Source organism: Patagioenas fasciata, chromosome W, assembly GCF_037038585.1.
Source record: "Patagioenas fasciata isolate bPatFas1 chromosome W, bPatFas1.hap1, whole genome shotgun sequence".
Taxonomy (NCBI): Eukaryota; Metazoa; Chordata; class Aves; order Columbiformes; family Columbidae; genus Patagioenas; species Patagioenas fasciata.
In genome coordinates this window covers 55,774,078-55,846,166 of record NC_092559.1, presented here as the reverse complement: position 1 = coordinate 55,846,166, position 72,089 = coordinate 55,774,078, and the positions used below count along the sequence as shown (strand labels likewise).

General features: G+C 42.0%; 1 protein-coding gene and 1 pseudogene across 1 annotated transcript; one reads left to right on the top strand and one right to left on the bottom strand.

Moving 5' to 3' along the window:
* Positions 1–19,057: 19,057 nt before the first annotated feature.
* On the bottom strand, positions 19,058–35,785 carry LOC136115695 (protein fem-1 homolog C-like). Its single transcript, XM_065861901.1, has 3 exons — positions 35,721–35,785; positions 34,095–34,821; positions 19,058–21,846 (listed from the first exon to the last, which is right to left on the bottom strand). Exons 2-3 carry the CDS (start codon positions 34,636–34,638, stop codon positions 20,537–20,539), a joined length of 1,854 nt encoding a protein of 617 aa, XP_065717973.1. The 5' UTR covers positions 34,639–34,821; positions 35,721–35,785; the 3' UTR covers positions 19,058–20,536.
* LOC139826327 (syncytin-2-like) lies at positions 35,122–68,494 on the top strand (annotated as a pseudogene).
* The last annotated feature ends 3,595 nt before the right edge of the window (positions 68,495–72,089 follow it).

The following is a 72,089-nucleotide window of genomic DNA, read 5'->3' as shown; positions in this document are numbered from 1 at the left end:
AGGCTGTGCTGCCATCCAGCGAGACCTGGACAGGCTGGAGAGTTGGGCAGGGAAAAATGTAATGAAATATAACAAGGGAAAGTGTAGAGTCTTGCATCTGGGCAGGAACAACCCCAGGTTCCAGTATAAGTTGAGGAATAACCTGTTAGTGAGCAGTGTAGGGGAAAGGGACCTGGGGGTCCTGGTGGACAGCAGGATGACCATGAGCCAGCACTGTGCCCTTGTCGCCAAGAAGGTCAATGGCATCCTGGGGTGTATTATAAAGGGGGTGGTTAGTAGGTCGAGAGAGGTTCTCCTCCCCCTCTACTCTGCCCTAGTGAGACCGCATCTGGAATATTGTGTCTAGTTCTGGGCCCCTCAGTTCAGGAAGGACAGGGAACTGCTGGAGAGAGTCCAGCGCAGAGCCACGAAGATGATTAAGGGAGTGGAGCATCTCCCTTATGAGGAAAGGCTGAGGGAGCTGGGTCTCTTTAGCTTGGAGAAGAGGAGACTGAGGGGTGACCTCATTAATGTTTATAAATATGTAAATTGTGAGTGTCACGAGCATGGAGCCAGGCTCTTCTCAGTGAAACCTATGATACGACAAGGGGCAACAGGTAAAAACTGGAACACAGGAAACTTCTTCATGGTGAGGGTGACAGAACACTGGAACAGGCTGCCCAGGGGGGTTGTGGAGTCTCCTTCCCTGGAGACATTCAAAACCCGTCTGGACACCTTCCTGTGTAACCTCATCTAGTTGTTCCTGCTCCTGCAGGGGGATTGAACTAGATGATCTTTTGAGGTCCCTTCCAGTCCCTAACATTCTGTGATACTGTGATATTGGGTGTAATTTTATTTATTACTCTCAAATCCTGCACTAACTTAACAGCTTTTACCATCTTGTTTCTTTACTCGCATTCTATCAGCAGTCCAAACTGCAGGAAGTTACTGACTTTTTTTTTTGTCAGTCCCTGCAGCAATCCAATTGACACAAGGAAAGTCTTAATGAGAAATCTCTGGGGGTACTCAAGAGGATCTTTGACTCAACAGGTCCTGCAGTCAGACAGAGTTGGTCTCCTGCCTGGCTTGCCAGCTGAAACAAAGAAATAAACTTATCAGCAGAGTCAGTTATACTGTCAATTATACATTTATCTCATGTCAATTGGTAAATGATGGGTACATCTTTTATAACTTAATCACAGTATACTTTAATTTGGCAGCTGCTGTTCAAAAGGAGACACCTGCTAATTAGAAACATTTATAACTGAAAAATCCGTTTCAGCTCTTTGTGAGATGGGATCAGGAACCTAGAAAGCCACACTTCATCTATTAGTATGCTGGGCTATTTACAGTACTTCCTGCATACAGGTATGCTAGATGTCACGGTGTTTAAATGCTTTAGTATAAAGGCAGATAGCTTCCCTGTACTGAGTTGGTAAAGTTCAAACACTTTGCAAAACTTTACAGTTTCTTGGATCTGAGGGCAGCTCAGCTGGCAGGGTACCCTCGAGGCCTTGGGCAAAGCCTCCCACCAGGCCCATCACTCTGACTCCTGCAGGAACTGCCTAACATCACCTCTCAGTGATGTTCAGTCAGAAGCCCTGGACAGAGCTGGCAGGGCTCAGTCACTGCTTGAGCATTGATTCTGCTCTGCATGAAGTCAGCATAAATCTATTCTTAGCTAGATGTGCTTGTGGATCCTGGAAATCTGCTGTATATCCATGAATAAGTGTAAGGAGACATGAGAAATGCATCCAGGAGGAGACCAGGAAACAAAACAGTAGGTAGCTTTATAAACCTCCTGATATGGTGGGTTGACCTTGGCTAGCCACCAGGTGCCCACCATGCTTTTGCTTTTTGTTGTTTTTTCTTCCAACTTTCCCCCCTCTTTCACTTTCAAGATTTCTGTACTACTCAGAAATGTTAAAAGTTAATATCTCCATTCCTATCGGTTGTCACTGGGAGATATTAATCTTGGAGATAACAATGCTGGAAGCAACTGAATTTGCAGCCATTCCCTTGGCAGCCCAAACTGTGTGATACATGTTCAGAACATAGATATATCTAGATGCTAGTAATAAGAGAGAAAAACACCTATTGTTTACTGTGCTTGTTTGACTGAAAATGAGTTAATTTTCCTCATGCAGTTAGAAACCTTTCTTTTTCATAGCTAACATGGTCATTATTTGGACTTAGTTTGAGAACAAGAGATAACACCCCAGCATAGCCACTGATTATAATATTTCATCGAGGTTTCTATATTTACATGTCCTGGTTTTGTTAAAAAACAAGTTTCTCTTTTAGTGAATTTGACTGTCAGCTAAAGCCTTCATATTAGCTGCATTTTCCTGGAGAACCAAATACATGTTTTGGTAAACATAGCAATGGAATGCAAAGTTATTGATAAGCATTACAGACTGGTCAGAAAGTAAAGACTTTGGGATGTCTCCAGATGAGAAGGAAGTAACGTGCTGAAGAAGCGCCACCATATAATAAACTATCAGAGAATGAAAAGCAGTATGCACTGCTCACTGATGGATCCTGCCATCCTGTAGGAAAACATCGAAGGTGGAAAGCTGCTGTGTGGAGTCCCACACGACAAGTCACAGAAGCCACTGAAGGACAAGGTGAATCTAGTCAATTTGCAGAAGTGAAAGCCATCCAGCTGGCTTTGGACATTGCTGAATGAGAAAAATGGCCAGTACTTTATCTCTTCACTGACTCATGGATGGTGGCAAATGCCCTGTGGGGGTGGCTACAGCAATGGAAGAGAAGCAACTGGCAATGCAGAGGTAAACCCATTTGGGCTGCCACACTGTGGCAAGACATTGCTGCTCGGCTAAAGAGCCTGCCTGTAAAAAGGGATGGCACGGTTTCTGAAGGTTCCACCACATATTGCTCTCAGGGTCATCTTTAACAATCCGTTGTTCCGTTCAGTTTTCCCAGAGACTGGTGCATGGCAGAAGATGCAATATACCCACTCAATGCCACACATTTTGGCCTAAGTGTCTATAAGGTTGTTTCAGAAATAAATCCCGCTGTCTGACTTGATTCTTTCTGGGGTGCCACGTTGCCATAGGACTTGCTTTTCAAGGCCCAGGATAGCCTTCCGGGTAAAGGCATGGGGCACTGTCTATGTTTCCAGCCATCTGGTGGTTGCTTCTACCACTGTAAGCACATAGCGCTTGCCACAACAGGTTTGTGGGAGTGTAATACAGTCAGTCCGCCGAACCTCCCCATATTTATATTTCATCCATCACCCCACCCCCCCACAAGCTTTAACCATTTGGCTCGTTTGATTATTGCACACATTCATGGACAACCTGTGCAACAGTGTCCATGGTCAAGTCCACCTCTCAAACACAAGCCCATATGTTGCATCCCTTCCTTGATGACCTGAGGCATCATGGGCTCACTGAGCTAAAAATAATTCACCTTTATGTTGCCAGCCCAAATCCACCCGATCTAGTTTAATCTTGGCAGCCTGACCCACCTGCTGGTTGTTTTTATGTTCTTCAGTGGCTCGACTTCTAGGCACGTGGGCATCTATGTGGCGCACTTTTACAGGCAGGTTCTCTTGCTGGATGGCTTTCACCTCTGCGAACTGACTCGTTTCACCTTGTCCTTAAGTTGCTTCTGCAACTTGTTATGTGGGACTCCATGCAGCAGCTTTCCACCTCCCACAATAAAGCAGGACCCATCAGTAAACAAGGCATATCACTTCTCATTCCCTGGTAGCTTATTAAACAGTGGGGCCTCTTCAGCATGTGTCACCTCCACTTCTAGCGATATTCTGAAATCCTTGCCTTCCAGCCAGTCTGTGATCACTTCTAAGATCCCTGGGTGATTGGGGTTCCCCATTAGAGCCTGTTGTGTGATCAGTGTGTCCCACTTATTCCATGTAGCATTGGCTGCATGATATATGAAAGAGGCCTTCCCTTTGAACATCCAGCCCAGCACCGGCAGTCGGGGTTCTAGGAGAAGCTATGCTTCAGCACCAACCACTTCTGAAGCAGCTTGAACCCTTCCATATGCTGCCATATACCTTTTTTTCAGTTGGAGTACAGCAGGCCTCAGATCCTCTGTATCCCTGACTCCAAAACCCCAGGGGTTGACCTCAAGTCTCCCCTGGTGTTTTCTGCCAGACACTCCAGGTAGGGCCCTTCTCCCTGGCTGCAGTGTAGAGAACATTTTTAACACCTTTTTCTGCCCGAATTGGCCCAAAAGCTACTGCGTGGACTATCTCCTGTTTAATTTGTTCAAAGGCTTGCTGTTGCTCAGGGTCCTACTCAAAATCATTCTTCTTCTGGGTCACTTGATAGAGAGGGCTCACAATCTGACTAGCTTGCAACATACATTCTCCCCACACAAAAATGTCATCAATGTATTGCAGGTGTTGGTGAGCTTTGCCCTGTTCCAATGCAGTCTAGAACAGTCCATAGCAAATGGTAGGGCTGTGTTTCCACCCCTGGGGCAAGCGATTCCAAGTGGCCCTCCAGGTGAAAGCAAAATGAAGCCTGCATTCTGCTGCCAAAGGAATAGAGAACACATTAGGAATGCCAACTGTGGCATACCACTTGGCTGCCTTTGGCTCTAACATGCTTGGCACAGAAGCACTTAATGGTGGCATGACTTCATTCAGGCCACGATAGTCCACTAGTGTGCGCAGTGGGGAATAACATACAGCCGACTCAGTGTAAGTGATAAAGCATGATTCAATTTATTAGCCTGAATAGCGCTCATTTATACAGTTCACACTAATTATGCCTACTAGTCAATCTATGATTGGTTTAAGTCACTAGCTAATCATTTACATAGTCCTCCTACTTGAGATTAGCTAGTTGTGCAACCCCCTCATTCTTATGGCTCTCACCTCCTCAAAGTTGTTTACGATACTCCAGGGTCTCGGTGTCCCTGCTGTTCTGCTGCTGTCAGCATGACTAGCAGTTTCAGCCAAGGCCTGAGGCCTAGTCTTACTAACATACTATTTAGAATTGGCTCTGCCCGTACAAACGTTCCCATGATCCATGGCCTTTCTCATTTAGCCATTCACCAACAATTCCCCCTTTTTCTTTTTGTACGAGCAGAGCTTGATTCATCATACGATCTAAGCCTTTTTGAATACATGATAATAAGCAAGAAAATAACATTATTACTATTACAACTACAATTATGATAAGTATAATACTCTGAAGTAAGCTCTTTATCCATCCTGACAGGCCAAACCAACTTGCAAGGCTCTCAAGACCAAGAATTCCTTTATCTTCTTTAATTTTATTAATATGGTCGAATAGCCTTTTTATTTGCCCATGAATGGACTTAGAATGATCTTCGAGATCCATGCAACAGAGCCCGTCAAATTCTTCGCATCCATGCCCATGGGCTAAAAGCAAAAAGTCTATTGCCATACGATTTTGTGAGACAGCATGCTGAGTCTGTGCTAAATCATCTGCTATTTCTCCTAAAATTCTACTAGTCATATTTGCTTGCTTAACGACCCAACAGGACAATTTCTCTAGGTTAGAGTGCGCTTTACTGGCAGCTAAGCCTGGGAGAAACAGTGAAGCAGCAAAGGTTTCCCAATAATTCCATAGTTTTACATTATCATCCTTTTCCAGCGTGTTGGATGAGTTCTATTAGGATGATGATGCGGCATTGCTAGACTTAAGCGGCCAATTGTGCATGGACCACCAGTAGGTCGGAAAGGAATTCCATTCCATGCTCTATTACCACAAATAAGAAACAATCCAGCTGGCAATCTTCTCGGGAATGTGGTAGTGGGAGCTGGATCACTTTTATTCCTAGTAAACACGCGGCACCATTTCTCCCATCTCGGCATATTTCCGGTTGGATAAACAGAGGTTTCAACAGTGGTGACACATGTATAGTGAGTCCCTTCATTGTAGGGGTTTTTGGAAGCGTTAACAAAGACACAAAAAGAAGCATTTAGGGAATCTACAAGCTCAATCTCCTGGGGTTCTGGGCCAATAGGGAGACAGTCATCCCAGACATCATATTTTCCAAACCAATCACTCATGTTTTTTGCTCTCCCAAGATATCTATCTTCATTTCCCTTCGGATCCGCCCATTGTTTTTTATTATTTCTGAATGTCTGGTTTAACATTTCCCAATCAGACTCATTTAATGGTACTCCTATTAGACAAGTAATAAAGGGTGCACTGGGAGTAGATAACCTAACAGAAAAGGTAGTGGTGTTAAGTGACCTACTTAAGGTTACCCATACATTTTCTCTAGGATCAAAAGCGGTTTTTGGGACTAAGCAGTTAGTTAATGTTACCATGCTCATTAAAGTGATTACACAGACACAGTTCCTGATCCATTTGTTCTGTTGTCTGGGCACTGGTATGATGACGTTCTGGAGAATCAGATTGAGGAACATCAATGGCAGGAGCAGCCTTGGTCCAGCGTGACGGAACCCACTGCGGTCCTTTTCAGTGTTTGATTTGCCCTTTAAACAACGGCTTGTCCTGTCAGTGAATGGGGGATACCTGTGACATGTATCACCCCCCACATTTGGCAGAACTTTCTCATTTTTTCACTAACGTAAGCTGGTCCATTGTCTGTTTTTATCTTTTGTGGGACCCCCATTACTGCAAAGCAACTTGTTAAATGGCGTATCACATGTATCGCTTTTTCCCCGGCTTGGGGAGTTACCCATATAAATCTACTAAATGTATCTATCGTTACATGTACGTATTTGAGTCTCCCAAATTCTGGCACGTGAGTAACGTCCATCTGCCATAATTCACATGGTCCTAGGCCTCTAGGATTAACTCCCATGCCCAGTCCTGGACCGTGATGACTGCATTCTGGGCAAGCTCATACTATTCCTTTGGCTTCTTCCATAGTGATGTTGAATTGCTTATGTAGTCCTTTGGCATTCTGATGGAAAATGCTATGCGTTTCTCGTGCTTTGACAAAGTCATTCAGTGGTACTGTGACTGCTACTAATTGATCAGCTCTGTGATTTCCTTCGCCCAAGCCTTCCGTCCACATATGGCTCCTGATGTGGATGACCGCATACGGATGACATCTCTGTTGTAATGCGGACTGTAACTGACGAAGGAGCTCATAAAGGCGAGGATTCTTGACTTCCTTGAGTCTGGCACCCTCTATTCTTTGTAGGATACCAGTGACGTAAAGTGAGTCACTTACGATGTTAAGTTCACGGTCATGCCACTGAAGGACAGCCCATACTACCGCAGCTAGTTCTAGAGTCTGGAGTGAGTCTCCTGGCATTGCAGGGAGGATGTGATGGTGCCACACTCCACTGTCCAACCAGGTAGCAGCTGCTCGTTGAGACTTCTTCCCTGCATCAGTGAACACTGTGATTGCATCGGGTAAGGGCGTCTCACTTCTCTTAGAAGGCATGATCCAACTGTTTTGACTAACCCACTGGAGTATTGGTGACTTGATAGAGTCCACTACCATATCATTTGCTGTCGATAGCAAGCTGATCTGAAGTTCTTCTGATTGTCGAATACACCATTCTAACATTTCCCTTTTTATAGGTAATCTAATGATTCCTGGTTCAGTTCCTGTAATTTGTAGAATGCATGTTCTTCCTTTCCTGACTAATTCAGATAAATTTTCTAGTTTTTGTTGTATCATTTTCTGTGGTTGCAGCTTTGTATACAACCATTCTAAAACTCAGACCTTCACCCCCTTTTTCTTTTTGCACTGTGTCAGTGCACCTATGAGTTGAGAGGGCCCGTTGAGAATGGTCAGATCCACAGGAATATCTGGGTCACGTCGATCAACCCAACGTTGGGTGATTTGCGTAGCTATTTGCTGGAGAGTTTCTTCTTGTTGAGGAGACGTGTATAGGCATAGCTGGATCTACTCCCTGCAGTAGTGGCCGTAAAATATCTAAGTCTTCATTGGGGATCCCTACAACTGGCCTTAGCCACTGCAAATCTCCCATTACTTTCTGCGCGTCATTGAACATACAAATGTCAGTTTTTATTTCCAATTTTTGTGGCTGAATTTGAGATTCAGAGATTTGCCAACCCAAGTATTTCCATGGGGCTGTTTTTTGAATTTTTTCTGGAGCAATGATTAGTCCTTCACGTTTTAAGGCCTGTGATAAAAATTCTTCTTGTTGTTCAGTAAAAGATTCCTTTTGAGCTATCAATATATCATCCATATAATGGTATATTACTGATCCTGGCCATGCTAATCGAACTGGTCGTAACGCATTGTCCATGAAGAGCTGACAGAGTGTTGGGCTGTTTTTCATACCTTGGGGAAGCACCGTCCACTCAAATCGCTGAGCAGGTGCTTCTCTATTTATTGATGGTAAAGTGAATGCGAATCTTTGAGTGTCGTCTGGATGCAAGCGAACTGTAAAGAAACAGTCTTTTAAGTCTATTAGCAGATGCCATTGATCGGGCAGCATCGCAGGATTAGGCAATCCAGGTTGCAAAGCTCCCATCGCTTGCATCTGTGCATTCACTGCCCGTAAATCGTGCAGAAGTCGAAATTTTCCTGATTTTTTCTTGATTACAAAAATAGGTGTGTTCCATGGACTTGTAGATAGTTTCAGATGACCTTGCTGTAGCTGTTCTTCTACTAGCTGATGTGCAGCTTCTAGACTTTCCTTTTTCAACGGCCACTGCTCGATTCATATTGGAGAATCAGTCAACCAACACAATGGGATCAGGAAAGTCCAGGCTGCAGTGACCATTACTAAAAAGGCTTTTTGGTGGTGAGAATAACTCCTAATTGGTCCAGGACATCACGACCAATTAGTCCATTAACTCCTTGAGGCAAGGTCATAACAGTAATGTGAGTTGATGCTGTCCTACCATCTATGACAACGGAAACACAGTCCCTGCTGTGCAGGACGGAGGAGGAGCCTCCTACTCCTTCTACTCCTCTGGCCATGGGCGACAATGGCCAATGACGAGGCCACTGCTCTTCTGCTACAATGGTAAGGTCAGCTCCTGTATCCAGGAGTGCCTCTAAGATGATCTGCTCTCCTCCATTGCGCAGTGTAACCAATGTCACTGGTCGGCGATTCATGGCCATTGTTAACATGGCTAGGCCTCCTGTTGATCCAAATCCAGCTGTTCCTCTTTCCTTTGGAGACAACGCTTCCATGTTTTCAGTCAGTTGTGGAATAGGAACTAGCTGTGCAATTTTGCTTCCGGATGGAATATGAATAGGGGGAAACAATGTCTGTACTACTATAGATATTGTCCCTTTAAAGTCCGCATCGATAACCCCAGGTAGAACAAGGAGTCCTTTTAATCCACTTGATGATCATCCAAATAGCAATGCACCTTGCGGCTTGCCATTAATCATTATAGGTCCAAACGTGGTTGTGTTGATCTTTTGTGGTCGTTGATCTATCAATGTGAAGTCTACTGCTGTTGCCAAGTCCAATCCGAGGCTCCCTCTAGTGGCTGGGCGCAGGTATTGTGTAGGAACGGGTTGGAGCTGGGACTTGGTGCTAGATGCTGCTGTTGTTGCACTGGCCCTGGCATTCCACTTAGTTGAACGGGGGCCGCAACTATTGTCGTAGCACGGCAGCCTCTCGCGCTCGATTGTCTATTTCCTGCTCAACGACAAGCTGGGGTACTGTGGTTATTCATGTTGCAGTTCTCACACCAAACTTGTTGAACCTGGCACTGTCTTCTGATGTGTCCTTCTTGTTCACAGCGGAAACATCTGTTTCCTCTCTGCATCGTGAGTCGGGGCCGTGTCTCAGGCTGTTTTAGAGGTGCTAAGGCTGCGAAGGCTTGTTGTTGTGCCTGTATAAGATCTTTTCCTAGCTCTCGCGCTGCTTCGACTAACATAGCTTGTGGACCCACTGGCACCCTGCTCATGCGATCTAACATCTGTTCTATGGTAGCATCTCCCGGCAAGGTTAGTATGATAGACTTGGTGGAGGGATTAGTATTTTCCATAACACATTGCCTCAATAACGCTCCCTTCATCCACTCTTGCACATCAGATTGGTCTATCACTGGTCACCCTATCTACAAATTGCACAAAAGTCTCATCTCTGCCCTGTTTTATTGACATGTATGATGGTGAGGGAGGGCTCTTCTTAACTGCTGCTATTGCTAATCGCGCGGTTCGCATAGACTGTAAGCAAACATCCGATCCCTGCTGAATCTGCATGTCAATGGAAGCATATCTACCCGTTCCCATTAACTGTTCGACTGTTACTCCCCAAAGACCATCACCTTGCAGCCAAAGTTGGTGAGCGGACATTTCGCAATATCGCTGCCACTGTGCTTGCCATAACAACTGTTGCGACTGAGTCATAATCATCCTAATAATACCTTTAATGTCCTCTGGGCATAGGATGGTTCCTCCCCAGATGTAATTTAACAGTTGTTTTGGTGGTTCGCCATGTATTCCTGATTCATTCACTGTTGTTCTCAATTGAGATAGTAATTTCCAGTCTAGGGATTGATGCATACCTTCAAGATTTCCATCATTCCCCACATCGTATTTCACCGGAAAACCAAAGCTTTTAGAAATATTACTAGCCACATCAAATTGTTTTTCTTCCACTGCTTGTCTTATGACTCTCCTCCAATTCACAGGAGTCACCCTAGAGTGGCTCATGGGAGTTGGAGTTGTAATTTCTTTATCGTTCTCTTTTGGTTTATTCTGTAAGTGTACTGGTTTCATCTCCTCCTCCTCAGATAGAGGGGGGGCAGATGGTTCCGCAGTAGTTACATTAGATCATGGGGGAATGGGAGGCGGTTCCGTACCCGGTTCCTTTGCTTCATAATGTACTGGGATAGGACACCCCGTAGCAGGCACAGGAATATGATTCTCCCCAAAAGTTAAAAGTCCTGCTGTAGCTTCCACGCCCCCCAACTGTTCCGTAGCTACTGCTGCTAGGTTCTTTTCTAACTGATATCTCTTAATATTATTAACTATCTCATGCCACGGCTTCATTAACTTTTTTACAGATTTATCTTCATCTATAACCATATCCCATAAAACATCACCTAATCTTCGCCATTCCGCTACGTCAAAAAATGAGTCAGGGTTCTGAAAGCACCCTTTTACTCTTCCTAATGAGACTAAACCTGACAATTGCTTAATGCAATCTACCCCCTGCTTTTCTAAAAAGCGCTGTAAAAGATCTAGGGCTACCTCGAGATCCATGTTGCCAGCACTCTTTTCTGCTCCTTGATTAAGGCACCTTGATTAATTCGTTTACACAGTTCTCTGTTGCAGCCTTTCCAGCAGCCCTCATAGATGGCGAACCCCTTTTGGATGGTTCAGGCTTCTATGGTCGACACACCGTAGAAATCAGCGTTCGGTCGATCTTTGCCCCCCGGTCGCTGCTATCGGTGCTTCTCTGTGTCCGCTGCTCCGAACGATAAAGTCGCCATAGGTCCCTGTTCGGGCGCCACTTGCATGCAGCGGGGAATAACATACAGCCGACTCAGTGTAAGTGATAAAGCATGATTCAATTTATTAGCCTGAATAGCGCTCATTTATACAGTTCACACTAATTATGCCTACTAGTCAATCTATGATTGGTTTAAGTCACTAGCTAATCATTTACATAGTCCTCCTACTTGAGATTAGCTAGTTGTGCAACCCCCTCATTCTTATGGCTCTCACCTCCTCAAAGTTGTTTACGATACTCCAGGGTCTCGGTGTCCCTGCTGTTCTGCTGCTGTCAGCATGACTAGCAGTTTCAGCCAAGGCCTGAGGCCTAGTCTTACTAACATACTATTTAGAATTGGCTCTGCCCGTACAAACGTTCCCATGATCCATGGCCTTTCTCATTTAGCCATTCTCCAACACACTACTAGTCTCCACTCTCTGTTGGACTTCCGCACTGGCCATATGGGACTGTTAAAGGGTGAGCGAGTCTTAATGATCACTCCTTGGGTTCTCCAGTTGACAAATGAACTTACGGATGGCAATCCAACAGTCTTGGTGTGATATTGCCGTCATTGCACTGTCATGTTCTTTGACCCTTAGCAAATCTACAACAGAAGGGTCCTCTGAGCAACCAGGCAAGGTAGACAGCTCTTTAATGTCCTCTGTCTCCATGGCTGCTATGCAAAAATCCCACTGGTACCCTTTTGGGTCCTTAAAATAGCCTCTCCTGAGGTACTCTTTACCAAGGATGCACAGAGCATTTGGGCTAGTCACAATGGGGTACTTTTCCAGTCTTTCCCAGTCAGACTCACTTCAGTGTCTAATACAGTCAACTGTTGGGATCCTCCAGTCACTCCAGAAATACTTATGAGTTCTGTCCCTTCATAGGCCTCAGTTCGCAGGGACGACCAGCAAGGTCCTCTCCTAATGTCAGCCATGAGGAAAAAAGGGAAAAGGGCAAAGGGACGAGATCCTCGTGATCTCCCACTTTTATATGAAGTATTCACGTGAATGGAATGTTATACACCATTGGTCAGTCTCTCGGTCATCAGTTTTCTCGTTGCCCCTCTCGCGAGATGTCCATCCGTGCTTATCAATAAGTTTGCATTCCATTGCTAGGTTTAACCAAAACATGTGTTGGGTTCTCCAGGAAGATGCAGCTAACATGAAGGTTTTAGCTGACAGGCAAATTCACTAAAAGAGAAACTTGTTTTTAACAAAACCAGGACATTCCACCCCTTATAATATGACATTCACTGAATACTTAAACCTTATCAATACAATCTATCAATACAATCTAATTAATCACTACTACTATATATATATATACATATGTACATATATACACAGGAGTAATTAATCAGTGGACCATCCTTTGAAAAGTTCATTAAGTTCATTTTGTCACAACAGTCTCCCAGGGCAGGAAAAATGGTACAAGTGCATCTCATGACCACTGTTTGTGGGTTAAGGACACCAACTTCGAAGAAGGTGTCAGGCGCCACTCGAAGAAGCTAGCTCTAGTTTCATCACCATTGTCTTGATCTGAAAGACAGTTATTAAACATTGTTAGTGCGACAATTCACATCATACAGTTCAGCATTGCATATTTTCACCTAAAATCAAATCCCCTTGAGGTACACACCGAACTTCTCCATCCTTAAGCATCACCCACCAGGTGCTGCCAGGTCCCTGGGCAAAAACAATCCCACGAATGGGCTTGCCTTTGCCTGAGGCAGGAGCAACCCATACTGCCTTTCCTAAGATATTTTTCATGTGTACTACAGGGACTTTATCTCCTTCTACAGTCCGTAGAATTTCTGATTGGGCAGGCCCGGCTCGATTGGTTGATCCCCTAGTGTTGACCAACCAAGTGGCTTTTGCTAAATGTGAATCCCAGTTTTTAAAGGTTCCACCACCAAGTGCCTTTAGTGTAGTTTTTAACAAACCATTGTACCTTTCAATTTTCCCAGAGGCTGGTGCATGATATGGAATATGATATACCCACTCAGTACCATGTTCTTTGGCCCAATTGTCTATAATACTCTTTTTGAAATGAGTACCATTGTCTGATTCAATTCTTTCTGGCGTACCGTGCCGCCAAAGGACTTGCTTCTCAAGGCCCAAGATAGTATTTCGGGCTGTAGCATGAGGTACGGCATATGTTTCCAACCATCCAGTGGTTGCTTCCACCATTGTAAGTACATAACGCTTACCTTGACGTGTTTGTGGAAGTGTAATATAATCAATCTGCCAAGCTTCTCCATACTTATACTTTAACCATCGCCCCCCATACCATACAGGTTTTAACCGTTTTGCTTGTTTGATTTCGGCACAAGTTTCACATTCATGAATAACCTGTGAAATAGTGTCCATAGTTAAATCCACCCCTCGATCACGAGCCCATTTGTATGTTGCATCTCTACCTTGATGCCCTGAAGCATCATGGGCCCACCGAGCTAGGAAAAGTTCACCTTTATGTTGCCAGTCCAAGTCCACCTCAGCTACTTTAATCTTAGCAGCTTGATCCGCTTGTTGGTTGTTTAGATGTTCCTCAGTGGCTCGACTTTTAGGCACATGAGCATCTACATGACGAACTTTCACAGGCAGGCTCTCTAGCCGAGCAGCTATGTCTTGCCACAGTGTGGCAGCCCAAATGGGTTTACCTCTGCGCTGCCAGTTGCTTTTCTTCCATTGCTGTAGCCACCCCCACAAGGCATTTGCTACCATCCATGAGTCAGTATAGAGATAAAGTATTGGCCACTTCTCTCGTTCAGCAATGTCCAAAGCCAGCTGGATGGCTTTCACTTCTGCAAACTGACTAGATTCACCTTGTCCTTCAGTGGCTTCTGTAACTTGTCGTGTGGGACTCCACACAGCAGCTTTCCACCTTCGATGCTTTCCTACAAGACGACAGGATCCATCTGTGAACAGTGCATACTGCTTATCAGTCTCTGAAAGCGTATTATATGGTGGTGCTTCTTCAGCACGTTTTACTTCCTCCTCATCTGGAGACATCCCAAAGTCTTTGCTTTCTGGCCAGTCTGTAATCACTTCTAATATCCCTGGACGGTTGGGACTTCCAATTCGAGCTCGTTGCGTGATCAGTGCAATCCATTTACTCCACGTAACTTCAGTTGCATGATGTGGAGAGGGAACCGTCCCTTTGACCATCCAGCTCAGCACCGGCAGTCAAGGTGCCAGGAGGAGCTGTGCTTCAGTGCCGATCACTTCTGAAGCAGCTCGAACTCCTTCATATGCTGCTAGTATCTCCTTTTCAGTTGCAGTATAGTTGGCCTCAGATCCTTTGTATCCTCGACTCCAAAAACCTAAGGGTCGACCTCGGGTTTCTCCTGGTGCTTTCTGCCAGAGGCTCCAGCTAAGTCCATTATCTCCGGCTGCGGTGTAGAGCACATTTTTAACATCTAGTCCAGTTTGGACTGGTCCAAGGGCCACCGCATGAGTTATCTCACGCTTAATTTGTTCAAAGGCTTGTCGTTGTTCAGGGCCCCACTCAAATTGGTTCTTTTTACGAGTCACTCGATAGAGAGGGCTCACAATGTGGCTGTAGTCAGGAATATGCATTCTCCAAAAACCTACAACGCCCAAGAAAGTCTGTGTCTCCTTTTTATTAGTAGGTGGAGACATTGCTGCAATTTTGTTGATCACATCCATTGGGATCTGACGACGGCCATCTTGCCATTTTATTCCTAAAAACTGGATCTCTCGTGCAGGTCCCTTGACCTTGCTTCGTTTTATGGCAAAACCAGCATCGAAAAGAATATGAATTATTCTCTCACCTTTCTCGAAGACTTCTTTCACTGTGTCGCCCCATACGATGATGTCATCAATATATTGCAAGTGTTCTGGAGCTTTACCTTGCTCCAGCGTGGTCTGGATCAGTCCATGGCAGATGGTAGGACTGTGTTTCCACCCCTGGGGCAAGCGATTCCACGTGTACTGGATGCCCCTCCAGGTGAAAGCAAACTGCGGCCTGCACTCTGCTGCTACAGGAATAGAGAAAAATGCATTAGCAATGTCAATTGTAGCATACCACTTGGCTGCCTTTGACTCCAGTTCAAATTGCAGTTCTAGCATGTCAGGCACAGCAGCACTCAGTGGTGGTGTAACTTCATTCAGGCCACGATAGTCTACAGTTAGTCTCCACTCGTCACTAGACTTACGCACTGGCCAGATTGGGCTGTTAAAAGGTGAGCGAGTCTTACTGATCACACCCTGGCTTTCCAATTGACGAATCAGCTTCTGGATAGGAATCAAAGAGTCTCGATTGGTGCGATATTGCTGGCGATGCACCGTCGTGGTAGCAGTTGGCACCTGCTGATCGTCAACCCTCAGCAGTCCTACAACAGAAGGGTCATCTGAAAGACCAGGCAAATCAGACAGCTGTTCAATTTTCTCAGTGTCCACAGGTGCTATACCAAATGCCCACCTATACCCTTTTGGGGCCTTAAAATATCGTCTCTTGAGGTAGTCTATGCCAAGGATGCACGGAGCATCTGGACCAGTCACAATGGGATGCTTTTGCCAGTTTTTTCCAGTTAGGCTCATTTCAGCCTCTACAACAGTCAGTTCCTGGGATCCCCCAGTCACTCCAACAATATTGATGGATTGCGTTCCTTTATAACTAGAAGGAATTATTGTGCACTGAGCACCAGTGTCCACTAAAGCTTTGTACTCCTGGGGTTGTGTTGTACCAGGCCATCGTATTTGTACAGTCCAATAAACTCTGTTATCCCTTTCCTCCACCTGGTTGGAGGCAGGGCACCTCTAATTCCTGTTTTGCACAGTCTCTGGGTGTGAATTACAGGTTCCTTCAAGAGCATCAGAATCTCTTCTGCTCCTTTTGTAAACTGGAGCAGCCACCTTCCTAGGAGTTTCTCCTTTTATTTCACGTACTCGTTCTTCAAGTTCTGAGGTAGGCCTTCCATGCCACTTATTCATGTTTTCTCCCTGCTCATGTAGGAAGAACCACAGTGAACCTCTTTTTGTGGGCTGTCTCTGCCCTCTCTCTCTCGAGATTGGAAACGCCTTCTCCTAACAGCTGAAACATAGGTTTGTGCAGGTGGTGAACGGTACGAGTCTTCTCTGAGCTCTTTGATTTCTTGCAACAGCTTTTCAAACCGGTCATCAGATTTTTCACACAGTTTCTCCACAGCAGAGACACAAGCCCGTAGAGAACCAGCAAGGCTGTTCTCAAAGTACCGGAGCTGCTCAATCACTTCATCAATTTCTTGTACACCTCTAGCTGACCAGACCATTCCTGCCAATGACTTAGCATATGCAGGTGGTGCACTTTGTACAAATCTGCGCCACATAGATTTTGTACAATTGATTCTATCTGGGTCTGTCCCCTCTTGGCTGTTTGGTCCTAGATAGATGATCTCTCGCACAGCTAATTCTCTCAGGAACTGGATACCTCTCTCCATAGTATTCCATTTCCCTAACTTGGATATACAATCTTCCTTGTAGGGAAATCTAACTTTCATAGCTGCCAGGAGTCGGGTCCAGAGAGTAGCGGCATTAGACTCTCTTGAAATTGCCCTATCAATGGTGGAATCTTTTGACAGAGATCCCAGCTGCCTGGCTTCACCACCTTCTAATTCAATTGTTTCTGCCCCATTGTCCCAGCATCGCAGCAGCCAGGTTAAAATATTCTCGCCTTCACGACGACTAAAGTCTTTTCGCAGATCTCTCAGCTCACCTGGAGAAAAGGACCGAGTGGTGGTCGCTTCATCTCCACCCTGTCCTGATGATGCCTCTTGGGTTGATGTTGGCCCTGTGCCATCACCTGCTGCATGGATAGTCTTTCTAGTGACTTTCTTACAACCAGCAACTGATGCTGATATGGGTTCACCATCATCTGATTCATTTCCAGAGTCTGAATGACTGTCACAGTGATTGCTGTGGTTACAGCAGCAACAGTGCCCAGTGTGTGAAGAAGGGGGGGCTGCCTTGTTAGCCTTTGAGGCTGGAGAAGTAACGTTATCTGCAGCGACCTTGGCAGAGGAGCTCTGCGGAGGAGCTGTAGCTTCAGCCTGTGAAGCTGCGGTTGGGGGGGCAGTGGCTGCAGCAGCAGCTTTGGCTGTTTTGCCTTTTCTCGAGCGGCTAGGAGTGCTTTTTGCTAAAGCTTCCGAAGATGCACCGCAAATCTCAGGACTAAAAAGAGACGCAAACCTCCTATTGAACCTCATTTCTCTTAACAGGAACACAAACTGACACACATTCAGCAAACCAGATAACACCATCACAGTTCTATCAAAGCTCCAAGGATTTTCAAAGTTCTCTAAAACATTTGCAAACTGTCCTAGCGAAAACACAAAAGTATTGTTAGTCAGCCTTTCTAAAGATTCGCTTGACCAATTAGCAAATATAGAGCCATTCTGCTCTTTAATCTCTCCTGGAGGTTTTTCAAGGTAAAGCAGAAGTGAGTAGAAATTCATTAGCGGCTGCAGTATAATGAAATAAACCAGTGCCATACCACACAGTATCATCATGACCGCTGTCCAGTTTCTTGTTGTTATATAATGAATACTTCGATTTAGAAAGAAACACCAACACAGATATGGGATCAGCGAGCACAATGTGGAAAATAACTGATACAACTTTTACCATAACATCTTTAAATCAATGTAATTCACTTTGCCTTAATACCACTAAATAATATCCGAAGCAAACAGACACGCGAGTATCACAACTCTATGAGTTGGCACCGTGCCAAGAAAATTGAAAGGTACGTCAGAGCAGTAGAAAAGTCAAAAATCTCCAAATTTACCCCTTTCTCTTGCCCCACGTTGGGCGCCAATTATCTGTCGAGGGTTAAGATTGCGGGGTGACAATCAAACCCTGGCAGATGTATTGTTAACCTCCTCTCCCCCCCAGTTCCCCCTTTTTGCCCCTCCCTCTCCCCCCTTCCCACTCAGGACAGGCGATCGAAAGGGAAAGAAGGACAGAGAGAAGAGAGTTGGAAAAGTTAAAGATGTTTTACTAATGCTACTAATAAGAATAGAGAAAATAATACAAAATATACAAAACCAATCTTGTAAGTCTCAACAACTGCAGAGCCAGCACCCAAAGTCCTGGATTAGACTCTGTAGCCAACCGGAGCTGGATTCAGTCTGTCACTAGGCCTCAGTTCGCAGGGACGACCAGCAAGGTCCTCTCCTAATGTCAGCCATGAGGAAAAAAGGGAAAAGGGCAAAGGGACGAGATCCTCGTGATCTCCCACTTTTATATGAAGTATTCACGTGAATGGAATGTTATACACCATTGGTCAGTCTCTCGGTCATCAGTTTTCTCGTTGCCCCTCTCGCGAGATGTCCATCCGTGCTTATCAATAAGTTTGCATTCCATTGCTAGGTTTAACCAAAACATGTGTTGGGTTCTCCAGGAAGATGCAGCTAACATGAAGGCTTTAGCTGACAGGCAAATTCACTAAAAGAGAAACTTGTTTTTAACAAAACCAGGACATTTACACACACACTTTTTACTCTCAAAACATTCTTCATCAACTTAATTCACAAAAGATAAATACTCCAACATCAAATTTAAAAAAACCCTCCTATTTTTTTTTTTTTACCTTTATCTACTTAATTTAGCTTTTAAATAGTTCTAACACCAACAAAAGCCTAAATCAACTTGTTGAGTTTCTGGAGCAAGAAACCCATTTACTGCCCATCACTGAAATGAGACATCATGTCAACAATATCCAATATGCTAGAATACTAAATTTGCAGGTAAACTGTATTCTACTCGACACCAATTAATTTCACTTTGACATTTGCAGGGCTAATGTGCCATACTAAATTCTATAATATTATTAATCAACAGTAAAGTGCTGAGTTTTATTAAATACCTGAATCTCAGTCTCCTTTATTAAATTCTTTTACAGATTTCTTATCAAGTCAAAAAAGCTCCTTCTGTTGTAAAAGTTAAGCTATTATGCAAATATTATAAAAATAGGTAAGTTTAATTAAGAGCTTTATACACACAACAGAACTACTTTTTCTTAAAGTACAGCTGACATATAATAGAGATGGAAAAAAACATGCATTTATAAAGATATTTACAATGAAAAAGAGGAGACTGCTATAGAATTTCTATTGGTCTGGCATACAGCCATTTACTATCTTATAATGATACTGATGATGCCTATATTTCCGGACTGATAAGCATCACCCTGCTAACGTGCTTTAGTTTCTTTTGTAGCTAAATAAGTTGATTTGTAAGTTTCAGGTATGGCATACATTTCATCTATTTCTCATTAGAGTGTATCATTAAGTTAGAGGTTCAATTTTGAATAAACTTTACATCTATTCACATAACTAACACAAGCAAGACATTAGTGCAAAAGGGAAGCTGTCAGTTGTACATGATGAGGACTCTTCCCCTAACTGAATGATGTGAGAACGATTACCAGATTAAAACTGGATTACCATGAAAACAAGAGATATTTTCTTCTCACAAATTTAGCACAGACTTCCAGAGGATCAAGAGGAAAGCAACCTCAGCTACATCTAGAATAAAAACATTAAATCCCAGTTCAGAAAGTTGATATGTACCTCCAAAATGTCATGCTATGAAGGCAGCGTTCTCAAAAACAGCTCCAAACAAAACTGCAAATCAAAACGGGCACTTTAGTTGAAATTGGCCAACTGCTGCATAGAAATATGTTCACACACAACAGTCACATTTAAGTCAGTGCATAGAGAAGATAAAAAGCACTTATGGTAGTTGCAAATGTTAACAAGTCTATACAACTTGCAGTTTAACAAGTCCATAGAAAATGAATAGAGTAAGAGTAGAAATGCTCAAGCAAAACCACACAACATTTGTAGCAAAAAGACATCAGTGGAAAATATCCAACTTAGTCCTAAACACCCAACAGGTAAATAAGATCAGAATAGACAAGCCTTTGGCAAACAATTTTAAGAGTCTAAATATGGCACTACATTTCTAAATAATCCACAAAATCTAATATATGGCATATTCAAATATTGGTTAACCAACTTTGCCGATGCAATGTTAACAACACTTTAGCCAATAAGAGCAAGATGGAGCAAACTAAGGGAATACTGGTATTTCACACCAGGGTTCAAGAAAAACATTGTCACCAAGTCATGCTTCAATAACAACAGGACTCTGGGACTGCACACTACTATCTATGGAGCAAAACAAATTTCTCTAGTTTTTCAGGGATGTGCCCTGCATAGCATATGTTATGATTCACTATAACACGAGCAGCAAGACACTGCAACGTAGTATGATTTATAGGATGGATTAAGTTTTTTGCTATTTTCTTCTCATCCAGCAAATCACTAGCAGTTTGTTTATGTGAGTTTGTGGCATCAAAGTGTGAACCTGACTTGATAAGAAAATTCATGATGCCTGGATGGTTGTTCAGTGCAGCAATATGTAAAGGACTGTTGTTATCAGAGTCTCTGACATTTATATTAGCACCACATTCCACCAGGATAGCAGTAACTTGTAGAGAGGGGAATTTACAAACTGGGTAGCGACCCACACATGTAGTATTCTTGTCAACAGCAAGGTGAAGTGGACTGAATTTATTCTTCCCTCTAGGCTGAAGCTTAAGAAACTTGTAAATAGTCTGTTTCTTAAAATGCTCCTGTTCTGAGCTGCAAGGTACTTTCTCCAACAAACAAATTAAATGCAATATGATAGAAAGGGCTTTGTTCAGCTGTATTGGATCAGGAGGGCACTGGATTTGTTTCATGGTCCGCTCTATTTCAACAACACTTTTGCACAGTATACCCATGAGATCATCAAATGTAACAATAGTGCCTAACAGACCTTTTGCCCTGTCCTGCAGCATGAAGGAGAAGAGTTCAACAAATGATAGTAAACTGCTAGCTGTCATAGGGCTCAGTGGATCTAGATTGCTCTGCTGCATGTCCAAAGCATATTTCCATAAGTTGATGCATCGCTTAAAGTTTCCAGAGTCTGCATAGACAGCACCTCTAAATCTAATATAGTAGGATGTATCTGGGTGAGAAGGACCAAGAATACGTTCTCTAATTAATAATGCTTGCATTCTCATCTCATCAGGGTCTGCAATAAGATTTTCTAGCTCTTCTGAGCTGTTTACCTCTTTAGCATAATCATAGGCCATAATCAGTGTTTGTGGCACAGGTTTGTTCAGGATATTAGTCCTATCACTGTATCTCATTTCCATAGCTCGCTTCCAGTATTTCAAAGCACCAGGCAGATCTCTCTTTTTGTCCACAAATGTTGCTCCTAGAAGTTCCAGAGCATTTATACATTCTATTTTGCTAGTCTGTTCATGTTGGGTCAGAAAGTCCACAATATTTGTGTGGCCTGTCACACTGGCTGACAGAAGGGGAGTCATTCCATAGCCATCCTTTTCCATCTTAGCACAATACTTGAGAAGCATCTTCATGATCTCTAAACTTCCAGATTCTGCACAGTCATGTAATGCAGTGTTTCCTAGCAAAAGAAGAAAAACAATTACATAATTCATAATCAAATTATAACACAAATATCACCACGCTAATAGTTCAAAAAATAAAATCTGTTTTGACATCTACAGACTATGAAAGGCTTAAATGACAAGTTAAAACATTCAAGACCTGATTAAAACATAAAGGTTACCAGGCAGTTATACAAATCAAAATGCTTGACATTATTACCCAGAAGAATTAAACACATTTTAAGGACACTGTCTCAATTTTCAAAACTTAAACCAGAATTCTCTACTACATGAGCAATTTTGTATCTGCTTTCAAGTTCAAAACTGAAACATAAGCTTGCCATCTTAAGTGGTTATATTTTCCCTTCTTCCCTTGTTTTCTTCCTTCCTCCCTATCTCCATCCACGATAAAAAATATAACATCTGTATAAAAATTAAAGCTGTGCTAACTCAACATTGGTCTTGCTCACCTCTACACTGTACCTCTTGCTCTCTCTTTCATCCAAAGCGTTTTATTAAAGTGTTCCAAAGTAATAATTGTACGTAAAGGCAAATACAACTCATGACAACAGGTCCTTCATCTCAGCTGGGGCCTCAGAGACTGCTAGAATATTCTGAGGGACCTGCTTATTTTGTCAAGCCTGTGTACACACACATACACACTATTCTTAGTACTTTATTGGGTCTTTATCCTGAAGTCCCACATTAACCCTTCTGCTCAGGATTCCCAAAAGACAAAAAAAACACAAACCAAACCAAACCAAACAAACAAAAAAAAACCAAACCACAAAAAAAAAATAAAACCACCACAAAACCCACCTCAAACAATGCCTTCAACACACAACATGTAACCATTTGTCTTTAAAGTCTCATCATTTACATTAAGATTATTTCTCATTAAGAGAATGTGCAATGTTATGCTAAAGGCATTCAGGTGGCACTCACACTATGTGGTGAAATTTCCAGTAAGCACTACTGCCACCTGACTGAAAAACATATTTGCAGCAAATAAAAAATAAAACATTGGACAACACAGTTAAATATTTAACTACTGTGCTTTAAGTAGAAGAAAGTTTTGCTTAAGATCATATATGAATATTTCACTAGGGCAGACACGAAGATGGACAACCAATAACTCCACCCCTCCCCCCAACATAAAGCCTCTTGTGTGGTTGATTGCTTACAAAACTGTGGGGGACTACAGCAGGTCCGTACACCCCCCGACTGAGGGTATGGAGACAGAAGTAAAATTAACCAATGATATGTTGTTATTGCAGCCTGTAACCAATAGCAAAAAGACACGTGCTGATAAAGAAGATATAAGAAAATGTCTGCTGTAATAAAATTAGACTGCTGTTTGTACATAAGAAGAACTTTGTGTCATTTGTCCATCTCAACCATGACACAAAACTACACAATTTAAACCTAGCTTCTTTTTCATACATACTACAGATTCATACATACCAACTTTTCAGCCTCCCACTACATTAACAAGAAAATAATTAACAGCACACCCATGTAAGAATCCCACCCCCCAATTAAAATGTCTCACACCACTAGCGTAGCAAATTCTTGTTTACTGGTCATCAGATCATCAATATCTGTTACACCAGCAAGGTGTAGGTGTAGGAATAACTAGTCCTACATTTATACAGTCCTAAGATTACATTCAGCCCTTTGAAGGCAACTGTGAGGTTGATGTGGCCCCCAGTGAAAATGAGTTTGACACCCCTGTGTTACACCATCAGTAAGTTTCCACATTCTCAAGTGTGATCTCCTTTTCCAAGGATTCTGTACATTCACAGTTATCCGATTTGGCTTTTAAAAATTTCAGAGAGAAAGTTTCATAAAACTTCCTCATTTGCATTTTCGGCAGGCTTTTTTTTCCTATGCCAACAAGACAGTGACTTGCAGTGGGCTTTGCTGTTGTATTTCTAGATCTATAACAGAACTGAAGTAGGTAGGGGAACAAAGCAGTAGTCTAGAAGTCTTCAGCTGATGTTTGGGAAAAGTGCGTTTTTGTAGGTATGCAGCCTCTTGATCTCAACATCTTAGATGTACTTTTGTACATTTTCTTAATGTACTCTACCCATCCCCCAGGCTTTGATCTCTAGAATGTGCAGTTCGCTCTTTATATTAGAGCATTTAGCCAGTATAACTCAAATCAGTCCCTAAAACATGCCAGAGATTTGTCTTAAAAGCTGAACATTGCATTTAAATAAACTGAAAAGAAGATGGAGGCAAAGGCTTTCCATTAACAAATTCTTACTGCCCAGAATGTATTGTCATATTGTCTTGAACAGGTTAAATTCAAATGCAAAAATATATGAGGTTGGTACATGTATATATCTACCTACAAGAAAAAAGAGATACTCTTGTTTGTTAAATACATTTCAGAAGTAGAAATTTTGTTCCTTGTTCTCATTCCACTTATAAGAACCTGAATTAAGTTTATGTAAATAATCTTGGTATCTTCTAGCTTTTGACTTCACAGCATTATTTCCTTTTTAATGAGAAACTTGGTAAGGGGATATGAAGTCAAAGTCTGAAGAAAAAAACAAAAAGCAACACTCAGAAATACCTAGTGAAATCATGTCCTCTAAATTCAATACCTACTTGTCACCAGCAGAACCAGATGCTTTAGATCTACATTGCAAACCTCTATCCTATCTTTTGAGTTAAAAATCAAGCTACTACTTGATAATCTATCTTCTGTAGATAAACCACTAGGATAAGAACAAGCGTACCCAAGAGTTTTGCAAGTTTTAGTATACAGCACAAGGATGCAGAAACTCAGGGTCTATTTAGATGAAAGTGTTCTAATGGGCACAGAGCATTTTGCCTCTGTTCCCCTGCTAGTATTCCAAACATCCCCTCCTCACTTCCTCTTCTAATCTTTCACTTCTTGAAACTTTACACATAAATTAATCTGCTGCTTCTTCCTCAAACTTGCTTGTGAACCATCAGAGAAAGAATTGACAGCACATTTCAAGACTTGCTTATGGCTCTCAATTCCAATAAACAGACAGTAGATATTCAAGACAAAGTTAGTCTCAATCTGAGCACACTGGATAATAAGAATTTAGCTATCACACTAAGCAAATGCATACCAAAGATGTGCAAAAAGCTACTTTCAAAATATTATTACTGAAGGTTAACAGTTTTTTTACAATTATAGTAGTACAGGAGCTGTGATGACATTTTGTCCCCTCAAACAATTTTAAGTACAAGTTCCAAACATTAAAAAAAACAAACCAACCAACCCACAAAAAAAAATCCCAAACTCAACCTACAAAACATTAGGTTATTAACATACAGTGAGTTTAACTTGCTAAATGCTCTATTTCCAATACATTTTTGAATAGCAGCCAACTATTTCACTATCACTTACAAAAAAAAAAAAGTAAGCTGAAGACGACACCCCATACAAAGTGGCACCCAAAATTATCAGTTAGATCAAGACTCATGAAACTAAAACCAGGTCTTAATAGCAAGCGATTTTCAGTCTCAAATACCCTAGGCAATCTTTGTCACTAATGAAGTAAGTCAGTGACAGGAGCTTCACCTAGAAACTGGTCTGGTCACACTACAGTTTCTACAGAGACCAACCAAATTTCCAATCACAGGAACAGATATTTTACCAAATTTAGGTGGATTAAATGTTTGGTTTGTCAACTGTAGTTTATTAACTATAATTCCTTCTTTCTATATTATGGAAAACTGTTCATACCTACAGATTGACAAGCATGAGACCTTGAAATTCCTAAGAGAGAAAGAGATGAAAAGAGGACAAATACACAAAAAGAGCTTGCCAATACACAAAAACATTATAATAATACATCTTGCTGTGCTGAAGAAAGTCTAGTTAAAACTCAACTACAGCTGTCGAGCCAGAAGTAAATACCAACTGGCTCCTCAGTCCATCTTCACTACTGGAACACTCAGTGACGAAGTCAAAACCAGATCCATCTGGGTGTAGGCTGAGCCACCAGTTCACGTATCCAGTTCAGGGTGTATTCAAGTCCATACTCGCTCACTCACAGCAGAGCTCTGAAACACTAGAAATGTCTTCTGGAGGGAGCCAATTCCAATGCAAATCTAGACACGGCCTAGGATGAAAAAGATTCAGATCTACATGTGTTTGCACTAATGCATGCCAGAATCTTGTGTTAGCTGGGCAAATTAAACTTTAACATTTAAATTTCAAAATATTAGTGTACATAGTTTAAGTTATATTTGAGGTGTTGACTTCAAAAATAAAAAAAAAAAAACCTCAAAAATCACAGAATCACACAGAATCACAGAAGGTTAGGGATTGGAAGGTACATCAAAAGATCATCTAGTCCAATCCCCCTGCCAGAGCAGGAACACCTAGATGAGGACACACAGGAAAGCATCCAGGCGGTTTTTTAACATCTCCAGAGAAGGAGACTCCACAACCCCCTTGGGCAGCCTGTTCCAGCACTCCATCACCCTCACCATGAAGAAGTTTCTTCTCAAATTTAAATGGAATCTCCTGTGTTCCAGTTTGTATCCATCGCCCCTTGTCCTATCATTGGTTGTCACCGAGAAGAGCCTGGTTCCGTCCTCGTGACACTGATCCATTATATATTCATAAACATTAATGAGGTCACCCCTCTGTCTTCTTCAAGCTAAAGAGACCCAGCTCCCTCAGCCTTTCCTCATAAGGGAGATGCTCCACTCCCTTAATCCTCTTTGTGGCTCTGCACTGGACTCTCTCCAGCAGTTCCCTGTCCTTGAACTGAGGGGCCCAGAACTGGACACAATATTCCAGGTGTGGTCTCACCAGGGCAGAGTAGAGGGGGAGGAGAACCTCTCTCGACCTACTAACCACAGCTCTTCTAATCACCCCAGGATGCCATTGGCCTTCTTGGCCACAAGGGCACAGTGCTGGCTCATGGTCATCCTGCTGTCCATCAGGACCCCCAGGTCCCTTTCCCCTACACTGCTCTCTAATTGGTCATTCCACAACTTATACTGAAACCTGGGGTTGTTCCTATCCAGATGCAAGACTCTACATTTGCCCTTGTTATATTTCATTAAATTTCTTCCCACACAGCTCTCCAGCCTGTCTAGGTCTCGCCGTATGGCAGCACAGCCTTCTGGCGTGTCAGCCACTCCTCCCAGTTTGGTGTCATCAGCAAACTTGCTGACAGTGCACTCTATTCCCTCATCCAAGTCATTGATGAATATATTGAATAATACTGGTCCCAGTATCGACCCTTGAGGGACACCACTAGATACAGGCCTCCAACTAGACTCTGTCCCACTGACCATGACTCTCTGGCTTCTTTCCTTCAGCCAGTTCACAGTCCACCTCACTACCCGATCATCTAGTCCACACTTCCTCCATTTAGCAGCAAGGATGCTGTGGGAGACGGTGTCAAATGCTTTACTGAAATCAAGATAGACCACATCCACTGCTCTGCCATCATCTAGACACCTGGTTATGCCCTCATAAAAGTCTATGAGGTTGGTCAAGCATGACTTCCCCTTGGTGAAGCCATGTTGACTGCCCTTAATGACCCTCTTATCCTTGACATAGCCTTAATATCTAAGTAAATGTTTAACTGCTATGTTCCACAAATTACCCATAAACTCAAATGTTCAAATTTAAGGATGGCAAATCAACTATTATCCACTTCAAAAATACTATATTGTCTATAGCGAAAGTAATAAACAGTGCCTGAACACTATGCAATTCTGCAGTTAAGTCAATCCAGCTTTTGTAACAAATTATTTCTTTCATAAGAAATTAAAATCAACATTATATCTACTGCTGTATTAAAGAGGAAATAGGCTGAAAAGAAACAAACACTATTTGAAAGTCATTCTCTTTGATAAGCAGCTAAGAGAAACATATACAGAGATGTCGGTCAATTTTTTTAAGCATTCTTTAAGTTAAGGATGAAAGTTTAATGACATCTGCTTTGAAATAATCTTAATCCATTTCTAATTCTTAAGTGATCTGCTGGAATTTGATCACATGTAGAAGGCTAGCTAATATTACAACAACATGAAAAACTTCTCATTCTTGCACAATAACAAAATTAAACCGGACATATTATGCTATTCATACCACTTCTCTGCTAAAGAATGTATATTGCATTGTTAATACTGTGTTCTATCTATATAAAACTCTAGTACTTGTACTACCTAAAAATGTTCTCTAATTAAAAACAAGAACAAAATGGAATGATCCAAATCTCACAGACACATGAGGGAAAAATTATGTTAAACTGATGTCATAGTTTCATGTTTCATTCTTTCACTGTAGTCCTACTTTAACAGAGTAGTATGAACATTACAGAAATATTTCATGTATCACAGAACTAATTCCCTAACTATGCAGTCTTAAAAAAAAAAAAAAAAAAAAAAAAAAGTAGTAGTAGTTCATCTAGGGAGGTGTGTCTAATGAGGTTGTGCCTTTCTATGTCAGAAGCAAATTATTCTCAAAATAGGCTGGTAGCTTGTGACATGGGTAGGAAAGAAAGTAAAGCAATGACACAAAGTGATTTGGCTTGATTTGCAACTGATATTAACTACATCCACTTCCTAAAATTTGCAAAATGCTTCATCAAATTTCTGGATAGGAAAACTTCTAAATTTTAAAACTTGATTTATAAAATATGATAGCAGTGTGATATCATACCAAAGATATCTTCTGAAAATACATGTTCAGATGCTGAACTTTACACACTAGTCAATCCTTTAAATCATTTTTTCTTCATATGTTTAAAATAAACCATGTATATATTTTGGCAGCCTCACAGATGAAAATAACCACTTTCATAAAGTTGCTCATAAAATACTCATTTTTAATTTTTATGTTTCTTTTAAGCAGATCACTTGAAGGAAATAAGTCCTCTAGCAGCTTTAGTGATTTTTTTGGAAAAAAAAAAATATATTGATACATACAAATATAGGTAGTGCAAAAGTAAACTGTTTTATACCTCTACACTTAGAATACATGACAAAGGAAAATTAAAGGTATGCCTTCCTTTTAAAAATAAATTAAGTAAAAATTGCAAAGAGTTGTTAACCTCAACAAGTTGTTTCATGTTCTGTAAGAGAATAATTGTTTCCTTGGTCACAAAAGTACTTAATGATAACTCATAAGATAAATAATACAAAGTAGCAATAATGTATAAAATGTTGTGAATAATTTCAACACAAACTATTTTTTGCATCTGAAATTCAATAATTTATTCCTTTAAACTGTACATTCTTTCATTATTTTATTTATAGGCATTTGTACTGAAGTTCAGTTTCACATAACAGAGAACAAATCTGTCAAATTCCTTGATTTTTACTGCAAGGGAAGATAATTATTTTTCATGTATACTAAACGGCACTGGCCATATAGCAAAGAGTATGTATCCATATAATCCCCCTACTTCTGAGTCTGTCAAGTCTGTAAAAATAATCCCCCCCCAGCAGGTTTGAATATTATGCTTTTCAGCCTCTCACATTGAAATACTACTAGTCCTTGATAAAACATTACCATATTTCTAACCTTGATAAGGTACTCAGAGAGTGAGGCCTGTATACTTCCAAACTTTCCAAAATGAGCACGTAAACTGAACAAGCCTCATCCTCCACATTATTTTACAAGGCCATTATAACTAAGCACTGCATCATAGCTAACAGTATTTAAGAACAACAAGACTTCATATCATTATTTTACATTTTCAAAATGCATGATTCCCTCTAACTTTTATGGTAGTATGTAGTATGACAGACAACAAAAAACATTATTTCCAACCAAACATTCCTGCACAGATCTCAAGAGATACCTAAATGAATGCCTAATCCAGCAGTTCTTAAATTTTCTAATAGTTATAAGAAAGTTAGTCTTTTGGCTAGGAGATGTGTCTTAACAACTGAAGGGAGACAGAGGCAGTAAAGAGCATCAGTGAAACCCAGGAATACCATCTCAATGAGAAAGACACCACATTCCAAGCAACTCAGCAATGGAAAGAATTACAAGCCACATTCAGAAAAAAAAAAATCTGCCTTTCAAGTAGTTACTTTTGGAAAAAAGAGTTCTTATTCCCTGCACCATTATGTACATACCATCCTGGTTATCAGAGCTGGTGTACTTTATCAGTAGTTTAACTTCTTAATTGCAGAAAGGAAGGGAATGAACCTCCATTATTAGAGCAGGTCTGACAGAGAAGCGATAAAGCATAATGCAAAGTATCAAAATATCCATTGCAATTTCTTAAAGTGCAAGGTCCAAGTATTCTGTCTGGAATTAGACTAGAGGTGTAACATCCCTTTAAAATGATTGGCATGCAAAATATCTCTGTTGTGGAAATTAAATGTATTTTAAATAGAAAATCCAATTCCAGCAAACACAGCCCCTGGAAGATCACCAACAAAGCCCAAATCTATAATTCTGAGGCACATCAAAGCACACTATCACTTGAATTACAAGAGCAAGCATCTCCCCCAACCCCATACAAACACTGACTAGCCAAAAGAAGACTGCACAGAAACACATCAGCAAAATACTGATCAAGACTCCAGAAGTCTATTAACACCATAAGGGAACATGATCTTTTAACTACAGATCACTGGCAGGCTTCACAATGCAGTAGAATAGAAAACTGCATGCAGCCAAAATGCAGCATGTTCGTCCTGATCTAAGCACATGAGTAGGTGGCCTGTATCTTATTCAGAGTTTAATTCTAGGGTTCTTCATCCTCATGAAAAACTCAGGTTTCTGCTACTATGGTATTATCCATACTATTCCTTATTTTAAGAGCAAAATATATTTTGTAATTAAAACCAACAACTAATATGCTATTCGAGATCTGTTTCATATCAGTGAAATATATCAAGCCCTGTTAGTTTTAACCTGCAGCTTCTCTACCCAAAAGTAATGTACTGGAAAAGCCCCTGAATTAGAAAGAAAATGCCAAATTAATTCACATTGGAAACACAGCTTCTGCGGCCATTAGGGACGACGTGTACTGGGATGCAGACAGAAATTCACGCAGAGGCAGAGATCTTGTTCTGGAAAAAAGGCACAGAGCCTGGCCAAACAGAGAACTGACCTAGGCCGCCTTCTTTATTCACCATTGACAATTTATAGAATTTACAGGTACGGGCCTGGACTAAGATGTTTACAAAAGGTGTTTTTCCACTAACTGCTATTAAAAACACACTAAACTCATGTGATGTTTGTCTCACTTGTTTTTCCACTCATTCACAGGCCAGGTTCAAGGACATTCACACATCCCATGCACTTGGGGGCGGTTATCTGGCCCAAGATTCCATTCTCACGAGTCTGGGCTATAACTTTTTACAATTATGAGAAACGTACTTCAAAGTAATCTGTCCAAGGACCTTTATATATTATTATGTTAGTATTATGTCTTGGACCATCCAGATGGTCATGTTAGTATTGATCTTCCTTTATCATCCAGGTGGCTGGAACTGCACATCTTGCTTTCCCACATTTTACCTTCCAACAGCTTTAACTACTTTCTGCTTTTCTAAAAAAGTCTTTAATTCTGCAGTTCTAAAAGAAATGAAGAAGAGCTTGTTTATCCTGTTTATCACTTCTTCCCTCACTTGCACTGTTCATGTGACAAAGTATTAAGAAAATCTTTTGTTTCCATTTCTGTGACTCATGTTCTTCATAAAACTTTGGGGAAACTAAAAGTCAGATCTGTAAAACAGTGGCAAGAACAAAGATAACTTAATGCTCATATTTAAAATTCAGAACTACTGACCATCTTTTGCAGTACAGCACTTATCTAACCCCAAACTCTTGTTACTTCCTTCTTCACCATCATCTCCTGTTAGATGGTGCTAGACCTATACTTCACCCCAACATAGTACCCTACCTGAATCAGACTCAGAAATCATATCCCAGCTATACTTTTGCACCTCCACAACTCACCTTCCAAAACATCCACATTATGAATTTTAGTAGTTGCTGAATTATGTCTGTATTTTAGAAGCAGGACTTAATTGCATGTTTTAAAACTACTCTTTTATATCCCTGCCTCAGTTGTCAACCTGGCTTTTAGATCTCTGTGAACTTACTTATTTTGTCACCTCCAAGAATTTGGATTTTTCTTATAAGTTCTCTTCATCTCCCTACCACAAGCACCTCTACTCTCTGTCAAGAGAGATGTTAGACAACAGGGATGAGTAGAAAATGAATTCAATAGACAAAGACTCTGAGGTGGAATATGACAGCGTAGAATGACATTGGAAACATTCATTTTGAAATTAATAGCCAGCAAGCATTCTTGCAAAACAAAGCTCAGAATGTTAGTTGTTGAGCCTCAGCCATTGCAACACACATACTGTTGTAATATTTAAGGCTACCAGTCTTGATAATTTCTTCTGCCTTTCTACAGCTAGCTTTCATGGTTTATTGCACTTTCTCTCTTCCTTTAGCTTGTCACTGCTTATTTAATAACTTCAGAGACCAGATTGCTTCATGAGGCCAAAGGAGCATGGTCAGGTCATATCAGAGAGAAGCATTTGTTTCCAAACACAAAAAGGCAGTCTGTACTTGACCAAAAGATATATGTACACACATGCATTTGTACACATTGTAGTCCAAAAGATAGAATTAATTTTATGAGCTAAAACACAGCCAATCCAACTTTACTATTATTAAAAAATAAGGAACAGTTAATACCTTCAGAAGTTTTGCTCATGTGTCTAAGTTTTAAGTCGCACAAACTGAAGGAAGCAGAGAGAGGAAGGAACTAAGATTAAAAAAATCTGAGAGTAGTGAGGAAAATCGTCAGCAGTGCACAGCTGCCATTCAGTCATTTAAACAATAAATAAAAATAAAATTAATGCACTAGTGAAGTGAACAATGAGTAAATTAAAACCTACTCTACTAACACAAAAATGAGGAATGAGACATCCACAGATTTAACTTTTTTCCTGTTGCATAAGCTATTTAGCAGCTCTGCTCCGTTCGTACCTACCATATAAAGGGATATTTTAAACTAAAAATAATGTAAATTTTGTATTTAGCATGTTATTCCAAGAACCCAGTCTAAAACCATGACATCTTTATCCTATCACAAGTCCATGATTCATAGGCAACCTTGAATCTTTACAAAGAAAGATTTATTTTGCTCTGCCCACATCTACGATAAATTTTTAGTTTAGCTTTCTTTATATTAAACCCACGGAATTCCATGACTTGAGGAAAAAAAAGCATATTTAACTGAGCAGCTTTTTCAAAGAGATTACTCTCATATTTGGCATTTGACAATATTGTGCAGTAAACTAGGCACTACAGGGTTTTCTGTCAAAATATACTTGAAGTGTATTATAGTGTTAAAATTCTAATTAGCCAGAAAAGGGCAACTGAAGTACCATGCTACAGGAAGATTCATTAGCAGATTTATTATTAATAAATATTTATTAACAAAATAAGATGCTGAAACACAATCCTGGTTCAATGAGCTAAAAAGCTAACCATAACCTGCAATAACCAATACACCTTTTAGGTCAATTCATATTCACATACAAGTTTGAGATGTAACAAAAGCCAGCAATTAAGAGGTCCACACATAAATATGATCACAGCAAAAAGGACATAATTCTTCACTTTGAACAATGTGTCAGGATAACTGAAACAGAGGCAAACAAACGTTCTTCATGATCTGTGCACTACTGAAGTCTTTCTGTTGTGATCAGAGTCACATGAAGATTCATTTCCTTAATTCTAAAATACATTTTTGTTTACTAACATTGAAAAAAGGTCCAAAAGGATTCAAGAATTTGAGGGAGAGGAGGAGTAAAGAGTAAAGTGATTATTCATTTCCAATGAAGAAAAAAATTCTTCTCTTTTATACATCTTTCGCCATTCTAGTCTTGGTGGCACAGGCAAATTTTATGTACAGCATATTTGGTTTGTTAAGAAACAGTATGAAAAACATCCTAAATTTTACACAATATATGCTCATCTATCTGCTACAAATATTTCTCAGCAAAAGTCGATTAGCATTTTGCACATGTATAAATGCAAAATCTTTAGATTAAAATGTATCAATTTAGAATTACATTTTATAGCCAGTATGAAATGAGTATGCTGAAAAAAAACTTGTAAAAACATAGCTAAATACACTTCATCTCTTACAGGAAAAACATACCAACATTATGAGACTAGAAGAATATTTTTTGATGTCAGTCTCCTAAAGTACACTAGTAACTTCACCCCTATTTACTACAAGAAAAAATGAAACTATGAACTTACCTTTAACGCTTTTTCTGTTAACATCAGCTCCTTTTTCAAGTAAATACTGAGCAATTTCTTTGTGGCCTTTGTAACATGAGATCATCAAGCATGTATGCCCATGACGGTTTGATACTTCCAAGTCTGCTTTGTGCTCCACAAGATATTTTACTATTTCCAGGTGACCATCAAAACAGGCAGCTCTAAGTGGAGTTGAATTTGTTAGAGTTGTGTTGTTGACAGACGCACCATGATCTAACAGACACTGAACCACTTTCAAGTGGCCAGCAGCTGATGCTGCCCATAATGGCGGAGCTCCCTCAATGGTCTCACCATCAAAATTAACTGAACCACTAATTTCTATAGAAGCAGAGCAATAGTCCAACAAGTATTCCACCACGTCAATGTGTCCATAACGGGCTGCCATCAAAAGTGGTGTGGCGCCATTGCTTTTTTCTGACATCAGTAAGGCCACCTCTTCTCTGGTTTTGCTTGTCAGTAACTTGGAAAGGAGTCGCAGCTTGCCATCACGAGCTGCAATGAACACTGCTGTCTTTAGATCCATCTAGTCTGTACCTCTGCTTCTTCAAGGATACACATCTACCTTTTTCAGAGTCACAAAAAAAAAAATCTTATTAGAAACACATAGCTCAAACAGAGAGTCCTCAACTTTTTCTCAGATCAGGCAGATGGAACAACATGGAGACTGAATAAGATCCTGACAAAACACAGGCTGCACTTGACAACTCTGCAAAAGAAAAGAATACTGAATGTTTTTACCTTCTACTTCTCAAATAAGTATATACAAATACATTTTTCTACAGCTATACTCAAACAAACCACTGGTTGGGATGCGCCAACATCCAGCTGCCTTCCACAGGCCTTCCCTGGACTGCACAGAGCCCCTTAACTGGATCCTAGCAGTTCATTATCCACACCATTTGCAGGAAAATGCTTTCCCCTCACAACATAACAAACCGTACACTTGTATCAAGTTCTGCTTTTAATTACAGCCTGCGCAAAGAACCATTAGCCCCCCCCCTCCCCCATGCCTTCGGGTCCTCTGAGGAGCCCCATACTACTGGCAAGAGAGCAAACTCAGAACCATACCGGAAAGACAAAACACGTTCTTGCCACAGTCGTTTAATTTAGTATCAGACACCACCGAAACTCTGAACTTCCCTTCCACCACAACCACCTTCAGCCTGCCCAAAGCCACCCTCCCCCTCGACCTACAAATCTCCTCCTTCAAAATCACATTGTATTTGTTTCCCACCCCAAAGCCACCTACCCCCCTCCCCAGGATTTTCCCCGATGCCTCCCTTTAGATCACCCTCCTCTTTTTCACCCCTAGTCCAACAACCACCTTCCCCCCCCCCCCATACCACCCCAGGGTCCGCAAAAAACCCTTCCCAACTCCCTCAGAGCCGCTCCCTACAATACCGCAGCTACAGAGCGGCCTCCACCGCCTGCCCGAAGCCGGAGAGACGGCGGCGGCACCAGCGGCACCAGCGGCACCAGCGGCACCAGCGGCACCAGCGGCACCAGCGGCACCAGCGGCACCAGCGGCACCAGCGGCACCAGCGGCACCGCCGCCGCCCGCAGAGAACATATCGGTGAAACGGGACCCAAAGGTGTGTAGGTTACCTTCCCAGGACGCCACTGGCTCTCCCGCGAAGCCACCCTCACACGAAAGCACCCACCGCCTCCCGCACTCCGTCCAACTTCTCCCTAACAAACCAATCCCCATAGCAACTAGCCTCCACCAACCCTACAACCAGACACAGCAGAACCTATCAAGCGTTTTTCCCGGCTGCCGCCAGGCCCAATGAGAAACAGGCCTGAGCGCCGCCAGCCACTTAGAGCAGGGTAGAAGGTGGAACTACGCCGGCGCTCAAGCTACGCTGAGAGCAGAATGGTGCTGGCGGGCGGTGTCAGTGCAGTAGTTGCTTGCTAGGGGAGCGAGCGAGCCCTCCCGCCCCTCCCCCATTTCTCTCCGCTATAGTGCAGCAGGCAGAGGCAGGCAGAGGCAGGCAGAGGCAGGCAGAGGCAGGCAGAGGCAGGCAGAGGCAGGCAGAGGCAGGCAGAGGCAGGCAGAGGCAGGCAGAGGCAGGCAGAGGCAGGCAGAGGCAGGCAGAGGCAGGCAGAGGCAGGCAGAGGCAGGCAGAGGCAGGCAGAGGCAGGCAGAGGCAGGCAGAGGCAGGCAGGCTTTGGTTAGCTGTGTTGTGTGGGGACCGAGTAAGGGGGTTTCCTTTTGTGAGAAGTGCAGTTGTGATTCGTGCTAAGATGTTTAGTGTTTACAGATATAACCAAATGAGGCACGGGCTCTGAACCTGGAAAAAGGAAAAGGTGGTTAAGTTCTATGTAAAAAGTTATGAAACTTGTTTATGAAGTTATATTGATAGAGGGAACTAAGATTTTAAAGGTTAACCAGCCACATAATAAGGGCCTACTAACGAACTAATGCTTTAAACAATATAATGTTTAGAGCTGTATGTAACCAATTGTGTTAAGAAAAAAAACAGAACCTCATCAAATGCCGAGATAAGAAGTTTTACAGCACCAGCTGTAACCTTGAGGAGACAAGATAGCCAAGATTTACAGCAAAAAGGGGGCGCCAGTCTGATTTTGGTTGACTTGGCAGCTTGGGTTCCAGTCAATTCAGCATAATGAGCCAAAAGTAAAAAGTTTACTGTGACGAAGCTGAAGGAGCCTTCATCCAAAGACCCTCAAAGACCCCTCCTCAAAATCACCAAGTGACACTGCGCAGGCGTAACAGGGGAGGGTCAAGGAACAGACTATGAAAATGGTTATCTGAGACTCATTTTAATAAGAAGCAGGGAAAGGTTATGAATATGTATAGGCATTCCTGGGGTTATAATGAATATGTAATACCTTACTGTATTTAAGCACACTTCTTATTGTTAAAAGGTGTGCGTGTTGGGCGGAGCGAATCCCCCACGCACCCAGCGCTCTTTTGCTTATGCTCTAATGAACATGTGTTTAAGGGATACAATTAAGGAATTGGATTAAACATTGTTTATCCATAGAAATAGCATAAGTTATTTATTTCAATTGGTGATCCCAATGTGATAACCTTGGATAGCTCTGTGTTACCTCAGGTTCAAGGGAGGCACCCCACTTTAATAGTGGCCCTTGGACTCGGGTGTGTGGAGAGCTACCAACATTATTCAAAATTAAAACATAAGCAAAAGGATTGAGCTCACTCCCCCTGAATACTGCAGTTTACCCGTAATCCAGAGTGCACGAAGGTCCCAACGGGAAAAATGGACTGTAAGTACCGTCGGGTCGGGTAATGTGATTGTGTGACTGGTGTTGGCTGAGATGCAACCTGGTTGCGAAGCGAATGCGGAGTCCTTCCATGTTGTAAGCCAACTCTCTCTGTGTCATGGGTTTGAGCCCCACGTTGTAAGCTAGTGGGCTCAATCCCCACGTTGTGAGCCAGGTTTCATGGGTTTGATCCCCACAAGAGGTCGAAGGGGAGCGACCTGCTGGAGGTACCCCCCCTGACAGTCCCTTGGTGGGGGGGTCATGTTAGAATTTTGGACCCCCCAACAGTCCCTTTGGGGGGGATCATGCTAGAATTCTGGGATGAAGAGAAGTTCACCCAAGGAAAAAGCAAAGGATAAATGGACTCAAGGAGTGGACCCCCCAGTTTGTAACAAAATCCTGGGGAGATATAAGAAAGAAACTAGAAAAACTCAAAGAGATAAGGAGAAACAAAGAGTTAACTCATCCCTCATCCCATCTGTTGGGACGGGACAGTTTATTTGGTGTCAGAAGTGGGATATTCTGTGAGAAGTGGTTTGGGAGGGGATAGGAGCCAGAGGCTCTAAAGGAGGACTGATCGGTCTGTCCCATGTTCTCCGGCAGAAGGTCATGGCATCCTGGGTCAAGCCAGGCCTGGACTGCTCCCTGATGTTGAGTTTACTGAAAGATTATAAGGCTTGCCCGACTCCTGAGGGTCTTAGGTGGGCTTCTGGACATTGGTCGTCTCCAGATATTGTAACTGAGCAAATAAGGGACTTGGCAAAAGAAAGCAGATTTGAGATCTCTGCTGTTTTGGGAGCAGCATTGATAGCTGCCACGAAAGACAAGCAAACTGAGCAAGAGACCATTAAATCACTGTAGACAGATTTACGAGCAGAATGGTTTGAACTTGAACAAGTAGAGAGAGAATTAGCTGATAACAAATGAATCACAGAAAACTGGCAAAACTGTCTGCAAGATGCTTTCGAGTACTAACTTTTTTGTTCTTTGTAGGTATCTGTTTAAATGTATTACAGTTTCATAAGTCTTTTGCCTGTTATATGGTACAGTAAGATCACAGATTGACCCAAAAATGTACATTTTGTGAAGATGAGCAATTTAGCTCTTAACTGCGTGAATGTGATGATAAGATTTTGTGTGTGATAGCTGTTACTTTTCTTTCTAGCATGCTAGCTTTATTCCAGCATCCAGACTTGCACAACTCTGTGATAGGCTGTGTCTCATTTTGGTGTACTAAATTTGGCTCTTTTGTATGTGCACCGAATAAAGAATCCTGTTTTTGGGATAACAGTTGTAGCACCCCAGATGAGACACTAATAAAAGCCTTGCCCAGTCCAGCTTGCTGCGGCGGTGGGGCGGGGGGGGGGGGGGGGGCAGGTGCTGATGGGGCTCCAGCATGCACTGACCTGTTTTGTCAGGGAGACCCAGTGGTGCCTCCACCTGGCTGAGCAGTAAGCGGTCCAAAGGTGCAATGCTAAAATGGAGATACTGTTTTGAATAAGTGTAATTGTGATCTGTTCGCATATTTGAACTTAGTATTTGGTTTGAGCGTCTGAACTCAGTATTTTAGTTTGTATATTTATATTTGGTACCAAAAGAATTTTTTTGGGGAGATAATTACAAAATGAGAACCGGTTCCATTACTCAAGTATCACCTTGCTCCCCCTTAAGATACATCTGTACACATGAAAGTAAATTAGGGGGGGAAGTGATTTGAATGTGAAATTCTGGGTTAGCTGTATTGCAGTTAGTGTTATTCTGTGGATAGACTGATTTGGATCTAAAATGAGTGTAAGGGATTGATGCCTAATACGCTGTTTATTGACATCTGTAAGAAATTACAAAAGGTAGGAGCTGAGGGATGTAAGTATTGCTCAGCTAATTGAAATTGCATATAAAGTTTATAGTCGCAGGAATTAAATGAAGAGAGAAAACGGGCAAGAGGAACCCTAGCCTATGCCCGGCAGCTCCCCCTCGATAAACTGTTGCGAGAAGAAGAAAAAAAGTAAAAAGCTTACTGCCTGCTAAAGCGGCGGAAAAAGTGGGGGGGAGAGCGACGGCTGCTGGAGCTGGAGCTCCTCTCCTCCGGGCTCGCCGCCCGCGGGGGATGAAGCGGGGGACGGGGGGGGGGGGCAGTCGCCGCCGCCTGGCCCGTTCCTGCTGGGCTGCTTTGTTGTGTGTAACGCGCACAGAGCACCCGGATTTCCCCTTAGATATACACCTTTGGAGCCGGGTTCAGAAGTAGGAATTCAGACAGTAATAGAGAAATTCCTGCAAATAGGGTTATTAAAGGAATGTGAGTCCAGTTATAACACCCCTATGTTGCCTGTCCGCAAGCCAGACGGGTCATATTGGGTGATTCAGGACTTATGAGCTATAAACAAAATAGCTGAAGACCTCTACCCAGTGGTAGCAGACCCATACACCCTTCTGAGAGTATTAACACCTCATTTGACTTGGTTTATCGTTCTAGATTTAAAAGATGCTTTCTTTTGCCTCCCTCTGCATGAAGCTGTTAGTAACAGAATCAACTTTACAAGATGTTTCCTTCCATGTTCCCTTCTGGAACAGGTCAGGATGGGCCTTCGCTGGCTCTACCCTGGATATCGCTGGATCTGTTATAGTTGGATTAACATTAAGATAGCAACCAGCCCTGTAACCATAGAATTCTTGTATTCAGTAACCAAACTCTATTCTTAAAGTTGACATAGATTTATGGTATATTCTTATAAGGCAGGTAACTGTAACCGAGCCTTATTCTTAAGGTGGACATAGATTTACGATATATTCTTTTAAAGTTGGTACCTTAGAAAATAACTGGTAAACATAGCATCTTTTAGATAAGAAGTTTGTGTTAGAATAGGTGTGGAATATGCTAATGGTTGTCAGGGGTTGTAATGAATATGTATGCAACTAACTTGTATAATAAGGTGTAGTCTGAATCAGCTGTTGGAAGCCAGCTTTGGGTGCGACCCCCTGGTTTCCCAGCGCTGAAATAAAGCACCGCATATAACTACGCCCGTAGTTATGTGTCCTGATTGCTAACAAAGCCAGACAGACAACATTTGCATTTGAATGAGAGAACCCTAAAAATAAATGTAAAACCCAGCTCACATGGACGGTGTTGCCACAAAGATTCAAGAATAGCCCGACAGTATTTGGAAATCAGCTTGCTAAAGATTTTGAATCCTGGGAAGCCCCGTCTGATGAGGGACAGATGCTACAATATGTGGATGACATTTTAATCACTACTAGAACCAAGGAGACATGCATGACCTGGACCCTATGGACCAGAAACACCTGCAATGGAATAAGGAAGCCACACAAGCCTTTAAAGAACTTAAAAAGGCTTTGATGTCAGCCCCTCCTCTAGGACTCCCAGATGTGAGTAAACCATTTTTCCTATTCTCTCACGAAAAACAGGGAATAGTCTTGGATATATTGGCACAGGATCTTGGCCCATATCGACAAGCAGTGGCCTATTTCTCTAAACAGTTAGACGCAACTGCAAAGGGGTGGCCTGGATGCCTGCGGGCAGTTACTGCAGTGGTACTGAATATACAAGAGGCCCGGAGATTTACAGTGGGTCAGAAAATGACTGTGCTCGTATCCCACACAGTGTCTAACAAGATGGTGTAGAAATTATTGTCACTAACATTGTCAACCTAGTTTCTTTCCTCAGTGGTAACTTTGGAGAACCAGTTCATCATGACTGCCTGGAGACCATCAAAGCAACATAATCCAATTGACCAGATCTAAAAGACCTTCCTATTGAAAACGCTGAAAACTGGTTTATGGACGGAAGCAGCTAGCTGTGCACAGAGCAATTTGGAAAGAAAAGGGACTTTTGAACTCTCAAGGCAAATATATCAAACATGCGGAGGAGATATTGAAACTACCGGAAGCAGTTCAACTTCCTAAGAAAATGGCAATCATGCATATTAAGGCACACTAGAAAGTGAGCTCGGAATTGGAAAAGGCTGGCGGACAGAGAGGCAAAACAAACGGCTAAGCAAAAGGTAAAAACAGAAAGTTGTTTATCCATAGAAATAGCGTAAGTTAGTTATTTCACTTTTTCTCAGCCCGTGCCTTATTTTCCTTTTTCTAGAATAAAGCAAAGGGCGGAGCAGCGCTGCAGTGGAGCATGCACCGGCAGGGAGGGATGTCGCAGGGGTGAGGGGACAGCGGAGGCGCATGGTACTGGAGGAGGGGCGCTTCCATGGGGAGCAGCAGAACCCTGCAGGGGGAAAACCCTCAGGGTTGGCCACGTGTGAATCTGCTCAGCAGCTCTGGGCAATAAACCCATCCCTTGCAGAGGGATGCAAAAACTGCCCAGTCTGGAGAAAGAAAAGTGGGTGTTTCCTCCTCATAAATAAACCAGTCTACTGATGAATTGAAGGGAGTAATTAGATGCTCCTTTATTTAGTGGGAGAGGCGGTCATGAAGGCCTGCAGTGCTCACAGGCGGACCCTCCCTGCCCACTCGTGATGTAGGCCAGGTTGAGGGGCTGGTGTGGGGGCTCTAGTGCCTTGTTGTGCCTTTGGGGAGGGATGGGAGCCCCAATACCCTTGTCATGAAAATTTGCAACTGGCCTGTGCCGCATGAGGAGATAGGCCAGGATGTAAAGTATAGAATTACAAGGCTAAATATATGCATGAGGTGTCCCAGTCAAATTGGGGCACCCTAAATATGGTTTTACACAGGGTTCTTATACCCTTCAAATGTTCAGGTACAACACAATTTGCCTAATCAAAAACACACACACTGTAGGAAACTATCATCTTGCCAATATAGTAGGCTTGGGCAGAATCTCTCAGCAAAGCATATTTAATGATTTTGCAAAACTGGGTGTTCTTCCTAAAGGTAGGCATACGGAATAGGGCAAAAAAAGGGGAATAGGGCAAAAAACCCTTGCTTATATCCCCCCGAATCCTGGCCTCTATATTCCCTTCCTTGTTCCCCATTGGTTTGGAACTGCAGGCTTTACAGACTGTCTGACGCCTGCCTCAGTTTATCTACCTCATTCATCTAATTCTATTAACCCCCTTCCCTTATTGATTTATTTAAAATATGGATTCCTGGCTCTTTGGCTACCCTTCCCCCTAGTTTAACTTTTTAAATACAGGAATCTGAGGGATTAACAGCACGGACTCTCAGTGCGGGTGAACCAAGAGACCCTTTAGTTTGGCAAGGCACTTACATTTATAGTTAGTATCTGTTGTACACGGGTTTAACTTTCTGTTTTAATTGGCTTATGGCAGCTGTCCACGCGCTCAAAGTTATCTTACGATTGCTCTACTTAATGTTTCACACGCTCTGGCAGTTTGGCTGACACATTGTAAATATCTTTTCTTGTACAAAAACATTCTGGTTTCTCATTCTATTTTGGTCAAGGTCGTTCCAGTAACTCAAGATGACTCTAAGATACTCCACAAGAATCAATATGCATTCTAGGATTAGTTCGAAGAGACTTTGTTTTGCATTAAAGATTCATAGTCAGATGTCTCTCAGTCCTCCCCTCACTGGGGTCAGGTGCCAGGTCCCCAGTTGTAAAAACAACATTCCTCCTTCAATGGCTCCTTACAATTTCCTCCTCTCCTTCTTTTTACTTTTTACTTTTGTTTTTTTTTGCATTATTATATAGTCTCGTAGGTGGCTTCAAGCCTAGACAACATGATTTCACATTTTTTTTCAGGAGTTATATATTCGGCATTGCTTCCTTCTTCCTGTTCTAGCAGCATTGTTTTATCAGAGTATGGTGGTGGCCCTAAAGGCATTTGCTTTGATAGAGCTGTCTCGATAAGGCATTGAACACACGGAATGATGCCGCATCCTATTGCAGTTAGCACTCCTACTACTATGATTAAATAAGTAAAAATAGATACTATCATTTCTTTTCTTTTTCCAAATCAAGATTCTAACCATCCTGTGAGTGAACTATCCCTGAATTCTCAGCCAATTCTTCTGTTGAAGTTGTGAGTCCTTGCAATGCTCTAGTTATAGTGCCATCGGGGGCAGTATTGTTTGGGATAAAGGTGCAACACCTATCTCCTAACATTACACATACACCACCTTTTTCTGCTAACATCATATCTAGGACCATCCTATTTTCCCATGCCATTCTACTAGTAGCATCTAATTGTTCAGCGATTCCCTTGACTGCTTCTCTAGTATAATTTATAAATCGTTATTGGTTATAATAGATGTAATTTATCCAATCTACATTCTTGTTTATAGTTACCCACTAGAATAAAAAGGATTCAAAACCCACCATTACTTGATTTCTTATTTTGTGTTCATTGGGGACCCCTCTGGGGACCCCAATCAAATCAAGATAAATTCTGTCTTCAAAGGAAAACCCTAAACTCCTTTTTCTGTTGCCCTGATGAAATATGGTGTTCAAATGCCAGGCTAAAAGGAATTGCCAATTGAACAATGTCACGGGTACCTTCCCAGTGGGGAGGTAAAGTGGAATGAAGTATCCTCTTCCCACAGTACCACCAAAGATCTGCTCAGGGAACATTTAAAGAAGTATAATTGCTTTCATGAGGACCAACTTCCCATGTCTCTACACATCTACTCATGTGTTCTAGGAACCCGGTATCATTCCTGTCCTGTTGTGAGAGATAGGCAGTATGATTTCCAATTATTCCTGAAAATTTCAGGGGAATCCTGATATCTTTCCTCCATAAGGCTGGAAAGAGTAGGGAGAGAGTGTGACATGACTTATTTTCCCCATGTCGTAGTGTCTTGGTATAAGGCTAAGATGCACTCTGTCCCCTACTGATCTTCACTCCATCCCAGAGGGAAGGGTAGCATTTGTGCCACAGGCCTTCATGATACACATGCATAGCAATTGCTCGTTTAGGCTTTGCACCATATATTTGATCCATTCTACCCAGGCATTTTTATCTCTATGTCCTGTTTTGATTTCAAAGGTTTCTCTTAAATCTGATATTTCTACAGCAGTGACCACTTTAGGGTCATCCAGCAGGATCCACAATTAAGGATCTGGCAAGCATCTGCTTGAATTGTCAGGAAACCTTCAGTTTCAGTTATGTTAATGATGAGTAACCCATTTGTGAATTCTACATAATACAGGATTTATAATCCCCAAATGTTCCATTTCATTTTAATCTCTGTATCTTTAGTTGAAGGAGGTCATAATTTTTCTGTACTTGCTACTCACTGTTGTCCTTTGGAGGTTCAATTTGCCTTTTGGTCCATGTGTAATGAGTCCACCCTTTCTCAGCTGTTTGTACTGCTGTGTCGGTGGTCAGTAGAACTTCAGTGGTCCTTCCCAATCTGGCTGAAGCTTAGTTTCCTTCCACAATTAGACCAGGACCCAGTCTTCAGACTGAAACTTGTGAGCTGCAGACTCTAATGGCAGAGTTTGTGCTAGAAGCCCTTGGTGCCTGAGACAAGATAGAGAAGAAGACAACCCAAGTATATAGTTTTTGAGAAACACATCTTTAGTTTCCAACTGTGGGGGGCCATTATTTTTGCCTAGGTATGGTAGCCCAAAGAGCATTTCATAAGACAAAATTTCTATATCCTTGCAAGAAGCAGTTCTGATTCTCAACAGGGCTATAGATAGACATCTAGTCCAGGGTAATCTAGTTTCTAATACTAGTTTTGACAATAGCTTCTTTAAGATCTGTTCGAGATATTTCTGCAGAAGTTTGGACCCATTCTGGGTCTACTAATTTTTCTTTTTAATATGAATCCTAAATATTTTATTTCTTTCTGGTACAGCTGAAGCTTAGAAAAAGATTAACAGTGACCTTTTTTGCTAGAGCAATACATAGACAAATAGTATCCTTCAAGCAATTTTTGTTGGGGTCAGCTGTCCCAGCTGTGTCCCCTCTGCCAGCTCATTGGCCCCCCTAGCCCACTTGCTGGTGGGGCAGTGTGAGAGGCAGAACAGGCCTCCACTATGTGCAAGAGTTGCTCAACAATAATGAAAACATCTCTGTATTATCAACACTGCTTTTAGCATAAATCCAAAACATAGTCCCATACTGATACCATAAATCGACCAATTAAAAAAAATTCTAAAACCAAAATTTGCAGTTTTAAAAGCAAGTATCCTTTATTGGCCAACCCCAGGGGATCCATCCTCCTTTGGGGTCGTGGGCAGAAGAAGCTCCAGGCACAGGTTATATCCATCCAGATCATAGATATTCATTACATTTCTAAGAAATCCTTTGCATATTCATTACATTACTGCAGCACAACACTTAATCACACATTGCAACATAACACAGAAACATACAAATATAACAATTGCTGATACAATGATGAAAATCAATTTCTTAATATATGCCTGTAAATCAGGAATCCAGGACACTAATTATGTCCAAACTTCTTGAAATCTGTAACAGATATCGCTTTTCTGTACCTCATGCAAGACTGTATAATGTTTCCAAATCTCCTCTAATTCAGTTATGATTCTTTTAGATTGATCAACATCCAAATGAAGTGTTTTCTCAAGATATATTAATTAGGGAGGGGTATTCCTAATATGAAAACACCTTTATTTGGATTCTCTGGGCGCATACTCAGCAATTGGTCTTGTCAGCTATCTGCATGGTTTTCTGGATCATCACAAAATGTACATCTCCTGATTTAACAGTGAGCTTTTTATACTGTGTAACAGGTAAAGACTTATGTAACTGTGTCAAGGTTTGACTGCAGGGCAACAATAAACTGTGGCAGATGCTTTGTCAATCCCCTCCCTTTCCCCCCTGCCTCAGCCCCCCCCCTGCCCCCACTAAGTAAAGGCAATAGGAGAGCAAAGAGAGGCAAAGTAAAAAATACTTTACTAATGCTACTAATAAAATAGAGAAAATAATACAAAATATACAAAACCAATCTTGAATTCCCCAGAAAAACTCAGCACTGCTCCAGCAACTGCAGGGCAGGCACCTGGAAGTCCTGGGTTGGACTCTGCAGCAAACTGGAACTGGATTCAAGGATGCAGGGTCTGTTACTAGGCATCAGATTTGCAGGGATGGCAGGCAGGGTCCTTTCCAGTTGTCAGCCACAGTTGAAGAAAAGGGCTGAGACCCTTGTGATCTCCCATTTTATATGGTGTTATGATGTGGATGGGATGGAATATTTAGTTGGTCAGTTTTAGTCACCTGTTCAGTTCACTCCTCCTTGCCCCTCTCACTTACGATATGTGCATCCTTATCAGCGACCTTGCCTTCCATTGCTATGTCTACCAAAACATGCATGTATCTAGCTTTCAGAAAAGTGGACTTACTAAGAAGAATTTAATTGAAAGAAAAATTCACTAAAAGAGAAACTGGTCTTGTTTTCTAACAAAACCAGGACATTCCACCCCTTATTACATATCATTCATGGCATGCTTAGGCCGTATCAATACAATCTAGTTAATTAATACTACCATGTATATATATACACATATGTACATATATACACAGGCGTAATTCATCATTCTCTTAGTCCATGGACCATCCTTTTGAAAAGTTCATTAAGTTCATTTAGTTAATGACTTTAAGCTTCATTTATCACAACAGTCTCCTGGGGCAGGAAAAATGGTACATATAGCGCATCTCATGCCCACGGTTTGTGGGTCAAAGGAATCAACTTCGAAGAAGTTGTGAGGCGCCACTCGAAGAAGCTAGCTCTGGTTTCATCACCACTGTCTTGATCTGAAAGACACTTATTAAACACTGTTAGTGCAGCAATTCACATCATGCAGTTCAGTATTGCATGTTTTCACCTAAAATCAAATCCCCTTGAGGTACACACCAAACTTCTCCATTCTTAAGCATCACCCACCAAGTGCTGCTGGTCCCTGGGCAAAAACAATCCCACGAATGGGCTTGCCTTTGCCTGAGGCAGGAGTAATCCAGACTGCCTTTCCTAACATATTTTTCATGTGTACTACAGGGACTTTATCTCCTTCCATAGTACGTAGAATTTCTGATTGGGCAGGCTCAGCTCGATTAGTTGATCCCCTAGTGTTGACCGACCAAGTACCTTTGCTAAATGTGAATCCCAGTTTTTAAAGGTTCCACCACCCAATGTCTTTAGTGTAGTTTTTAATAAACCATTGTACCTTTCAGTTTTCCCAGAGGCTGGTACATGATATGGAATGTGATATATCCACTCAATACCATGTTCTTTGGCCCAATTGTCTACAAGACTGTTTTTTAAATGAGTGCCATTGTCTGACTCGATTCTTTCTGGCGTGCTGTGACGCCAAAGGACTTGCTTTTCAAGACCCAAGATAGTATTTTGGGCTGTAGCATGGGGTACAGCGTATGTTTCCAACCATCTGGTGGTTGCTTCCACCATTTTAAGTATATAGCACTTACCTTGACGTGTTTGTGGAAGTATAATATAATCAATCTGCCAAGCCTCTCCATACTTATACTTTAACCATCACCCCCCCATACCGTACAGGCTTTAATCGCTTGGCTTTTTTTGTTTTGGTGCATGTTTCACATTCATGAATAACCTGTGGAATAGTGTCCATTGAGGCGAATAGTGTCCATTACCTTCAATAATTTTAACAGAATTATGTCAATCATTATCTTCACGCCAGACCACTACAGCTTTATGAGACTTCCCTGAACCATCAACAAAAACTGTACAAGCATATGGAGCTGGACCAAATACAAGTATGGTGTGTGGCCTGATGTCAAAGATATGCAGATTCTGCAGCAATTCACATTTAGACACGCCAAAACATATGCCGTTTAGGAAATCAGCTAGTGCAATTTACAAGGACATAGCTTGCGAATTAAAAAATCAAAACCAGATTTCACAAATGACAGATGGGTCATAGCCTATTAAGACCTAAATCCACTATATGCATTTTTTGATCGGAATAACAATCAGTTCTAGAGGTTGAGCAATAGTTTGACAGAAAGAACTGGGCAAAAAAATCCATTCCAAGTATATCAGTCTGTTAGCATTCTCATCATACTGTCCCACAATAGCCATAGGTTGTTTTTGTGTTGTAACTATAAACAGACAAATCTGCAAGTCCAATTGAATGCAGTCAGCCTGTAACGTTGTCATAAATTTGTTCATCAAAGTCTCTAACTCCATTTTGGCTTTCATGTTTATTGGTTATTGTTTTTCCTTACCAGATCGCAGTCCTGTTTCATTTCTATCCGTGTAGTGTTGGCTTTACAAATACTTCCCAGTACTAATGGAAATACAGCATCCAAAATTTCATCAGAGATTTCTTGCTTGCAGCAAGCAGATCTGCGCCATCCAAGCACCTTCTTATGGGACATGCAACGAAACAGAATTCTCAGAAAACGTTATTTGAGCTTACAATTTACTTAACAAATCTTGACCTAACAGAGGTATAGGGCTTTCTGGCAAATACGATAATTCATTTGTTAAAACTTTGTTCCAAATTTGGCATTCCATTGGTTTCAAAAAATGGCCTTTCTTTCTTTCTGTCCCATGTGGGACTATGGTGGGTCCGTGGATTCCCTGACGGAGGGCATGGGAACAGAAATTACCCTTGAAGATATTAAGGCCTACCTGTGAGAAAGATGGGAGTAACGGAGTATACGGAGATGTTAAGGATGTACCCGTGAGAGAGAAGGGAGTAAAAGAGTAACATTGATGATAGCAAAAATAGCCAATGAGATGTTACTGCTGTAACTTGTAACCAGTAGTGAAGAGACACATGAATTGGTAAAACTGTATAAAAATGCACTTGTGGCCATAAATGGCATCTACTACTTTAATCCTGGAAGAGCTTGGTCTATGTTGTTTGTCCGTTTCAACCACAACATCTGGTGACCCTGATATGATCCTGTATGAAGAGGATCTTGCATGAAGAAGAGACAGTGGTGAAGTGGTGACAGCCGAAGACGAGCTGTGGAGACGGAGCCCGGTACAGCTGATAGAGCAGCAGGGGGGAGCTGCCGAAGATCCGGATCCTTGAAAAGACACCAAACCAAGAGCTGGTGAGCTACCTGGAACAGGAGAGGGTGGAACTTATCTAAAGAAGAGGGTACTATATTATCTACATGGAAATTGCTTCTGAAGAAGCAGGGTATTAGCCTTCTGGAATTGACATTACGAAGGATGTTACTATGGGGCAAAGCACTACTGAAAGATCCAAAGAAAACACTCAGCTGTGTAACGACATGGCACTTGTTACTAGAGACTTTGAGAGGATTAAAAGTGCAACAGGAACAGGCAGAGACAGCAAAGAGGGTTGGCTTCCCTGGACTAGATCTGAAAAAAAAAAAAAAAGGTGCACTGTTCCAAATCCCGAAACCCCCATTACTAATGATTCTTCAGCACCATTCAAGTCCGTGTTATCTGATGACTCGGATGAGGGTGAGGGTCTGCAGCATTTTCTTGAAAAGTTAAAAGGAAAAGGAGTATGTGTACGTGTTGCCCTGAGATCAGATAAAAGCCATGAAAGACTCAAGCAAAATTAGACCTATAAAATGTAACAGCTCTAGATCATTTAGGATGGAACGATGGGGATTTGTTGAAAGGGGTGGGTATCCCCCAATTTTCAGAAGAGACACTAATTGGCACACCACAGTTACAGGCACGATTAGTTTCTGAAATCCTGAGGCAGTCAACAGACCTTGCATATCGAGCTATGATAAAGGTGCCTGAAACCAACAAAGCAGCCAAATCATTTGCAACTATTAATCAAGGTCCCAATGAGAATTACATGCAATTTATGGAACATCTTCAAGAGCCCATCAATAAGCAGGCTGAAAACTTAGAAGCTAAGGACGCACTAGTGTTGAAATTAACAGTAGAGAATGCTAATGTTTGCTATCAGTGTGTTATCTGCGAGTTTTACAGTACATATTACGTGCTTCTGTGTATTGCCTCTCTGAAAATCAAGCAGCTTGTCAGGAATGTGAGTTAATTGTTTTACTGGTTGTTGTTAGAATTGTTTCTTTGTGGTATAAGTGCACCGTAAAACCTTCTCCCCACTTTTCCCACTCGCGCTGCAAGCAGCCCGATGCTTCTCCTCCCTCCCTCCCTCTTCTCATGGTTTTTACTTACGAGATGGGGACGGAAACGACTGTTTTCAGTCATGTTCCTAAGAAATCGGTATTAATATCACAGTATCACAGTATCACAGTATGTTTGGGATTGGAAGGGACCTCAAAAGATCATCTAGTCCAATCCCCCTGCTGGAGCAGGAATGCCTAGGAGAGGTCGCACAGGAATGTGTCCAGGCGGGCTTTGAATGTCTCCAGGGAAGGAGACTCCACAACCTCCCTGGGCAGCCTGTTCCAGTGCTCTGTCACCCTCACTGAGAAGTTGTTTCTTCTCAAATTTAAGTGGAACCTCTTGTGTTCCAGCTTGATCCCATTACCCCTTGTCCTATCATTGTTTGCCACCGAGAACAGCCTGGCTCCATCCTCGTGGCACTCACCCTTTATATATTTATAAACATTAATGAGGTCGCCCCTCAGTCTCCTCTTCTCCAAGCTAAAGAGACCCAACTCCCTCAGCCTTTCTTCATAAGGGAGGTGCTCCACTCCCTTAATCATCTTTGTTGCCCTACGCTGGACCCTCTCCAGCAGTTCCCTGTCCTTGAACTGAGGGGCCCAGAACTGGACACAATATTCCAGATGGGGTCTCACCAGGGCAGAGTAGAGGGGAAGGAGGACCTCTGTCAATCTACTAACCATCCCCTTTGTAATACACCCGAGGATGCCATTTGCCTTCCTGGCCACAAGGGCACAGTGCTGGCTCATGGTCATCCTGCTGTCCACCAGGACGCCCAGGTCCCCTTTCCCCTACACTGCTCTCTAATATGTAATTTCCCAACCTATACTGGAACCTGGGGTTGTTCCTGCCCAGATGCAGGACTCTACACTTGCCCTTGTTAAATTTCATCACGTTATTCCCCGCCCAACTCTCCAGCCTGTCCAGGTCCCGCTGGATGACAGCACAGCCTTCTGGCATGTCAGCCACTCCTCCCAGCTTAGTGTCATCAGCAAACTTGCTGATAGTACACTCAATTCCCTCGTCTAAATCGTTAATGAATATATCGAATAATATTGGCCCCAGTACTGACCCCTGAGGCACTCCACTAGATACTGGCCTCCAACTGGACTCCGCACCATTGACCACCACTCTCTGGCTTCTCTCTTTAAGCCAGTTTGCAACCCACCTCACTACTCTATTGTCTAGACCACACCTCCTCAATTTAGCTGTGAGGATGCTGTGAGAGACTGTGTCAAAGGTATTTTAAAACATAGGAAAGCACTTGGAAATATGAGGAAGGAAGATCTTGTGAAATATTATGATCAATGGTGGCTGCTATGTAAGTTAGATGAATGGGAAAAGTGGCTGGAGGATAGAACCTTGAAGTATAATACTTTGTTGCAATTAACATTGTTTTTAAAGTGAGAAGAGCACGACAAAATAAGTCTCTACAAGAGATTATTAGATCATTACAGACAGTTATACAGGTGTAATGGTTTGAACTTCAACAAGCTGAGAGAGAATTAACTGATAACACACAGATCACAGTAAACTTGCTGAAGTCTGCAAGATGCTTCCCTCATTAACCTGTTTTCTTTGTGGGTATCTGTTTAAGCATGTTGCAGTTTTAGTAGGTCTTTGTTGTGTGGTCCGGTGAGTTCACAGTTAAATAATGAGAATCCATGGACTCAAAATGTGCATTTTGTGATAATACAGAAGATCATGAGTAATTTAGTTCTTTACTGCGTGAATGTGATGGTAAAATTTTGTGTGTAGTAGCTGTTATTTTTCTTTCTAGCATGCTAGCTTTATTCTGGCATTCAGACTTGCGCAGCTCTGTGATAGGCTCTGTCTTACCTTCGTGTACTAAACTTGGCTCTTTTATATGCACAGTAGGTAAAGAATCCTGGTTTTGGGATCACAGTTGTAGCGCACCAGATGAGACACTAATAAAAGCCTTGCCCAGTCCAGCTTGCTGTGGTGGCAGGGGGGCGGGTGCCAATGGGGCTCCAGCGCTCACTGACCTGTTTTGTCAGGGAGACCCAGCAGTTCCTCCAGCTGGATGAGCAGTAAGCGATTCAAAGGTGTAATGCAAAACTCGAGATATTGTCTTGAATAAGTGTAACTGTGACCCATCTTCATATTTGAACTTGGTACTTGGTTTTCAAATCTGAACTCAGTATTTTAGTTTGCGTGTATATATTTATATATTTGGTACCAAAAGAAATTTTTTTTGCGAAATAATTACAAAATGGGAACCGTTTCCACTGCTAAAATACCACCTTGCTCCCCCTTAGGATGAATCCTTACACATTAGAGTAACTTTTGGGGAAATATTCTGAAAAAACAAAACTTGAAATGATACTGTAGTCGAATGTGGCTTAAATGTGGAATTCTGGGTTTTAGTGCTGTATTGCAATTAATGTTGTTCTGCAGAACTTTAGAAAAAATTGGGTGAAGTATGGTACTGTAAGTTAATTTGCTAATTTTGAGACCAGAAAAGAATTTAAATTGTTAAACTCTGCTTTGCATTGAAAAAAACAAAACAAACAAAACACACACACACAAAAAACCAAAACAAAAACCAAAACCAGAAACAAAACAAACCCTAAATGCTATGATGGATGAGAACTTGGTATTGTATGAGGTTGTATTTAAAAGCTGCTAGAATATGAACTGATTTGGATCTAGGAAAATGGAATAATGGATTGCTGTTTAATATGCTGGTTTTTGACATCTGTAAATTTTTAAAGGTAAATGAAGCTAAGGAATGTAGCTATTGCGGAGCTACTTGGAATTACATATAAAGTGTGTTATGGTTGGAATGAAATGGGCAAACAAAAAAGCAAAATATCCCAGGCCTGTGTTGTACAGTTTGAATATAAATTTCAGGCCTTTGTCAAGCTGCAAGATAAACTCAGCTCATTGTAACCATGGAGTTTGCCAGAGCCTCCTACTTCATACCAGCAATTACGCCACCTGCATGGCCTTGGCTATATCTACACTGCAGCAAGAAGAGAAAGAAAAATAAAAAGGGAAAAACCTGGTTGCCCGCTGCTAAGTGGAGAAAGGGGGGCTTTATTCCCCTCGCTCTGTCTTTTTTTTTCCTTAAGTGTTGTCATCCATCCTTGTTGCGGCACTGCATTGCTTCTCGGCTTTGAATCAGGGGTTGTAGGTGCTGTTTCTTTTTGCTTCCGTCTTGTTTCTTAGGTTCCAGCACATATGGGGAAAGAGCTCATCATTTTACCTCCTTGCTGAAGTCGGTCTTTTCACACTGGTCAGCTCTGGGGGGTCAGAGTGCTCAGTGCTTCTCTGGGTCAGACTGGTACTAATTTGGGTGTGGAGTGGAGCCACGCTGGTTTGATGTGGAGTTTGAACTGATCTGTTTTCATGCTGGGCTGGAGGTCTTGCCATCTCAGATGTGGGCGAGAGGAGGGTTTTATTCCCCCCTGCCCACCCCCCAGCAATGTTACTGCTAGAGAACTGTAATACTGCATGCAAGAGTCTGAGGGTGAAATTTAAAGGCATCGCCAGTGGATCCACAGTTCTAACGAAGCTGGGAAATGAAAGCAAAATTTTTTTATTAATAGACTTATTCTGTGGTAACTAGTTGTAAGAGACTTCTTAGTAAATTCACCGTGATAGTTTTTGAGGTCATGGGAGAGAATGAAAGAAAGGCTGTTTTTTGAGACCAATGGAATGCCAAATTTGGAACATAGTTTTAACAGATGATTTCTTGTATTTGCCAGAAAGCCCTATACATCTGTTATGTCAAGATTTGTTAAGTAAATTGTAAGCTCAAATAATGTTTTCTGAGAATTCTGTTTAGTTGCATGTCCTACAAGAAGGTGCTTGGATGGTGTAGAGCTGCTTGCTGCAAGTGAGGAATCTCCAAGGAAATTTCGAATGCTGTATTTCCACTAGTATTAACAGCCAATGTTTTGATAAAGCAAATACTACACTGACAGAACTGAAATGGACTTCGATCCGGTAAGGGAAAACAATATCCAATAAATATGACAGCCAAAATGGACTTAGAGACTTTGATGAATAAATTTATGACAACCTTACAGGCTGACTGCCTTCGATTGGACTTGCAGATTTGTCTATTTATAGGTATGACATAGAAACAACCTGTGGCTGTTGTGAGAGAGTATGATAAGAATGCTAACGGACTGATATACCAATTGTTACTCTGATCAAGAAATGCAGGGAATGAATTTAAGTCTGAATAGGGCATGATCCTTTTGTCATATATGTACCATTTGTGAAATTTAATTTTTTTTTTTTTTCTTTGCAATCTATGTCCTTGTAAATTGCACTAGCCAATTTTCTTAACAGCACAGCTTTTGGCATGCCTAAATGTAAATTGCTGCAGAACCTGCAAGTCTTTAACATCAGGTCACAGACCATACTTGTATCTGGTCTGATCCTATATACTTACCCAGTTTTTGTTGATGGTTCTGGGAAGTCTCATAAAGCTGTAGTGGTCTGGCATGAAGATAACAATTGGCATCATTCTGTAAAAATTTTTGAAGGTTCAACCCAATTAGCAGAACTTGGCACAGCTTTACATTACTTAGAGCTTTTTAAGGAGGAACCTCTAAATTTGATTTGTGATTCTGAGTATGTAGTCAAGGTCCAATGCACATATCTGATTCTGAAATGTTTTTCAAAAACAGAAAGGGGGAGAGTTAGGGGAAACACCACAAAATCAATTGTCAAAAGCATTGTATGTCACGAATCACTTATATCTAAGTGGTGCAGCCCAAATTTGCCCTGTGATGAAACACTTTACAAGTATGACCCAAAAACATGCTGAAGCAGAAAGAACCTACATTAGTTATGGTCAAATCACTAGTGAATGGTCAATGGAAAAGACCACATCAATTGATAACCTGGGGGAGAGGCTATGCTTGTGTCTTTACAGATCAAGGGCCGCAATGGTTGCTGCCACGAAATGTGAAACCTGTGTTATCTTCCTGACAATGATTGCTGCAGCTGCTGCATTTTGGATACCTGCACAGACAAAGACTAACATGTGGATTACTTTAGCCAACATGACTGGCCAGGACTCTATATGCCTAGCTATGGCGTCTCCGGAAAACCCGTTCCACACATGCTTGGTTGGCATCCACCTTGATGTCTACAGCAGCATCACACAACTGTTTCAAAATAGCGGTTGGTGCAAAGGCATTGCAACAAACTGTAATAATACCAGCACGGCACTTTGGATTAATTGCCTCTCGGAAGCAGAGAGGAACTGGAACTGGAATTGGAATTGCTGGCATCTATGCCCATGGACTCTTGTATCCAGCTGGTTTGTGAAAAGTGTCAGAACAATATACGAGAACATGAATGGATAAACTGCAAAATGTTAATGCTACCCTTGGTGACTATAGAAATGAAACTCGATGGTGTAATGCCTCGCAGAAGAATCCGAGGGGTGTCATTGATAATGTGGGACAGCGACTCCAGAACCTCCTGTATGGTGTATTCTTGATCTGTGGAGACAGAGCCTGGCCAGGAATTCCTTCTAATGCTTTTGGAGGACTGTGTATTTTGGGACGATTAACTCTCTTAATGCCCAATGTATCTATGATAATAGATCACAGAAGAGCAAGACGGGAAAAACACTTTTTGCATGTATATGAGTCAAAATGTGATGATAATGTAGATTTTTGGGGATCAGGGTTAAGGGTTTTAGGATCTCTTGTATCTGGTGTTGGTACAGCTAAAGCTTTTAATATTTTTGAAAAATTAGGATGCTGGCTAGTTAAACAAACTAACAGAACTTCTAAGGCTTTAAGTGGACTTTTGTTAGATGTAGATTCTATAAGACATGCTACGCTGCAGAATAGAGCTGCAATAGACTTTTTGTTATTAGCTCAAGGACATGGGTGTGAAGATTTTGATGGGATTCATTAAATTGTTTAGTGGTTGGAGGCTTTCAGGGTTGTTGTTATCAGTTGTGAAAACAGTACTGATTGTCTTGATGATTGCTGTGGTTGTGTTACTATTGTTGCCATGCATGATTTCTCTGCTGCCAAGGGCCCTGCAGTAGACAATGAAGGCAATTATTTAGCACAAATGCAAAAAGGGAGAATTGTGGGACTACGGTGGGACCTTGGATTCCCTGACATAGGGCATGGGAACAGAAATTACCCTTGAAGATATGAAGGCCTACCTGTGAGAAAGATGGGAGTAACGGAGTATACGGAGATGTTAAGGATGTACCTGTGAGAGAGAAAGGAGTAAAAGAGTAACATTGATGACAGCAAAAATAGCCAATGAGATGTTACTGCTGTAACTTGTAACCAATAGTGAAGAGACACATGAATTGGTAAAACTGTATAAAAATGCACTTGTGGCAATAAATGGCATCTCCTACTTTCATCCTGGAAGAACTTGGTCTATGTCGTTTGTCTGTCTCAGCCACGACAGTCCCATGACCTCAAAAACTAGCATGGTGAATTTACTAAGAAGTCTCTTAAAACTAGTTACCACAGAATGGTGGACTGTGAAATGGCTGAAGGGAAGAAGCCAGAGATTCATGGTCAATGGGGAGAGTCCAGTTGGAGGCCTGTATCTAGTGGAGTGCCTAAAGGGTCAGTACTGGGGCCTATATTATTTGATATATTCATCAATGATTTGGACGAGGGAATAGAGTGTACTATCAGCTGATACACGAAGCTGGAAGGAGTGTCTGACACTCCAGAAGGCTGTGCTGCCATCCAGCGAGACCTGGACAGGCTGGAGAGTTGGGCAGGGAAAAATTTAATGAAATATGACAAGGGCAAGTGTAGAGTATTGCATCTGGGTAGGAACAACCCAAGGTTCCAGTATAAGTTGGGGAATGACCAATTAGAGAGCAGTGTAGGGGAAAGGGACCTGGGGTTCCTGGTGGACAGCAGGATGACCGTGAGCCAGCACTGTGCCCTTGTGGCCAAGAAGGCCAATGGCATCCTGGGATGTATTAGAAGAGGGGTGGTTAGTAGGTCGAGAGAGGTTCTCCTTCCCCTCTACTCTGCCCTGGTGAGACCACATCTGGAATACTGTGTCCATTTCTGGGCCCCTCAGTTCAAGAAGGACAGGGAACTGCTGGAGAGAGTCCAGCGTAGGGCAACAAAGATGATTAAGGGAGTGGAGCATCTCCCTTATGAGGAAAGGCTGAGGGAGCTGGGTCTCTAGCTTGGAGGAGACTGAGGGGTGACCTTATTAATGTTTACAGATATATATAAAGGGTGAGTGTCACGAGGATGGAGCCAGGGTCTTCTTGGTGACAACCAATGATAGGACAAGGAGTAATGGGTTCAAACTGGAACACAAGAGGTTCCACTTAAATTTGAGAAGAAACTTCTTCTCAGTAAGGGTGACACAACACTGGAACAGGCTGCTCAGGGAGGTTGTGGAGCCTCCTACTCTGGAGGCATTCAAAACCCGCCTGGACGCATTCCTGTGTAACCTCATCTAGGTGTTCCTGCTCCAGCGGGGGATTGGACTAGATGATCTTTTGAGGTCCCTTCCAATCCCCAACATTCTGTGATTCTGTGAATATGTCTATTAAAAAAAGTTTGCGGTTTAATTTCCCAGCTTCATTAGGACTACAGATCTACTGGGGATGCCTTTAAATTTCACCCTCAGACTGCTTCATTGTTACAGTTCTCCAGCGGCAACATTACTGCAGTGGAGGGAAGAAAACCCCTCCTTTAGCCACTTTGGCAGCTGGCAGCCAGATTTTTCTTTTTTTTTTTTTGCTGCAGTTTAGATACAGGCAAGGCCACGCAGATGGTGTAATCACTGGTGCTAATTGGGAGCTGCCTGGGAGCTAAGTTTATCTTGCAGCTTGACACAGGCCTGAAATTTATGTTCAAGCTGTACAACACAGGCCTGGGATATTTTGCTTTTTTATTTTCCCATTTAATTCCAGCCGTAATACACTCTATATGCAGTTCTAATTAGATGTGCAATAGTTAACATTCCTCAGCCCCATTTACCTTTTGCAGTTTCTTAAAGATGTCAATAAACAGCATATTAACCATCCATCCATTACTTTAATTTTCCTAGATCGAAATCAGGTCATATTCTAGCAACTTTTAAACACAACCTCTTCCAAGTTCACATCCATCATAGCATTTAGTTTTATTTCCCATACCTCCAACTAGCACATAAATTCAATGCAAATCAGAGTTTAACAACTGAAATTCTTTTGGTACCAAATATAAATATGCAAAATAAATTGCTGAGTTCAGATATGCAAACCAAATACCAAGTTCAAATATGCAAATGGATCACAATTATACTTATTCGAGACAATATCTCGATTTTAGCATTGCACCTTTGGACCGCTTACTGCTCAGCCAGGTAGAGGTACCGCTGGGTCTCCCTGACAAAACAGGTCAGTGTGTGCTGGAGCCCAATCAGCACCTGCCCCCCCGCTGCCCTAGCAAGCTGGACTGGGCAAGGCTTTTATTAGTGTCTCATCTGGGGTGCTACAACTGTTATCCCAAAACCAGGATTCTTTATCCAGTGTGCCTACAAAAAAACCAAATTTAGTACACCAAGATGAGACACAGCCTATCACAGAGTTGTGCAAGTCTGGATGCTGGAATAAAGCTAGCATGCTAGAAAGAAAAGTAACAGCTATCACACACAAAATCTTATCATCACATTCACGCAGTTAAGAACTTAATTACTCACAGTCTTCTGTATAATCACAAAATGTACATTTTGGGTCCATGGATTCTCATGATTTAGCAGTCTTTGAACTTACTGTACCATATAACAGGCAAAGACTTATTAAACTGTAATATGCTTAAACAGACACCTACAAAGAAAACAGGTTAATAAGGAAAGCATCTTGCAGACTTCTGCAAGTTTTCTATGATTTGTGTGTTATCCGTTAATTGTCTCCCAGCTTGTCAAAGTTCAAACCATTCCACCTGTAGTACTGTCTGAAATGATTTAGTGAGCTCTTGCAGAGTTTTATTTTTGTCCTGCTCTTCTTGCTTTAAAAACAACATTATTTGCAATAAAGTTTTATACTTCAAGGTTCTATTCTCCGACCACTTTTCCCATTCATCTAACTTACACAGCAGCCACCACCGATTTTAATATTTCACAAGATCTTCCTGATACAGGGAATTAACAATTAACTAATTAACACTTAAAGAACTAATACTTAAACACACTTAGAGAGCTAACCCTTAACCCACATCACTATTGCCTAGCCTTGTTTAGCTTTGTGTAACTTATTGTACGAGAAATAGGAGTTTGCTGACGCCTTGCAAAGATAAAAAACCTTGGGTGCATCCTCGGTGCATCCTTGGGTGAACTAGATAACAGAAACTTGGGCACAGGACAGGAGATATGCCAGTTTTAACCAACTCAGCAGTCTGAGTCCTAACCAACTCATCACACTAGACCAAAGGTGACCGTGTACAGAGAAGAGGACCCGGGTTCACGATCACTGTGCAGCTGCAACCAGGAGGAGCCGGAGGTGGAGACTCTGGAAATGGTCTCCCAGAACTCATTGTAATAAGAACCAGCTTCTTAGGGACAGGTTATGAATATGTATAGGCGTTCCTAAAACTTTCATGAATATGTAACACTTTACTACATTTAACCAAGCTCACAGCTACTGAAAATTTACACGTCTTGGGTGGAGTTATCCCTCGTTTATCCAGCACTGTAATTACATACCTTTTTTAAAATCTCAAGGGTTGTAAGGTCTTTTCCGCGCCTCATTCCTTCCTCATATTTACAAGTGCTTTCCTATGTTCTAAAACACCTCCCAATACTAATTTCTTAGGAACACGACTGAAAACAGTTGTTCCCAACCCCATCTTGTAAGTAAAAACCATGAGAAGAGGGAGGGAGGTGGGGGAAGCGTGGAGCGGTTTGCAGTGCGAGTGGGAGAAGGAGGGAGAAGGCTTACAGTGCACTTATACAAACAATACCACAAAGAAAATGTAACAACAACCAGTAAAACAATTAACTCACACTCCTGACAAGTTGCTTGATTTTTGGAAAGGCAACACACAGAAGCACGTATTCCGTCATGTTCTGGTGGTCATTGTGGTTTGTAAATAACTGGAAAGGTGAAAGAAAAATCGCTGTGCTCCATAGCCTTTTCACGGCATTTTTGCATCACCCCTTTGTGTTCCACTGTCCTAGTCATGGAGGGGTTTCTGTGTGCTGTATCAGCATCATTAAAATCAGGCAAAGGAGGTGCTGAGGGCAGAGTTTTAGACTCCTGACCCAACTCCTCACAAATTTCTGCCTTATCTTTACACAGCTGTGATGGCATTAATGATGGATATAAACCTGACCCTTTTTCAAGATCTATAGAACCTGACTCAAAAGGATTAGTGCTGTCAGTGCTGTCAAGACTCAAATCATTAGCAACCTGCTCATTTATGTTTTGCTTTCCATCCTCCCCTTTTTGCCCTTGCATTATTTGCTCTGCTGACTGCAGCTGCGATAGCGCAGAGTACACAAATCTCCAAGTTACATGCAAACCGTCAGGGACCGTAAAACCTGAACTCTTTTGTGCATGTAGATGTTCCCCAACTTGTTTCCAAATTTTACTGTCAAACGTCCCCTCACTTGGAAACCAAGCACAATTCTCTCTCACCCATACCAGGAGCGAAGTGGCCTGCTTCTCAGAAATACGATACCCAGAAGAAGGTAATATCTGCAGTAAAACATGCAAATACAATTTATGCTCCTGAGAAGCAGCTTGCCCTATACTAATGCAATCCTGCAGATCTCTTGTTCAATGAGGACTGCTTGTCCCTATCTATACCCTAGGGGTTAATGTGGCCACAAATAAAATTTACTCACCCGTCGGATTGCGTGGTCGCCACCAAACACACTGCTCAATGAAGAGCCTCCAGGGGTCACACACTCACGTGGGGCATCACTTGTGGCGATGAGGAACGATGCACACTGGGGTGCAGACAAAGATGCACACACAGGCAGAGATCTTGTTAGCAGCGAGAGCAGAGCCAGGCAGAGCAGAGAGGGAGGAATATAAGGCTGCTGTTAGAGGATGTAGGAAGGCAGCTAGGATAGCCAAGACCTCCTTAGAATTACAGCTGATGAGAGGGGTCAAGGACAGCAAAAAGAACTTTTTCAAATGCATAGCAGATAAAACTAATACCAGAGGCAATGTAGGCCCACTGATGAATGAGGTGGGTGCCCTGGTGGCAGAAGACACAGAGAAGGCAGAATTGCTGAATGCCTTCTTTGTCTCTGTCTACTCTGCTGGAGGCTGTCCTGGGGAGCCCCGTACCCCTGAGACCCCGGATGAAGCCAGGTCAATGGAGGAGTTTGCTTTAGGCGATGACGACTGGGTTAGGGAGCAATTAAATAGTCTGGACGTCCATAAATCCATGGGTCCAGATGGGATGCATCTGCGGGTGCTGAGGGAGCTGGCTGAAGTCATTGCTGGACTGCTATCCATCATTTTTGCCAAGTCTTGGGAAATGGGAGAGGTGCCCGAGGATTGGAGGAAAGCAAATGTCACTCCAGTCTTCAAAAAGGACAAGAAGGAGGACCCGGGTAATTATAGACCGGTCAGCCTCACCTCTGTTCCTGGGAAAGTAATGGAACGGCTTATCCTTGGTGTAATCTCAAGGCATATCAGGGATAAGAGGGTCATTAGGGGCAGTCAGCATGGCTTTACCAAGGGTAAGTCATGCTTGACCAACCTCATAGCCTTTTATGAGAATGTAACAAGGTGGATGGATGGTGGCAGGGTGGTGGTTGTGGTCTACCTTGACTTCAGTAAAGCCTTTGACACAGTCTCTCACAGCATCCTCACAGCTAAATTGAGGAGGTGTGGTCTAGACAATAGAGTAGTGAGGTGGGTTGCAAACTGGCTTAAAGAGAGAAGCCAGAGAGTGGTGGTCAATGGTGCGGAGTCCAGTTGGAGGCCAGTATCTAGTGGAGTGCCTCAAGGACGTTCACACATCCCATGCACTTGGGGGTGGTCATCCAGCCTGAGATACCATTCTCAGGAGTCTGGGCTATCACTCTTTACAATTATGAGAAACGTACTTCAGCACAGTCTGTCCAAGGCCCTTAATTTTGCTATGATCTAATTATGTTAGTACTATTTCTTTGACCGTCCAGATGGTCATGTTAGTACTGATCTTCCTTTATCATCCAGGTGGCTGGAACCGCACATCTTGCTTTCCCACGTCTTTGCTTTCCCACAGTCCATAGTTAAGTCCACCCCTTGATCATGAGCCCATTTATATGTTGCATCTCTACCTTGATGCCCTGAAGCATCATGGGCCCACCGAGCTAGGAAAAATTCACCTTGATGTTGCCAGTCCAAATCCACCTCAGCTACTTTAATCTTAGCAGCCTGATCCACTTGCCAGTTTTTTCGATGTTCCTCAGTGGCTCAACTTTAGGCACATGAGTGTCTACATGACATGTGACAATCTTGAAGCACTCCCCCCATGCTTAGCAGAACAAAAACCTTGTTATGCCTTAAATGTCTGGTTTTTGTTACTTTGGGAAGAAGAGATAGATGATACCTCATCTTATCTTTCCCGAAGTTTTATGACCATGGAGGCAGACACCTTGGAAGATAAGGTCACTTAACAGTGTTGCTGTAAAAGGTCTCATAGCCTAATTGGGATGATAGAGATGAACCATCTGTCGGACAACCAACTACCAGAAGAAATCACGAACCGACAGCTACCCCTGATGGACAAGACAACTCACTTCTGGTCAATACCATGAACTTTCCCCTAGTTTGAAGACCCCAGACCCATTTCCAGAAGAGTCTTCCTAATTAGCATGAAGAGCGAGCAGAGGGAGGAGACGAACCGCCTTCTCCTATCTCACATGTAAATGAACTGGGTTATAAAACAACCTCACATATGATACAGGTTGGCAGCGTGTAAATCTTCAACGCGTCCCGCCCTCCAGAGGTCGTCGTGGGACCGATGTACATGTGGAGTGGTGATACCTTACTCTCCCTCTCTGTCTCTCTCTCTCCCTTTCTCTTTCTGATATCTTGGTTTTCCTCTTCTTTCTCTCTCTTGCTTTTCCTTAAACATATAAAGTAATATCATTTTAAGTTCTACTGCTAAAGTCTTGTTAAGTTTTGCATTACAGTTACTAATTGTTGCCAATCCACTGCTTTTAGAAGGGCTTTTGCTGTCAATGTATTGATAAGTTTTGTGGTGCTATAACATACTTTTGCCAAGTCACTAATTGCTGTAATCTGTATAGCACCATGTGCTTTTAGGAAATTCATAATTGGACCCCCGGAGTGATTGTCTGTCATTCACTTCGCATTGCCGTGCAGAATTACCCAGAGTTAACTCACACCTGATCTCATCTGTTGAGTCAGGGCGCGTGTCGCGTTCAGAGTTAACTCATCCCTCATCCCATCTGTTGGGACAGGACGCATACTTTTACAGGCAGGCTGTCTAGCCAGGCAGCAATGTCTTGCCACAGTGTGGCAGCCCAAATGGGTTTACCTCTGCGTTGCCAGTTACTTCTCTTCCATTGCTGTAGCCACCCCCACAGGGCATTTACCACCATCCATGAGTCAGTGAAGAGACAAAGTACTGGCCATTTTTCTCGTTCAGCAATGTCCAAAGCCAGCTGCATAGCTTTTACTTCTGCAAATTGACTAGATTCACCTTGTCCTTCAGTGACTTCTGTGACTCATTGTGTGGGACTCCACACAGCAGCTTTCCACCTGCAATGTTTTCCTACAAGACAGCAGGATCCATCTGTGAACAGTGCATATTGCCTTTCAGTCTCTCAAAGTTTATTATACGGTGGTGCTTCTTCAACACGTGTTACTTCCTCCGTGTTACGTCCAATTCGAGCTCTTTGCGTGATTAATGCAATCCATTTACTCCATGTAACATCAGTTGCATGATGTGGAGAGGGAACCTTCCCTTTGAACATCCAGCTCAGCACCGGCAGTCGAGGTGCCAGGAGGAGCTGTGCTTTAGTACTGATCACTTGCGAAGCAGCTCGGACCCTTTCATATGCTGCTAGTATTTCTTTTTCAGTTGGAGTATAGTTGGCCTCAGATCCTTTGTATCCTCGACTCCAAAAACCTAAGGGTTGACCTCGAGTTTCTCCTGATGCTTTCTGCCAGAGGCTCCAGGTAGGGCCATTACCTCTGGCTGCAATGTAGAGCATATTTTTAACATCTAGTCCAGTCTGAACTGACCCAAGGGCCACTGCATGACTTATCTCATGCTTAAGTTGTTCAAAGGCTTGTCGTTGTTCCGGGCCCCATTCAGAATGGTTCTTTTTCTGAGTCACTCGATAGAGAGGGCTCACAATCTGGCTGTAGTCAGGGATATGCATTCTCCAAAAACCTACAACGCCCAAGAAAGTTTGTGTCTCTTTTTTATTAGTAGGTGGAGACATAGCTGCAATCTTGCTGATCACATCCATTGGGATCTGATGACGCCCATCTTGCCATTTTATTCCTAAAAACTGGATCTCTCATGCAGGTCCTTTGACCTTGCTTCGTTTTATGGCAAAATTGGCATTCTAAAGAATATGAATTATTCTCTCAACTTTCTCAAAGACTTCTTTCACTCCGTCACCCCATATGATGATGTCATCAATATATTGCAAGTGTTCTGGAGCTTTACCTTGTTCCGGCGTGGTTTGGATCAATCCATGGCAGATGGTAGGACTGTGTTTCCACCCCTTGGACAAGCGATTCCATGTGCATTGTTAAGTTAATTTGCTCTTATAGTTATCTAACAATTTTGAAACCAGAAAAGGATTTAAGTTGTTAAACTCTGATTCATAGTGCATTTATGTGCTAGTCGCAGATATGGGGAAAAAAAACCAAACAAAACGCTGAATGTTATGATGGATGTGAGCTTGGGAGAGATTGTATTTAAAAGTGGCTAGAATATGAACTGAATTGGGTCTAGGAAAATGGAAATAATGGACTTAAGTTTAATATGCTGTTTTTCTGACATCTGTAAGAAATTGCAAAAGGTAAATGGGGCTGAGGAATGTAATGATTGCTGAGCTAATTGGAATTGCATATAGAGTGTATTATGACTGGAATTAAATGGAAAAACAAAATAGCAAAATATCCCAGGCCTGTGCTGTACAGCTTGAACATAAATTTCAGGCCTGTGCCAAACTGCAAGATAAACTCAGTCTCCCTGTCTGCGTGGCCTTGCCTGTGTCTAAACTGCAGCAAGAAGAGAAAGAAGGAAAAAAAAAAATAGAAAAACCGCTGCTGAAGTGGCGAAGGGGAGGGCAAGCCGGATACCTCTCAGGGTAGCCTCTTGCAAGTAGTGCAAGCTCCCCTTAGAGAAGTTACAGAAACTAGGAGCAAAAGAAAGTAGAAATTTGTAAACGTTGTTAGAAGAAGCCTGGAGAGTATTTAGTAACAGGGAAGAGAAAGATTGTTGAAAGGACAGGCGTAGCAGCACTGCAGGAAAGTAGGGAACTAAAAAGGTTGGAAGGCTTTGAAAGCCTTTAGAGAGAGATCAATGTACATTGGGAAAATTAATGTTGGGAAAGGTGCAGAGGAAGTAAGCAGAGGGAGAATCGGACAGTAGCAAGTTTTGGAAAAGACTGATGGGAACCTGGAATGAACAAAAACAAGTGGAATTTTTGGTAGATTGCCAATACATAATGATTACATAGTAGTAAAGGGAGCCACTGACCAAAGTGAAAGGACGTATTTCTGTGAAATAATTGCCCTTACTTGTGCTCTGGAAGTAGTTCAAGGTAAAATGGTTAACATCTATAATGACTCCAAGTATGCTTTCGGGGCCATGCATGTGCACGGAGCAATTTGGAAAGAGGACTCTTAAACTCTCAAGGCAAACATATCAAACATGCAAACAATATATTGAAACTATTGGAAGCAGCTCAACTTCCTAAGAACGTGGCAATCATGCATATGAAGGCACACCAGAAAGTGAGCTTGGAATTGGAAAAAGGGAATGAGCTGGCGGACAGAGAAGCAAAACAAGGAGGTAAAAATAGAAAGTGCTCTAGTCTCCAATGGGCAGGCCTCTTTGGAAGGTAAGCCAGAGTATACTAAGGAAGACCGGAAACTTATCATAGATTTAGAGGGATCATATAATAAGGAAGGCTGGGCTCACACCCCACAAGGAAAACTTATTGTTCCCTCCTATTTAGTTCGGCCTTTAGTAAGGGAAGAGCACAGGAAGGGACACTGGGGAGCAGAAGCACTACACAAATATTTGATCAGAAAAATAGTAGCTAGAAATTTGTATACTACCATAAGGCAGGTGACACAACAATGCGATCTTTGCCTCCAGGCTAATCCTAAGACTACACCCAAGCCAGAAATGGGTCAAATTGGGAAAGGAAATGGACCTGGGCAACAATGGCAAATTGATTTTTCGGAACTCCCAAGAAAAGGGGGTACTGATATTTGTTGGTATTAACTGATACCTTTTCAGGCTGGCCAGAAGCATTCCCTACCAGAACAACAAAAGCTCGGGAGGTGACTAGAACATTAGTACAAGAAATAATACCAAGGTTTGGAGTTCCAGCTGTTATATCCTCTGATAGAGGGCCATATTTTATTTCAAAAGTTGTACAGCAATTCAGTCAACATTTGGGAATAGACTGGCAACTACATACCCTTTATTGTCCTCAATCCAGTGGCCAGGTAGAAAAAATGAATCATCTAATTAAACAACAAATTGTAAAATTGGGGCAGGGAGCTAACCTGGCTTGGCCTCAATCCTTCCCTTTGGCCCTTTTGCATATACGAACAAGGCCAAGAGCAAAGGAAGGGTTGAGTCCTGGATCCATCATTCTAGAGTGAAGAAAGTCTGCAAAACACCATGGAGGGTAACCCAGGTGCAACCTGGAAAATTATATTTTTCACGATCATAGCTTTAGGACATGGTTGGCATGTAAAAAATTGGCATGTAAAGCTCACCCAAATGACTGGGAACAATTTGAATCTTTCAGACTGTTGGATATGCACTGTTCTCCCAAGAGGAATGACATTTCCACTGTTCAGTGTACCCCATCCAGACTGGAGTAGAGAAGGGGATGGATGGGGAAAGTGGGATGCAAACCGGAGGCAAACTTGTCTTTATGGGCAGGACCTGAGTAAAACCATAGGAAGAAGTTTCAAATTGGTACCTTGGAATCAAACTGAAATTACAATTTATTCCAGATGTATGAACTGCACAGATAAAACCACCAGTTGGGAAAAGTTTCCAAATTGCAGTGAATGTAGTCATTCGCAGAGTGTAGGAACCTTTAATATAACCAAGCTGAAAGAACTAGGGTTTAATTGAAGCATACAAAATACTGGAAACCTTAACTTCCCTTCCAATATAGCAACAAATTGTAATCTAACTCCTAGGTGGTGGTGGCTTTGCGGGGATAGGTGAGTCAGGAAAAGTCTACCTGATAATTGGCAAGGCCATTGTACAGACAGATACATATTACCTCAAGAAAAGGTGTTTAACCATTCATACCCACCCCCGGGTATTGTTAGGACGTTATGGAGAAAAACGCATTCAGTGCCGAATAACCCTCTTGTAAAGAGACCCTCTGGATTTCATAGTTTTGCCAGATGGTTTATTCCTCAGCTAGGAGTTAGTGAATTAGAAAAAACCATATTAAATATATCAGCCACAATCAAGAAAATCGAAAATGCCACTATGGATGCTCTTCAAGGGCTCCAGGAAGAGATATCGTCACTAAGCAAACTAGTCCTACAAAATCGCATGGTTCTAAACCTCCTGACTGCAAAAGAAGGAGTGTGTGTAGTGATAAACCAAAGTTGTTGTTCATATATTAATCAGGAGAAACGGCTAGAAACAGATATTCAAAAGATATGGGAACAATCTGAGATCCTCCATCTAGTTACTCAAGATAATATGTCATGGGGATTCTCAAATTTATGGGAAAGGCTCACTTCCTGGCTTCCCAACTTCGCTTGGCTACGATCCTTATTTGTAGCTTTAGTGGGAATATTGGTTTTAGGGATACTGGTCTGTATAATGATGAGGTGTTTCTTGTGGTGTTGCCAGAGTACCGGAGATACTTATAGCAACTGGAAGAAACATCAGCTAAGACAGAAGTTAGAATCTAATAAGTATTTTGTAAAGACATTAGATAAAGAATCATCATATTAGTAAAAGAATTTACTAACCTCTTAGAAAAGGGGGGATTAATATAGGGAACTAACTAACTAACCCTTAAAGAGCTAACCTTTAACCCACATAGCAATTGCCTAGCTTAGAGTTTTGTGTAACTTATTGTATGAGAAACAGTATTCTAGTGAGGGGACTTCAACATATTTCTCATCAACTGGACGATTAAGGTCAGTGTCTCCATACCACATATGCTTGATAGACCAAATCCACTCATACCTAGTTCTATCCATTTTATCATATTCCTGACCTAGGCGACTTGGAATCTGGATACACCATGCTGGAGACCATTTAACTGTGTAGGGGTGCTCAAAAGGCTCAGTTTCAGGAGGGGGAGGGGGGGGCAATAGGAAACTTGGGTACATGATATCTGGTGTGGGTTTATACAATGAGTTTGGCTCCACCATTTACCTGAGGCGTTATGTATATTCATTAAGTCTTCAGGACAAGGAGATATTGGTAATATAACTGGCGTGCCCCTTAAAGGGGTCATCAGATTACTCAGGTACCATCTATTGCACGTTTCATTCCAAAGGTTGGTCCAGTTTTGGGGGGGAATTTGATAGAATGCCTCTTTGTTCACCTTCCAGGCTCCATCAAAAGCATATTGTTTTTCAAATGGAGCTTTCACTCTGCCCCAGGTGCAATTGGCGGTACAGTTTTCGACAACTGTATGCAGTTTACTCTCCAGCAACTTGGAGAAGTTAAGATTAACTATGGAAAAGGCAATACTTTCTCCTGACAACTTGGGAATAGGGACACAGACTCCCTGACTGGTGTGATTCCAGACATGCACTGTTGGAACGATAAAGGACTCAACATTCCGATTCAATGTGAATCACACAAAGCCATTTATTACAGAAACAAGTCTCCTTATATATGCAACTATTCTCTGATCACGTATCCATGCTCCAAGCATGCATTCGCTAATTGGATATCATCTATATTCACGAGCTGTCCATGTGCTGAAGTCTCACTGCTGATAGGTCCATTGATTTACACCACATTAGGGCCTTGTTATTTCGGAGATGCTTCTCTCCCACGGCAGGTCCTGTTCCCAGCCTTGAAATTCCTGGCTGGTTCAGTAACAAATCTCCATCTAACAGCAACCCCTCCACAATTCCCCCTTTTTGTTCTTGAACCAACCAGGCCCCATTTACAGTGCGCTGAATCATCTTTGAAATACACTGCAATATACAGCACACGATTAACACAATAATTACAGTTACATATAATGCAATTAAACCTTATTTAATAAGATCAAACAACTACCCACTTATTCCAAAAATCATAAGCTATATGTCAAACCTTAACTTTACTATGGCAATCTAATTAATGTACTGTTCTAGTTTGCCTAAAGCACTTATTAATAGATTCAGAATAATCAAACAAGTTAATACAGCACAACCATAATCCTAATGTTGAAAGTAGAAAATTTATAACTGCGTGATTTCATAGATTTTGTAGGAATGTCTCATAATTTTACCTCATTTTTGCATTGACTGTCCAAGTGTAATATCACCCTTTTGGCTCTCCTGCTGTTTGTTCAAATTACCATTCTCCACAGAAGGTATACCACGTGCTTGCTAATAGGCTTCTAGACCACCAGGTCTGTGAGCATCTATAACACTGAATTAGGATCCATGGTTTACATCTGAAACAGTCCTCACAACTTATCTCCCTTCTGTCCATCTGCATCCATTGAATCTTTGTTGTCTTTATTCAGCCATGGCTTGACCCATTTTGTGGGAATCCACTTCAATCCTTGGCCTGTAATGACACAAACATAACCTTTTCCCCAGGTTATCAACTGATGGGGCCTTTTCCATTGACTAGTGATTTGACCATAACTAATGTAGGTTCTTTCTGATTTAGCATGGTTTTGGGTCATACTTGCAAAGTATTTCATCACATAAAATGCTTTTGACAATTGGGTTTGTGGTGTTTCCCCTACTTCTCCCCCTTTTTTTTAAACAAACAAACAAACAAACAAAAAAAGTTCGGAATCAGATACGTGCGTTGGATCTTGACTACGTACTCAAAATCACAAATCAAATTTAGAGGTTCCCCCTTAAAAAGCTCTAAGTAATTTAAAGCTGTGCCAAGTTCTGCTAATTGGGTTGAACCTTCAATAATTTTTACAGAATGATGCCAATTGTTATCTTCACACCAAACCACTACAGCTTTATGCGACTTACCAGAACCATCAACAAAAACTGTGCAAGTACATAGGATCAGACCAAATACAAGTATGGCCTATGACCTGATGTTAAAGACTTGCAGGTTCTGCAGTAATTTACATTTATGCATGCCAAAAGCTGTGCTGTTAAGAAAACCAGCTAGTGCAATTTAAAGGACATAGATTACAAATAAAAAAAAAATCAGAATTAAATTTCACAAATGGTACATATATGACAAAAGGATCATAGCCTATTAAGACTTAAATTCATTCCCTGCATTTTCTTGATCAGAGGGACAATTGGTATTTAACAGTCGGTATATCAATCTCATCATACTGTCCCACAATAGCCACAGGTTGTTTCACAGACAAATCTGCAAGTCCAATTGAATGCAGTCAGCCTGTAAGGTTGTCATAAATATATTCCTCAAAGTTTCTAACTCCATTTTGGCTGTCATATTTTTTGGATATTATTTTCCCTTACCGGATCGAAGTTCTGTTTCAGATCTATCAGTGTAGTATTTGCTTTATCAAAACACTGGCTGTTAATACTAGTGGAAATACAGCATTTGAAATTTCCTTGGAGATTTCTCATTTGCAGCAAGCAGATCTGCGCCATCCAAGCAGCTTCTTGTAGGACATGCAACTAAACAGAATTCTCATAAGACGTTATTTGAGCTTACAATTTACTTAACAAATCCTGACCCAAGAGAGGTATAGGACTTTCTGGCAACTACAAGAATTCATGTATTAAAACTTTGTTCCAAATTTGGCATTCTATTGGTCTCTGTCCTGGTTTTGTTAAAAAACAAGTTTCTCTTTTAGTGAATTTTTGCCTATCAGCTAAAGCCTTCATATTAGCTGCATTTTCCTGGAGAACTCGACACATGTTTTGGTTAAACGTAGCAATGGAATGCAAACTTATTTATAAGCATGGATGGACATCTCGCGAGAGGGGCAACGAGAAACTGGTGACCGAGAGACTGACCAACGGTGTATAACATTCCATTCACGTGAATACTTCATATAAAAGTGGGAGATCACGAGGATCTCATCCCTTTTCCTTCCCTTTTTCCTCATGACTGACATTAGGGGAGGAGCTTGCTGGTCATCCCTGCGAACTGAGGCCTAGTGAGAGACTGAATCGAGCTCCGGTTGGCTACAGAGTCTAATCCAGGACTTTGGGTGCTGGTTCTGCAGTTGCTGAGACTTTCAAGATTGGTTTTGGATATTTTGTATTATTTTCTCTATTCTTATTAGTAGCATTAGTAAAACATCTTTAATTTTTCCAACTCTGTCCTTCTTTCCCTCCCGATCACCTGTCCTGAGTGGGAAGGGGGGAGAGGGAGGGGCAAAAGGGGGAAGTGGGGGGGGAGAGGAGGTTAACAATACATCTGC

What these genes read in the sequence shown, in the direction of transcription:
- LOC136115695 (XM_065861901.1), bottom strand. Translation starts at nt 34,638, where the DNA reads ATGGATCTAAAGACAGCAGTGTTCATTGCAGCTCGTGATGGCAAGCTG. An exon ending in TAACAGAAAAAGCGTTAAAG is followed by an intron (nt 21,847 to 34,094) that starts GTAAGTTCATAG and finishes TTCTTTTGCTAG; the next exon opens with GAAACACTGCATTACATGAC.